This window comes from Marmota monax, unplaced genomic scaffold, assembly GCF_021218885.2.
Source record: "Marmota monax isolate L192 unplaced genomic scaffold, Marmota_monax_Labrador192_F-V1.1 WCK01_AAM20220418_F8-fsc00005, whole genome shotgun sequence".
NCBI lineage: Eukaryota > Metazoa > Chordata > Mammalia > Rodentia > Sciuridae > Marmota > Marmota monax.
Genome location: NW_026692254.1, coordinates 10,458,589 through 10,519,758, shown reverse-complemented (window position 1 = coordinate 10,519,758; position 61,170 = coordinate 10,458,589). Strand labels below are relative to the sequence as shown.

General features: G+C 42.8%; 2 protein-coding genes across 2 annotated transcripts; one reads left to right on the top strand and one right to left on the bottom strand.

Annotated features, from left to right (window-relative positions):
• Nucleotides 1-2,307: 2,307 nt before the first annotated feature.
• Apmap (adipocyte plasma membrane associated protein) lies at nt 2,308-35,905 on the top strand. Its single transcript, XM_046435330.1, has 9 exons — nt 2,308-2,474; nt 11,063-11,179; nt 16,414-16,529; nt 24,887-24,979; nt 26,413-26,529; nt 27,765-27,939; nt 28,540-28,674; nt 30,421-30,613; nt 34,779-35,905. Exons 1-9 carry the CDS (start codon nt 2,383-2,385, stop codon nt 34,986-34,988), a joined length of 1,248 nt encoding a protein of 415 aa, XP_046291286.1. The 5' UTR covers nt 2,308-2,382; the 3' UTR covers nt 34,989-35,905.
• A 4,297-nt stretch (nt 35,906-40,202) lies between these two features.
• On the bottom strand, nt 40,203-53,611 carry Cst7 (cystatin F). Its single transcript, XM_046435329.2, has 4 exons — nt 53,278-53,611; nt 43,912-44,084; nt 41,525-41,641; nt 40,203-40,812 (listed from the first exon to the last, which is right to left on the bottom strand). The coding sequence occupies exons 1-4, from the start codon at nt 53,345-53,347 to the stop codon at nt 40,735-40,737; spliced, it is 438 nt and encodes a 145-aa protein (XP_046291285.1). The 5' UTR covers nt 53,348-53,611; the 3' UTR covers nt 40,203-40,734.
• Nucleotides 53,612-61,170: the final 7,559 nt, after the last annotated feature.

Genomic DNA, 61,170 nt, shown 5'->3' with positions numbered 1-61,170 from the left:
TCCCCTTCAAGGACTTGCTCCCAGTGATCTAAAGGCCTCCCACCAGGAACCACCTTTTAAATGTTCCACTGCCTCCTAATATTGACACAAGCTGGGGACCAAGCCTTTAACCTATAGATCTATGGGGTTCTAGATCTAAACAATAGCACACAACAAGGTGAGATGCTAGTGGGTGGAGGCCAGGAATGCTGTTAACATCCCACAATAGACAGGACAGGTCTCCTTCCACCTCCCCAATAAAGGATTATCTAGTTCAAAATGCTAATAGTGCTTAAGTTGAGAAACCTGATGTGACCTTTCATCGTGGTCCCATCCCTCTGCCAATAACTGGCAAGATGAGAAAGCAAAGTAGATCTGGTTGGCTACTAGGTTGGAGGGTAGGGTAGGAGGTCTGAAAACTGAAACAAGATACAATAAGCAAAGTGGACTTTGGTATGACTTGAAAACAGAGAAACTACTAAGGTGTGCTGTTCAACATAAAAATGATCTCAGACTATTTTAAAACCAAGTCATTAAGAGCCATGTGCTCTGAGATAAGACCATGAGTTAATTTCCCAGTAACTCTACATGGACTCATGTGTTCCAGAGATAAGACCTTGGGCTCCTCCATTCACTCTCCTAGTTTATGAATGCTAACAAGACTATGCTAAGTCAAGCCCTGAAGCCCCATGAGTACCCCACTTTTGAGAATCCCCCCAGTCCTCTGATGCATTTCTTTGCCACTGCATGTTCAATAAACCCAACTTATTATTAATATTTTTTTGGTGGATGTGTTCCTGGTTGTTTATGGTCAGTGGACTTTAACACTGTGTGTGGAATACAAATAACTTCAATGCAGTAGGCTTATGGCTATAGTCAGGGCATGTTCAAAGTACTTTGAAAACAAAAAGGATGATGTTTACTTGGGAAATTGGGGTAAGGATCTTCAACAATGATATGTGAAGTGGGCTCTGAATGATAAGAATGGTAGCCTGGGGAGGTGAAAAAATATGTATGACAAGGAAGAATAAATAATAAGTGAAGAGTGGCAGGGAATTCTGAGTGTGTGCACCAGGGAATGCAGGGCAGGAAGGATAATCTAAACAGGAGGAAGGGATCAGATCATATAGCACTTTGTTAAAACACCATCCCTGACATATTAACTCTACTGGCTACTTTTGATGACATGGAATGAAGTAAAATGCTGCCAATGTCTGGGATCTCTACCAAATGGAATTTGTGTTAAGAACTCTTCACTTCCCACAAGCTTGCTCTAACTCTGAATGAATACTGAACATTCACATGGAATTCTAGTGTCACCCCTTGCTGAAAAGGAAAATGTCATGTTTGTTTCAGGAAAGGCTCCACGCCTAATTTTGAACATGTTTTCCCAGAGACGGGTTCCTAGTGCACTTGTTAACAAGACTTGGTTCCCACTGTTTGAAAATCCCTCACTCTGTTTTTCCCTCCAAATTCTATTCATTTTTTAATCTCTTCACCTGTCAAATACTTTCACAAGATCAAAGTCATCTCCTTTAAAGCAATTACTATGTTTAAAAATTTGCACTTATTTTAATAACCTGATTAAAGTCATCTGTCCCATTAGTTTAATTTCTATTAGGGAGGGACCTTATCTGTGGCTTGCTCAACATCATCTTTCAATACCTAGGAATGCACTGTGGATAAATTAAATGATGTTTCATGTTTTCTTTGTAATTAGCACTAATTTCTATTTGTACTCTGCCTCAAGGGTAACCCTTATAGAACCTTTATCAATTATCGGTTGTAACCTTCACAAGAATACCTAACAACCAATATCTGATATTAACCAAAGAAAAACATTTTCTAGTCTAGATTTTCCCATTAACCAGATCAGAAAAGATGAAATAATTTTCAGGGGTTATTGCTCTCCAAGCACATGAACACGTTGTCTTTTACGCTGCCTGTAAGAACCCAGTCTTTGTCGTTTAATAAACAGTGTCATCCTCCATTCGGACAAAACCCGCCAACACTTCAGTCCAGCACTTGCCCAAGTGCATAGAAATTATTAGTGTGGCCTCACGGTCAGAAACTAGTTGAAGGGAAGGCGGAAAGCGCTACGGCTGGTCCGGGCGGGACGATTTCGGCCCCCAGCGTCCAGGGTCGCAGAGACCAAGGCGGGTCAAAGTCTCCACAGGCCTTTGTAGTGCGCTGGGCCCCGTGCGCTGACAGCTCGAAAACACGCCAAGAGCCAAAGAGCTAAACCTCCTCTGGCGGCCGGATTGGTCGTCGGACTTACGTCATTTCCGTGAGCCACCGGGCGGGGACTACGGGGCGGAGGCCAAGGGGCGGAGCGAGCTGGCCTCTGAGCCGGAGCTGCCTTAGTGCGACGGGTAGCAGTGGACGAGGTGTTGCGGCCGTATCATGAGCGAGGCGGACGGGCTGCGGCAGCGCCGGCCTCTGCGGCCGCAGGTAGTCACGGATGATGGCCCGGCTCCGGAGGCTAAGGACGGCAGGTAGGCCGGACCTCTAGACCTGGAGCGAGAACCGGGGCAGAGAGGACCGGGGTGACCCTCCTGGGCAACAGCGACTGCTATAACCGCGACCGCGTAAATGCTATGCTAAGCACATTGCAGGAACTCTGATTTAATCCCCACGCAAAACTCGTTTTAGAGAGGAGGAAAGAGGCTCCGACAAAACGGATGCAGGTGCTAGTTCCTTCAGGCTTCAGGTGCAACGTGCGCCCAGTCGACTCTCCGGGTCCTCGCGCAGCACCTGTCCCTTTTTGCCCCGATCTCCAAAGAGGCTGCATCCTCTCTTTCCTTCATTTCATTCGCCCGTTCGTGCTGTCTTTCTTGCTAGCTCACCTGACAGCCATCCGGTCACGGCCCTGCGTCTTTCTGTTCCTTTGCACCCACTTTCCCCAAGGAAAATCTGAAAAGATGCTGGAGTTCCATTTCGTGATCCAGCGAAGAGTTGCCTTCTACACCTGCTCTTCTGCACCTGTCCCCCATCACGCGCTGCGTGAACTGCGGTTCTCCTATACAAGAAGTTATATTATAGGCTTTTTTTTTTTTTGGTGGGAATTCAGCCTTGCAAGTTTTCCTGATGGGGATGGAAAAGCAAAGGAAACTGTAGTTGCTGATCCCTAAAAAAATCTCAGGCTTCGTGTTTTTATTCCTTTTCTGATTTTCCAGAATTTGAGTATGTTGTGTTTTGTGAGCTGAAGCATGATCCTTAAACATAGCATTTGGTATGAATACTTAAAATTCACTTTTCAGTTTTATGTCCTGAGCTTCATGATTTTATAATTTTTAATTTCTAGGGAGAAACAAGAGACTCCATAGACCAAGTTGTTCAACCCATTCTGGGTTGCCTTTCCCTCGGGTTTCCAAGTACTTTCAATGCTATAACTAGGACAAGTTTGTTGCCCTGCTTGCTGGGGATATTATAAATTAATTGGCTGCTGATGACTGATGAGTTTTTTAGAATGGACATGCAAGCATTGGTCAAGCTTTACTACAAAAACTATGAAAATAAGGCACTTTTACACGAGAAATGAAAGAGCAGTTGGCTCTGATGAGGTGCAGTGTGTTGAAATGAAAAGTGGGCATACAGTACTCTAGGGCACTTTTTTAATGGGCCCAACCCTTAGGATGGCTGCTCTGACATTCCTGACCCCAGAGCAGAGGGGCAGACTTAATTAAATTGTTTGTTCAGATTCTCTGTGGGGGATTTCTTCCTTAATGACAAGGTGAATTATATGTTCTAAAGTCATCTTCTGCCACCTGATCTTTTCCAGTATGCCTTTTACATCTGTGTTTAAGATATTTTCTTGATGGCCATGAACAATTGTTCTTATTTTCCTATATTTTTATCTCTCTTTTATTTATTGATCCCTTGACTGTATATCTATAATGGTTTCTTTCAAAGTGAGTTTTTGTCACCATCCTTTCTTTCTACATTTATTATTATGACATTATAGCTAATTTTCATATTTTTTTATCTGCAGTTATATATTTTTCATTTCTTTTGGGGTCATTTCTAGTAGTTTGTCTAATTATCCTCTTGATAACCTGTTGAGGGTTTTAACATACGTCAGGAAAGTCTTGTGTATGGTGGGTGAAATAAAGAAATCTGAATAAAAGTAGGACATAAAACTTAGAATAAACGTTACAAAATAAAATCTTGGAAGACATTAATGATAGAAAAAGGGACAATATAGGTTTCTTAGATCTTGGCCTGAAAGGTAGCATTTGTTCTGTTTTGCTGATGAGGTCATTGAAGTTTGAGTGAGATGATTTATATAAAGTTACAGGAGAAATGAAAGTGAATGAAGAGGATGAAACTGGCTGTTGGACTGTGATTGAAAAGCACATTTTAAGAATATGCTTTGGAAATAAGATTTTTGTGTCAAAGCTCTTGAATTTCTGTTTGTGAGCTATAAGGAGAATTTGATTTTTAAATCCTTTTATTCAGTGTGGAACATAAATGAGCTAAGCACTTAACATACCAGTGCAAGCTTTTTTATAATTATTATTTGGCATCAGTTTCCCCACATGCTATAGAAACTTTATTGAAAGAATAATTGCACACTTTGAAAGTATTCCTTCTCTTTAGGAATACAGTTCTGCCTAGGAAGAGTACTGTTTAATATAAATGTTTAGGAGTGAAGAATGAGTACATTGAGAATTTAACATCTGTTTTTCAATAAACTCCTGTAGGCTTTTAGGCTAATTACAAGTGTCTGCTTTTTTAAAAAAATAATTATAAGTCTCTTCTTTCCATTTGAAGACTGAAGAGTAAGGAAGCAATGTAAAGGAACAGATGGGGCCGTCATAAATTTGTGAATTCAAGAATAGTCAGGAATCTGAAGTTTTCATTTAGTTCTGCCTGTGTGTGTATTTTCCAAATGATTCTTTTAACTTGTCTCTTAACTTCTTATTTTTTTTTCAAGGAAAAATGCTGATTCCAGAAGATCTAATTTAAAGGGATGTGAAAAATGAGCAAATTCAAGGTGCAGTCATTTAAAAAGATTGCACTTGTTACTCTTTGACTTTCTCAGGTTCCAGGGATTACCTTGACATTCAAAATTGCTGGGACCTTATGGATTGGGGATGAACAGGTTTTCCACAAAAATAAACAAACAAACAAACAACCACATGCTATTTTTTTTGGCCTCTCTACACATCAAGACTTCAGTTCACAATTAAAGGCACTGATGTCTGGGCTGCTGAGTTAGAGAACACCTTTCAGATTTGGCTGGTGAAATTTACAGAGGATTTTGTAAACTGTGGCTAGGCTAGCAGTCACTGTGAAAACATGTTGCATCATTGTGATTATGCTCTTGCCTTAGAGACTGTAGAAAATTCCAGGGTGCATGTGTCCTCAAGGAGGTGAGCATTGCTTCAGGCTCTTCTTGAGAGAATGGGATAAACAAATTGATTTCTCAGACTGCAGCTGGGAAGTAAGTTGCCAGCCTTCCTGGATGTGTCAGCACAAGCAGGGATGTATGATGCTTTGTCAGTGAAAATGGACAGTAGTAAGTTAGTGTCCGAATTACAATAATGTGGGCACAGAGTCAAAGGGAAACATGGAGAAAAACTGGGGAAATTGTGAACCTTGGACTACAATAAGTGCATTGCCCAGAGCAGGAATAGGACGGTTACAGGAGCCATGTTTGCCTCATTTTTTTTAACAAGCTAGCTCCATTTCAAATGCTCAGTAATATATATACATGGCTAATGGCTACTGTGTTCCATCAGCAATGGATAATGCTGCTCAAGTACTTTTATTTATTTTGAGGCTATTGTTTATAGAACTTGGCCATACACCTTTCTAGTAGAGGTTGGATGATGATTGAGTAGGGGTGAGGAGGTGTTGATGAACTTTCATTGGGAAAGGAGTTGGATAAGGTTAGTGGTGGCCAGCAACACGGCAAGAACAATTGATAGGAAAAAAGGGGCTCTCAACCTGTAGACCTCCCAACTAGAATGTTTAAGTCTTGCATAAGGCTGCCCAAATTATTTTGATGTAGGCCATCCAGGGGCTGCTGCCTTTGGGAGCACTAGACAGTGAACTCTAAATTCTTCTGCTTTTTATACTCTGTAAATGTAAGGGATGTCGCTGCTGGATACCTGATAAGGATAGGCAATATGGGACACATGTCATTGTCCCTGGAATTTTGACCATCTTTCTAGCTATAGGCACTGTCATTTTCAATCCTGGCTAGACTTTTTGTTTTGGACATAATTGAGCCTTTTATCATTATTTGAAGGGCCAACAAGATGCTTAAGCAGGTGTCATAATCAGATTATTACATTAAGATTTTTTTAAAATGCAAGGTTCAGGGGTTGGATACCCTGGGTTCAATCCCTGGCAAACTCCCACAACTCCTTTAAAAACATATAAAGTTCAGTGTAATAAAGGAGAAGTATTATGAATCTGAGACAAATGAGAAGAATCTCTTTTGTTAGGTGAGGGGGAAAAGTTGCACTTTGGTTGGATTGTCATTATTTGTTGTTATTTTAATGATAATGATAATGATTTTAATGTTAATGATAGCTATAAGATGAAAGATTACACATTGTGGTTTCCCTTGAAAGGCTAGGATGGGAGGAATACTTATATCAGTTTCCTTTAAAAGACAGGAATATCCTGTTAGATTCTGTATAGAATGTCTTTGAGGTCAATACTTACAGCCAACAGCCACACATTTTCCCTATGCACCTTTGAAAGTGTTTGTGTTAGTCAGTTTTCTTTTGCTGTGACATAATAACTGAGGTAATCAACTAAAAGGAGGAAAGGTTTATTTTGGCTTGTGGTTTCAATTCATGATTGTGTGGTTCATTTGCTTTGGGGCCTGTGACTGGGCAGAATATCATGGCAGAAGCATGTGGTGTAGGAAAGCTGACCATCTCATGGCTGGGAAGTAAAGAGAGAGAGCTCACTTTTATAACAAAGCTCCTTTCCTCAAATTCATTAAGCTTGAGTCCATAAGTAGATTCATCCATTCATGAACTCATGCTCCAATCACCTCCCAAAGGCCCCACCTCTGAACATTGGGGACCAAGCCTTCAACATATGAGCTTTGGGGGATATTTAAAATCCCCCAAACTACAACTGTGTTTGCCTCAAGTTTTGGACTCTGCTTTTAAAAGAACCACTCTATCAAAAGCTGTTTTGCCATTGTGTTCATAACCAGCCCCACTTTATTGTATGGATACTTTGTTATTTCCATTGTGTTAAAAAACTTTAGGCCACTTCAAGAAAATCACTGCAGTTATAATGTTCCAGCCTCTGGTGTGGCACTTTGCATAGAAACATCATTGACTTTTTAAAAAACATTTTTTAAAATTGAGAAGTAATTCATATATCACAAATTTCACACATTTAAAATATCCAATTTTGTGTTTTTATTTTTAGTATAATCACAGAATTTTCTAACAGTTATCACCATCTAAGTTTGGAATATTTTGATTACTCAACTATTTTTTTTTATCAATTAGGGTAAAATTGATATACAGTTAATCATTTTAAACTGTACAATTCAGTGATATTTAGTGTATTCACAACATTGGGAAACTACCAGCTCTATCTAGTTTCAAAACTTTCATCACCCAGTAAAACCTTTTGTACTTATTAAGTAATCACTAGGTTGCACTCAGGGGAAGAAGCCACTTCTCCTTTGTACTCAGATGACTTTCAGTGGATAACTGGATAAAGAAATTTTGGTATATCCATACAACAGAATATTCTTCCACTAGTAAAAGAAACAGTGTACTGATTATATTCTGCAACTTGGATGAACCTGGAAGATGTTACGCTGAGTGAAAGAAGTCAGGTTGCAAAAGGCCATGTATTGTGTGATTCCATTGATCTGAAGTATCTAGAATAGGCACATTGCAGTAAGCGTCCAAAGTTTTCAAATCCCCATTCAGTGGGCTGTAGGTCTACCTTCTCCTCTTGTCCTTGGCAGACAGTGTTGCCGATGATGACATAGACCTAGAGTTGGAGCTGGCTCTCACTGGTGCTCTTCCAGTTCTTGCAGTGGTCCACGGGTAAGCCCCTGGAGGCTTTCCCCATGTGTTCCCTCATTAGTAAAGCAGGGAGATACAAAGTTCTGCCTAGTTACCCACATAAAGCACATTGCATGGCATATTCTTATTTTTACTGTTTTTGTCTTTCCTCTTTTGATGGCTCTTACTCTTCTCCCTGTTGCAGACCTCTTAGGTTGTGTTAGCCTCCTGTCAGTCTGTCTGGGCTTAGTTGATCTGTGCTAATTGGGCATTTTCACATGTCCTTATTGGTATGACTCAGTTGCATTAGAAGAAGGTTGTATGACTCTGGGGTTTGGACACAGGATTGGCGGAGCGGGGGCAACCTGACTTTTCCCTTACTGACTGCCTGTATTTTCCAGCAATCTGAGTTCTCATGGCCTCTCCTTGATTAGGTTTGTGGCATTTTATTTGGGTTTGCAGTATCTGGGCCACCTATTTTTCCACCTAGTGAAAGGGGTAAGGACTGTTGACTGGACATTTTACCTGCCTAGGGATTCAGGGTGTGGATTCTGACTGAACCTTATGTGAGCAAAGAGAAGGAAGTTTGGGACAGAGTTTCATAGGTTTTCAGAAGGACAGATGAGAAATGTCAAAGGGGGAAAAAAGTCGTTAGTTCTGCCATTTATGCCTGACCTGCTCTGGAAGCAAAAGCAGTAAGGAGAAGCCAGGTTATACCTTCAATACTGCTCAGAAATGTCCTCAGCTCAGTGTCCAGTCACATCATTTACAAGTTCAGCTTTTGTGCAGGTCAACATTTGGCCTAGCTTTCTACCACTGTATTACAAGGTTCTACTTTCATACAAGTAATTTTGCTTTTCTCCCTTTCCTGCACATTCTCAACATCCTTCTCGGCCCTCATCAGCAGTGCCTTTATGTCTACATTTCTAACACTCTGTTTCCCACAAGTCAGGTCTTTAAGATTATATGTGTCTATTTTGTCATGTTCCTCACTTCTTTCTGAGATCTCACTAAAATTCTAATTAGTTATACATGACAGTAGAATGCATTTTGACACATCATTCTCATTCTTCTGGTTGTACATGATGTAGGAGTGCACTGGTTGTATAGTCGTATACGTACATAGGATATTAATGTCTGATTGATTCTACTATCCTTCTTACCCCCTCCCTTCACCCCTTCCTTCACTCCCCTCTGCCTAATCCAAAGTACCTCTATTCTTCCCTACCCCCCTATTGTGAATTAGCATCTGCATATCAGAAAAAACATTTGGCCTTTGATTTTTTGGGGCTTATTTTTCTTAATATGGTATTCTTTAGCTCCTTCCATTTATTGGGAGATGCCATAATTTTATGGTGACAGGAGGCCTGTGTTCCTTCTGGAGACTCTGGGGAAGATTCTGTTTCTTGCCCACTCATGTTGTTGGCAGAGTTCAAACACCCTTCAGTTGTGCTGTTTAAATATATGCAAGAGAATACTTTTATGAAAGCTGTTTTTTTTTTCTCCCCCATTATCTTTCTTTCCCTTGTCTTTTTCTTCACCTATCTTAATTGAAACTGGAGAATTTATTTATTTTTGGTTTTATTCATTTATTAGCTATAAGCATTCAAAACTGGGCAGGACATTGTTGTTTTCCTATTCAACATCACATTTCACAATAGGGAACTTTGGAGTAAAGAAATCAGCCTGAAGTTGCTTAGCTTGTAGTTAGGAAAGTAAAGATTGGCACCCAGGTTTCCACCTTTCTATACTATGCCTGAAACAGAGTTAAACGTATTCAAGTATCAGAAGATTGTCCTTCTGTCAAAAGTCAAAGCACTGCCCTTAAATAAAATCTTTTTTGTTAAGTATGAATCTTGATTTTTTTTTTCTTTGTCAACATTTTTTATTTCTTGATAGGAAAAAAATTTTCTACCTTAGGAGCTCATGATTTTATTTGGTGCAAGTTAATCTTAATAAGTGTTTAGTAAATTTGAATGCAGTTTGTGTAAGCAAATAATGATCCTGTGAGGTTTATTTTGTAGTAAGATGCCAAATGTTCTCACTTGTTTACCCAGTGAAAAATAATGTATGTGAGGACTGGTTCAGAAATATTTTAGTCACTACTGGTCATTTGTCCATAGCTTTTTTTTGAGATTTCCAAGGCAGCTTTAAGATCTTCCCAAGATTTTAGGGGTGATGATTTGGAGTTTTAATTTTTTTAGATTCTATGTGACTGCCTTTAATATCTGTCAGATCTCTTCTACCAAGTAGACGAGCTGGATTTCTCTTTCAATTACTGAAGGTGGAATTTGCAAAATAATTGGGGAATTGGAGGCTCAGGCAGTTGTCAGGATTCTATTTGCTTCTTGAATTTTCTTTCTGTGTATCTGTATCTACCACCGCCCCCCCCCCCCCCATCCAACCCAGAGGATCCAACCTAGGGGATCCAACCCAGGGCCTCCTGCATGCTAAGCAAGTGCTCTAGCATGCAGCCACATCTCCAGCCCTCTCTATCATTTATCCCTGAGAATCTTAGAGAATATAGTACTGAGTGTTGTTGCTTTGAATCCTTGTACCAGGAAATCTTTTTTTTAAAATATTTATTTATTTATTTTAGTTTTCGGCGGGCACAACATCTTTGTTTGTATGTGATGCTGAGGATCGAACCCGGGCCGCACGCATGCCAGACGAGCGTGCTACCGCTTGAGCCACATCCCCAGCCCCAGGAAATCTTGACTTTTGAGAGAGACACCTATCTTCTCTGTAGATGAGTGTGTATCCTGCACATCATTAGAACTCTTTTCTTCCATTACTTTTTGTGCTCATCAATTCTTTGAGTTTGCTCTCTTTAAAACTCTGCTAAGATCTGGAAAATAACTGACCAGAGTATCTCATACAATTCAAGATATTTTAAAAAAGGACAAAGTCATGTTTGTCAATCCTAGTAATCAGTGTTAACCTTTAATCACAAGCCATAGAAGTTGGTGACCTATCAGTGGGAAACTGGGTATGTGGTCCTATTTCTGCATAAAGGGCCTTCAGATCACCCAAGCTTGTCACTGTGTAGAGCACTGTTGATTGCCTTTGTGTGTTATTTTTGGCAGCTCCTTTAGTGGTAGAGTTTTCCGGGTGACCTTCTTGATGCTGGCTGTCTTCCTTACTGTTCCCCTGCTTGGAGCCATGATGTTGTTGGAGTCTCCCATAGATCCCCAGCCTCTCAGGTGAGCCGCTTGTCATCCTCAGGAGGAGTTACGTGAGGAAATGTATTAGGCTGATGTAACTTCTGGGAAAGAAGGATGAATAAATTAATTTGGCCAAAAGGTAAGTTTCAAGAAATAGAACTGTATGATTTCCTTAGTACCTGTGTTTTCATGTTGGGTTGGATGTTACTCAGTATATGTGTGGTATTATCTCTGTCATTGTTTCAAACCATGCACAAATTAAGGACAAAAATCAAAATAAGAGAAGCATAACAATTAGAGATATTGATGCTAACCCTGATTTATTTGAAGTGGCAAAACAATATACCAGTGAAGATTAATTAAGTTACCTTGTTTAAATTTTATAATCAACTGAACTTTTTTTGAAAACTTGTAATTAATGTTCTGTTTTTCCTAAATTGCCTTTTTTCCAGTAGAGCTGTATGAGTAATATAGTGAATTATAACTTGTAAAAAGGAACCCTTGAAATATATTCTTATTCTGTATTTTATTTAGAGACAGGGTCTCACTGAGTTGCTTAGTACCTAATTTTGCTCAGGCTAGCTTTGAACTTTCAATCCTCCTGCCTCAGCCTCCCCAACCGCTGGGATTACAGGTATATTCCATCATGCCTGGCTCCAGCCCTTTTTATTTTTTATTTTCAGATAGGTTGCTGAGTTGCTTAGGGCCTCACTAAGTTGCTGAGGCTAGCCTCAAACTTGTGCTTCTCTTGCCTCAGTCTCCTGAGTAGCTGGGATTATAGGCATGTGCCACTATACAGAGCCTGAAGTTTATTTTAAATGAGCAGACCATGTAAGGCTTCAAAAGCTTCAGTCAAGAATCATGCTTAATTATAGAGTGAATATAACATTTACAAATGAACAACATATTGTTATAAATAAAAATTAAGATTTTATATTGGATTCAATTCACTTAAAATGTATTCAGCACCTAGTATGCCTAAGTTCAGTGCCCATTTGGATACAGAGACATAAAGAGGGCACAGTTCTGAGCTTAGATTGACATGTGTGGCAAGAGTCAATTTTTGTTGTTGGATTTAGAATTAATAAAGGAGCTGGGGATGTAGTTTAGTGGTAGAGTGCTTGCCTGGCAAGTGCAGGATTCTTGGTTTGACCCCCTGCATATATATCTCTCTCTCTGTGTCTCTCTCACACACATACACACAAACACACATACACCCCCACAGAGAGAGAGAGAGAGAGAGAATATCACTGACTAGAATTAGCAAAGGTACAAAGTATTGTGAAAACACAATGAGATTGAGAATAGACTATGGCTTTGTCAGTTCTGAGGGCGTAGCCTCTAATTCCTGGTATGCCAGCAGGTTCTCCAGTGTGGCTTTCTGCCTGAGCTACACTTGAGGACATTCTGAAACTTCTCTCCAAAGGATCTCTCTTGCTAACCCTTTTCAACATAGAGAAGGACGGCTCAGCCTACCCCAGTAGAAACTTTCTGGACCTTCTTTGATAATCCAGATGGCAAAGGAGAGTGAACAGTGTCCAGAGCTTGGGATCAGAAGTGCATTTTCAAGGGTCTACCCTTGAAAAGGGGGGAACAGCAGAGAGCTGAGAGGGGGAGGATGGGGCTTTAGTGACTGAAGTCCTTTGATCTCAGGGAAAGCAAGTTTATATGTAGAAAGCATGATGATGAAATGCCGTGGGAAGAGGGCCATGCAACTCTGCCAGAAACTGGGAGGAAACTTGGCCCAATAAGGATGTGATGTTGGGCAAAGAAAGTACTCTCCATGGAGTAGATAAGCCTGTTGAGGAAGGAAGGGAGGAGAAGTGAAAAGAAACCATGTGACTGACAGGAATCTCTCCCATGGGCTCAGACAAGACTGACATGCTAAGAAATTGGGAGGATGGGCCCTAACTCATGGAGCAAAAGCCAAAGACCTGCTGAGAGTTCAGGAACAGCAGTGAACTGAGCTTTGGAGAAAATGCTAATCACAGCATTTTAAAAAGCCTCATTTAAAGCCTTGTTCAGGGCGAAACAAGCAAAAAAGAAGGAGACCCACTCAATGAGGCAAGTGGTGCTGTTACCACAATAGGTTTGGCAACTTTACCCTATCTCTCTGCAAGGCAGTTGGTGAGTGGCATGAAGGTAAACAGGACCTGGCCAGGAGGTGGCGCTGAGTGACTGATCAGCTACTGAAGTATATTTGTGAGGCTACCTCCAGAGCACTAGATGACCTCTCAAACATCAGAGACAACACAGAGAGCACATGGACCAGAAGCCTGGTGGGACAGAGAGGAGAGGAGTGGTAGCTCTTCCAGACTGGGTGATTATGCAGTTAATACTTATTGAGCAAAGTCATCAGGAAGGCTGCTAGGCTTTTCAAAAGATTGCCCCCAAAGTTACCTTCCTTTTCCACTGTGGGAGATCAGAGGAATGTCTATTCCAGACAGACCATATACAACATTTGATTTCTATAAGATGTTGATAAAGTCTTTGAAAGTCTGTTTGTCAATGTGGTGAGATGTGAGCAAGATGACAAAGCCATTATTAGTTGGTTTGTATAGATGTAAGAAAGCCAGCATCAGGGGCTGGGGATGTGGTTCAGTGGTAGAGTGCTTATCTAGCATGCACAAGGCCTTGGTTTTAATCCCCAACACTACACACACACACACAAAAAAAAAAAAAAAAAAAAAAGCATCAACTTAGTGATGCTCAGCCTCAGATAAATGAGCCACCACCATGGGACTAGAATCGGTTTTCCTGAGATAGCTCTGCGAGGTTCCAGGTTGCTCCCTACTGCAGGAGGTCAGAATGTGAGGGACTCTGCTTCTCTCCTTCTCTCCTTCCTCTACAAATCTCTCATGGGCACTATCTGTATTTAATTTATTATGCTCTTGATGTTCCTGATTACCCTTAAAGGTTTTTGCTACTTTTTAAGTTTATCATCTTTTCAGTTTTATAGTTTCACCCTAGAAATAAAATGTGTACTTCTGAAATATTGAAAAGGCTTTCATATGCTAATAGAATTGCTCTTTCTGTCATTTTTAAAAGTTACAGTAACAAAATCTGCTCTCCAAAGCACTGCTAAATATTTTTTGCCTTAAATTTTACTGTAACTGAAAAATTTATTTATTTTATTTAGTTTTTGGTACTGGGAATTGAACCCAGTGGTGTTTTACCACTGAATTACATCCCAGTCCTTTTTTTTTTTTTTTTTTGCGAGAATGTCTGAGTTGTTGAGGGTCTCACTAAATTTCTGAGGCTGGTCTTAAACTTGTGATCCTTCTGCCTCAGCCTCCCAAGTTACTGTGATTATATGCATATGCCACCATACCTGACTGATAAATATATTTTTAAAAAGACTAGAAAAATCCATATTCTTCAGTGAAAAATAATCCTTTTGTTCCTCTCTGGATAGAAACTAAGTCCTTTCTCAGAGTTCTGGAGTATATACCCAAGTAGCTGCTGCTGAGCCAGTGTCTGCTTGGAGGGTGTGCCACAAGATTGTGTCCTGGACACATGCATTTGTGTGGGACAGACTTACTACATTTATAGTTGACAGAGTTGGCAAAGATATTTAGGAAGTTTGATCTCAGGGGGAAGATTGAAGTGTGATCCTGGTCAGGCAGAACCATGGGGAGAAATAGGATAAAAATTAGAAAATGAATGTGACTGTCATAGCTATTGAGTTAGCAAGAGTTAGCAGAGGTTCACTTGGCTTTAATAAGAATCCATACTGCCCTGTTGGCTGGGTGATACCCTGAGTCCCTGCCTGATTTGGGTTTCCTTTTGACTCCCTTTTGTTGAGACTGCTGCTGTCTGGCTGTTGGTATGGGGACCCTTTCTTGCTTGTTCTTTGCATAAGTTCTTTTTTTTTTTTTTTTTTTGCATAAGTTCTTTTTCTCATAAGTTTTTTTTTTAATTTTTTTTCTCCCTACTGAGATTATATTCAGGCTCTTTGTGAGCAGGAACATGTCCTATATGCTGATTCCACAAATACTTCTTGAATACTTCCTGTGGAAGAACTCAGCCCAAGTCCAAGGGCATGGTGGTAGAGATGTTGAGTGTTTCTGTCCCTGGGCTTTATGTGCTCAATATGCAGTTTACTCTGTACACTCACCTCAGGAGATGGACTTTCCCGAGGTTAAAATTGAACTCAGATGTGCACAACTCCTTAGCCAAAGCAGGCAGGACACTTTCACAAGTGCATGTTTGCTCTTTTCCTTTAGAAATTAAGCCCCCTGTTAACCTAAAAGTGTATTTCCTTACTGCAGGAAAAAGCCATTATTGGGAATAAGGAAAGGAGAGGGAATTTGATTTGGGGGTGGTGATGTTATCTGTGTCCTATGCAAGTGCTGACTTAGAGGTGGTGTCAGGGAGTGAAATGCTTTGATTGGAAAGTAGGTAGGATAGGAAGCTTTCCTATCATTCTACATCCTCAGCTATCCCTGTCCACCCTTGGTTCTTCCACACTGATGGGCAGGCTAAGAAACTACCTTGCTGGAGGGCAAGGTGGGAAGAGGATTTGGAAATATTTCTCTTTCCTCCCCCCCAACAGTGTGCATTGGGAGCCTCCTGTGTGCCAGATTGGGTACTAGGTGCTTGGATGCAGCAGAATTAAACATGGAAAGGAATCCCTGATTTCATGAAATATCTGTTCTAGTGGACAATAAATATAGACAGACCATAAATATACCTGAAAAGTAAATTAAATAGTACATGAGAAGCTGACAAGTGCTATAAAAGAATAGAGCAGATAGGGGTCTGGACTCAGGGAACATGAAATTGGGTGTTCAGAGCAGGCCTTGCTAAGGAGGAACAAGGGGGGAAAGGAGCTTATAAGGGGTTTAATGTTCCAGGTAGAGGAAGAGCCAGGGAGAAACATCTAAAATGAGAAGTGCCTAGTGCAGACAAGACCCAGCATGGGGCCAGGGATGTAGCCTAGTGATAAGGGTTTCTGTCTAGCATGTGTACAAGTGCACATGTGCATGGCCCTGGGTTCCAACCCTAACACACACACACACACACACACACACACACACACACCCAACCAACCAACCAGCCAAAGACCCAGCATGGAAGGTCTATTGTGAGTGGCACAGAGGGGATGTGGGAGGTTAATGGGGCTAGCCTGGGCAGCTCTAAGAGGCCACTTCAAGTACTGTGGCTCTTGGTGAGATGGGGCCATTGTGAGAATGAGCTGACATGACCTTCAATAAGCATTTTCCTTCTCGTATATTTTTACAGACAAATTCTTACAATTAATTATTTTACAGCTTTAAAGAACCCCCTATCTTGCTTGGTGTCCTGCAACCAAATACGAAGTTGCGACAGGCAGAAAGGCTATTTGAAAACCAACTTATTGGGCCAGAGTCCATAGTAAATATTGGAGGTAAGTAAACCCTAGGAACTGGAGTGACTTGGTTGCCTTCCAAGCTGTTGTTGCTCATATGGTTGGATTCTGTGGGAACAGCTGCAGGGGTTGGGTGGGGGGACCCTAGATGTGTTTCTTAGCTATGGACATCCTATGGGATGACCCAATGGGAGTGTTCTTTTTGCTGGTGTCCTGTGACCAGGTTGCAAGCTTTTTTAGCAAGGGGATGATTCTAAGTTTTTGTAGAGCACTTAATGTGCTCAAAGTGTTGTGAAAAGGAAAAGACAAAATGCAGACATTATGTTTAATTCATTAGATAGGTCTTACTTGACAGCACATCATTTCTTAGCTCATTTTGAAATGAAGAAGAATGTTTCTTAATATTTCCACTCTACTTAAGTGGGTACTGTCACACCTCCCTATGCTTGAGAACACGAATTGGGTCTGGTTCAAATGCTTGCCTCTCTAGCAATATAGAACAAGGCATTTCTGTCTGTTAAATTGAGAATCAAGCTTGGGGTTAAAAAGGCACACTTTAACTGGTCAGGATTTCTGAGTAGTTTCTTTCAAAAATGCCTCTAGTCACCCTGAAGTCCAGTGTTTTCTGGGCAATGGCTGTGGGCATGTGCATCCAGTATACTTCTGTTTTATTCCTAATGCTAATCACCAACTGCTTCTCCAAAGATGTTTGAGCAACTTCTCTTGCCTAATCCCTGCTCTTTGACATGGGACCCCTAGGCTGGCCCTTTTGTGCAATCGTTGGGATAGATTTTGGCTGGCAAAAGTCAAAATTGTTTCAGGAAGAATAAGTACTTCATGATAGAACTTCATATTTATCTTAAAAAGAGAAATTGACATTTATTAGTAAATTTCACTATTTTTTTTTTTTATGGAAAGTAAAATACTATAGTTTAAAACTGGGATCTGCAGGAGTTGAAGTGCAAGCTGGTGGCCTTTTCTTACCTCTCAAAGAGAGTGCTTGTCCTCTTTTCTCCATGTTGAAGGCTGGGTGGCATTTCTGGTTAGGCCCAGTGGGGACCTCTGGTTACATCCTTGTGGGTGTAAACCACAGGGAGGTCACCAGGGACCTGTTCTGCTGCCACTTCATTTGGAGGTTGTTCTGGAGATGGCTAGCTGCTTGCTGTTAGCGTTAGCAAAATGCTGGAGAAAAGCATTTACCAGTTAACATACTTAATTTTAAAGTAGACTTTATTTTTAAGAGCAATTTTAGGCTGACAACAGAATTGAACAGAAAGTACAGAGTTTTCCAGAAAAGTTTTTATCATGAATGGGTGTTAGTGTTGGGTTTTACCATGTGCTTTTCTTGCACTCTGCCCATCAGAGTGGTACCCACTTAGTCATCATTATCTCCCAGCATCTAGAATTTATATAAGGATTCACTTTTGGTGGTATATATTCTATGGGTTGGACAAATGTATTAACTGTTATAGTATTATACAGAATATTTTCAATGCCCTAAAAATCTTTTGCACTCTCTGATTCATCTCTCTTTTTCTCTTAAACTCAGCATCCATTGATCTTTTTATTGTCTTCATAGTTTTGCCTTTTCCAGAATGCCATCTAGTTGGAATCATATAGTATATAGCCTTTTCAGATTGGCTTCTTTACTTAACAATATGCATTTGAGTTTCCTCCATTTCTTTTTTGGTTGCTAGCTCATTTCTTTTTAGCATTGAATCATATTCCATTGACTGGGTGTACCAGAGTTATTTATCCATTTGCTATGATGGACATGTGGTTGTTTCCAAGTTTTATCAATTATGAATAAGATTGATATAAATATCTGTGTGCTGATTTTTTTTTTTTTTTGTGTATGTGTGGATGTAAGTATTTCAGTTCATTTGGGTAAATACCAAGGAGCATAAAGGGTGGATCACAAGGTAAGAGTAAGTTTAGTTTTATAAAAACAAAAACAAAACAAAAAACCTTCAAACTATCTTACAAAGTGATTGTATCATTTGTCATTCCTGTTAGCAGTGAGTGAGCATTCCTGATGCTCTACATCCTTGTCAGTATTTTTCATTGTCAGTGTTTTGGATATTGGCCTTTTTGAACTTGTTTTTATTTGTATTTTTTCTCATGACATGGGATATTGAGCATCTTTTCATGTGCTTACTTGGCACATGTAGCTCTTCTTTGATAAGGTGTCTGTTCAGGTCCTTTGATCATTTTTTAAAAAAAATTTTTTTAAATTGTTGATAGATCTTTATTTTATTTATTTGTTTATATGTGGTGCTGAGGATTGAACCCAGTGCCTCACACATGCCAAAGCAAGTGCGCTACCGCTGAGCCACAGCCACAGCCCCTGATCATTTTTGTAATTGGATTGTTTATTTCCTCATTTTTGAATTTTAAGATTTCTTTGATAGCCTGTTTGGAAGTTCTAGCAGGGGAACAGCTACTCTTATACCCTGACCAAAGAACTATCCTCTTCTATCAGGGAAGGTTATCCTCTTTAATAGAGCAGCTGCTTTGGGAGGGATGCACATGGAGTGGTGAGGGAGGAAGAGGACACCTGCCTAGCCAGCCAGATTAGCCAGATCTAACCTGGTGATCAATGAAGATCATATCACCCTCACATCCTTTAGGAGTTTTTTTGTTTTGGATAACAGGTTTGTTGTTGTTGTTGTTGTTTGTTTGTTTATCAGATGTATTTACAAATATTTTCTCCCAGGCTGTGGCTTGTCTTGTCATTTTCTTGACAATGTCTTTCACAGAACAGATGTTTTTAATTTTAATGCAGTCTAGCTTGTCAATTATTTCTTCATGGATCATGCCTTAAAAGTTATCATCATACCCAAGGCCACCTAGATTTTACCCTATGTTGTCTTCTGGAATTTTTATCATTTTGCATTTCACATTTAGGTCTGTGGTCCATTTTGAGTTAATTTTGTAAAGTGTGTAAGATCTGTGTCTAGATTAACTTTTTAAAAAAAATTTATTTCTTACATACATGACAGTAGATTAACTTTTTTGCATGTCCAGTTTTAGCACTACTGTTTTCTCCAGTGTATTGGCTCTGCTCCTTTGTCAACTATCAGTTGATTATGTTTATATAGATCTATTCCTGGGCCCTTCGTTCTGTTTCATTGACCTATTTGTGTAGCCTTTTGCTAATAACAGATTGTCTTGATTGTGATGGCTTTATAGTGAATATTGTCAATCTTTGGAATTTATTCTTCTCCTTTAATATTATGTTGGCTCTTTTAGGTCTTTTGCCTTTCCATGTAAACTTTAGGATCAGTTTGTTGGTATTCACAAAATAACTTGCTGGGATTTTGATTGGGCTTGCATTGAATTTGTGCTCAATTTAGGAAGAACTGACATCTTAATAATGTTGAATCTTCCTATCCATGAGCATGGAGTATTGCCCCTTTTAGTTTCTTTTTTTAAAAATTATTTTAATCAGTCTCATGTTGAAAGGAGTTCTTTATCAATTTGAGGAAGTTTCCCACTATTCCTAGCTTGCTGAGAGCCTTTTTTTTTTTTAAATATCATAGATGGATACTAGATTTTGTTGGATTCTTTTTCTGAATCAATTATTATGATCATGTGATTTTTCTTTTTTAGCCTATTGATTTTTGAATGTTGAACCAGCCTTACATACCTGGGATAAATTCCACACGGTTGTGATGTATAGCCTTTTTTATACATTGTTGGATTTGATTTTGTTGAGGATCTTTGTGTATATGTTCATGTGAGAGAATGGTTTATAATTTTCTCATAATATTTTTTCTGGCTTTAGTATTTGGGTTCATGTTGGACTCATGGAATGAGTTAGGAAGTATTCTATCTGCTTTTATCTACTGAAAGAAATTTTAGAAAATTGGTTGTAATTTCTTAAACGTTTGGCAGAATTCACCAGTGAACTCCTCTAAGCCTGATGCTTTCTCTCTTGAAAGGTTGTTAATTATCAATTCAATTTCTTTGATAGATACAGGATTATTCATTTTCTATTTCTTCTTGTGTAGTGTTGGCAGATTGTGTCTTTCAAGGAATTGAATTGGTCCATTTCATCCAGGTTGTCAAATTTGTGAACATTATTGTTCGTAGTATTATCCTTTTGTGATGTTTCCTCTTTTGTTTCTGATGAATTTAGTTTACTTGTCTTTTTCTAGTTTCCTAAGTTGAAAACTTAAAGAGTATTAATTTTAAATATTTTTCTTTTCTAATATATTTGTTCAATGTGACATTTTCCTTTGAATACCATTTTCACTGTATCCCACAAATTTTGATAAGTTGTATTTTCATTTTTATTCAGTTCAAAATATTTTTAATTTCTCATGAGATTTCTTCATTGACCCATATTTTATTTCAAAATTTTATTTGTTGTGTATTTTGACATTATACATACATGGATTAGAAGTTCCCAATCTGTGATCATTCATGGTATGGAGTTACACTGGTCTTGTTCATCTTAATATCTGAATATAAGAAAGTTATGTCTGATTCATTCTACTGTCTTTTCTATTCCCATTCCCCCTCCCTGCCCTTCATTCCCTTTTGTCTAATCCAATGAACTTCTATTCCCCCTGCCCTTATTGTGTGTTAGCATTCACGTATCAGAGAGAATTTAGCCTTTGGTTTTTTGGGATTGGCTTATTCCAGTTATCATGATAGTCTCCAGTTCCATTTATTTACTGGCAAATGTCATAATTGCATTCTTCTTATGGCTGAGCAATATTCCACTCTGTGTGTGTGTGTGTGTGTGTGTGTGTGTATCACATTTTCTTTATTCATTCATCTGTTGAAAGGCACCTAGGTTGATTCCATAGATAGCTTACCTATTGTGAATTGAGCTGCTATAAACATTGATATGGCTGTGTCGCCATAGTATGCTGATTTTAAGTCCTTTGGATGTATACCAAGGAGTGGGATAACTGGGTCAAATGGTGGTTCAATTTCAAGTTTTCTGAGGAATCTTCATACTGCTTTCCAGAGTGGTTGCACCAATTTGCAGTCCCACCAACGATTTATAAGTGTACCTTTTTCCCCACATCCTCACCAACATTTATTGTTACTTGCGTTCTTGATAGTACCGTTCTGACTGGAGTAAGATGAAATATCACTGTAGTTTTAATTTGCATTTCTCTAATTGCTAGAGATGTTGAACTTTTTTTTCATATATTTGTTGACCAGTCATATTTCTTTTTCTGTGAAGTATCTATTCAGTTCCTTTGCCCATTTATTGATTGGGTTATTTGTTTTTTTGGTGTTAAGTGTTTTGAGTTCTATTTTGGTACCAGGGATTGAACCCAGGGCACTTAACCATTGAGCCACATCCCCAGCCCTTTTTTAATATTTTGTTTGGAGACAGGGTCTCACTGAATTGTTTAGGGCCTCACTAAGTTGCTGAGGCTGGCTTTGAACTCAAGATCTTCCTGCCTCAGCCTCCCGAGCTGCTGGTATTACAGGTGTGTACCACTGCACTCAGCTTGAATTCTTTATGTATCTTGGAGATTAGTGTTCTATGTGAGGTGCAGGTGGCAAAGACTTTCTCCCATTCCATAGGCTCTGTGTTCATGTTCTTGCTTGAAGAAGCTTTTTAGTTTGATACCATCCCATTTATTGGTTCTTGATTTTACTTCTTGTGCTTTAGGAGTCTCATTGAGGAATTTGGGTCCTAAGCCAACAATGATGGATGTTTGAGCCTGTTTTTTCTTCTAGTAGGTCCAGGGTCTCTGGTCTAATGCCTAGGTCCTTGATCTACTTTGAGTTGCGTTTTGTATAGGGTGAGAGATAGGGGTCTAATTTCATTTTGCTACATGTGAATTTCCAGTTTTTCTAGCACCATTTGTTGAAGAGGCTATCTTTTCTCCAATGTATGTTTATGGCACCTTTGTCAAGAGTGAGATACCTGTATTTATGTGGATTTGTCTCTGTGTTTCTATTTTGTACCATTGGTCTTCATGTCTGTTTTGGTGTCAATATCATGCTGTTTTTGTTACTATAGCTCTGTAGTATAATCTAAGATCTGGTATTGTGATGTATTCTTTTAAATTTGCTAAGGTATGTTTTATGATCCAGAATGTGGTCTATGTTGGTGAGTGTTCTATATGAGTTTGAGAAGAATGTATACATTTGGGCTTTGGTATGTTCCAGGAATTGGTTCTAGGACCTCCATAGATACCTAAATCTGCAGATGCTCAAGTCCCTTTTATGAAATGACATGGAATTTGCATATCACCTATGCATATTCTGCCATATATTTTAAGTTGTCTCTAGATTACCTATCATACCTAAAACAATGTAAATATCACATAAGTAGTTGTTGCATTGTATAGGAAATAATGACAAGAAAAAGTATGTTCATGTTCATCATAGACACTTTTTTTCCCCAAATATATTTTTTTAATATTTATTTTTTAGTTTTAGGTGGACACAGTATCTTTATTTTACATTTATTGTGCTGAGGTTCAAACCCAGGGCCTCATGCATGCTAAGCGAGCACTCCACCACTGAGCCACAATCCCAGCCCTCCCCAAATATTTTTGATCCATGGTTGGTTGAATTCACACATAGTAAACTCATGAATAGGAATATCTGAGTGTATTCTACCATTGTTGGATGAAATAATTAATTAGATGTCAATTAAATCTAGTATATTGGTGGGGCTGTTGAGTTTAACCTTGTTCTTAGCAATTTTCTGCTTACTGGGTAGAAGAAGGGGGTTGAAGTGTCATGATAGATCTTTTTTTTTAAATTTTTTATTGTTGGTTGTTCAAAACATTACAAATTTCTTGATATATCATATTTCACACTTTGATTCAAGTGGGTTATGAACTCCCATTTTTACCCCATATACAAATTGCAGAATTACATCAGTTACACATCCATTGATTTACATATTGCCATACTAGTGTCTGTTGTGTTCTGCTGCCTTTCCTATCCTCTACTATCCCCCCTCCCATCCCTTCCCCTCCCCTCCCCTCTTCTCTCTCTACCCCCTCTACTGTCATTCATTTCTCCCCTTGTATTATTTTTCCCTTTCCCCTCACTTCCTCTTGTATGTACTTTTGTATAACCCTGAGGGTCTCCTTCCATTTCCATGCAATTTCCCCTTCTCTCTCCCTTTCCCTCCCACCTCTCATCCCTGTTTAATGTTAATCTTCTTCTCCTGCTCTTCTTCCCTACTCTGTTCTTAGTTACTCTCCTTATATCAAAGAAGACATTTGGCATTTGTTTTTTAGGGATTGGCTAGCTTCACTTAGCATAATCTGCTCTAATGCCATCCATTTCCCTGCAAATTCTAATGATAGATCTTATTTCATCTTGCAGTTCTGACAGTTTTTGCCTTATATCTTTTGATGCTCTGTTGTGAGGCATATCCATATTAAAGATTGTTATGTCTTACATTATCATTATGTAATGCCCCTCTTTATCCCTGATAATTTTCCTTGCTCTGAAATCTGCTTTGTGTGAAATTAATATCGCTACTTCTATTTTCTTTTGATTTGTTGGTAGTATGTCATGCTTTCTCCATCCCTGTACTTTTAATCTGTATGTGTCTTTTGTTAAAGTGGATGTGGTGGTACTCACCTGTAACCCCAGCAACTTGGTCGATTGAGGCAGGAGGATCACAAGTTCAGGACCAGCCTCAGCAACTCAGCAAGACCCTGTCTCAAAATTCAAAAATAAAAAGGACTGGAGATGTGGCTCAGTGGTAGAGCACCCTGGGTTCAATCCCCAGTACTGGGAAAAAAACAAAAAACCCAAAAACATTTTTTATGATTCAGTTTTCTCCCTAAGAGTATCAGTTAAAAAAATACACGCACACACACACACACACACACACAAATACACGTATATATATTAAAAACTTTTTATAGTGGTTGCCCTAGAGTTTACATGTTTAAATATATATCATTTAAAAACTGAAATGTTTAATGAATTTCGTATCATCCTTGCTTTAAGATATGCTAATCTTCTCTTTCTAATTTTAGTACCTATGTTGCCCAAATGAGCAGTTCTTCTTCTTTAGTAGGAAGTCATTGGCATCAGCAGCAGATATTGCCTTGAGGTGAACATGCATCTGTGCCTCTGGGTCCTGAGTATCAGTCTAGACTTTCAGGACTAAGCAATAGCAGCCTCTCAGTTTTTATCATTGATTTTTGTGTGTTTTACCCTACCTGCATGGTCAGTATCAGACCCACATGCTAGTTCCCTAGGCCCCTGCAGTTTTGTCAGTGTAAGTTTAATTCTCAGACATCACCTCTTGTTCATCCTCAGAACTGCAATTTCATTTCATGAGATGAAAAACAACCAAGTCACCTCCGTTTTGGAAGAAGGTGGTATGGCCACAATTCTTGGGCCAACTCTTAATAATCTTTTTCCTTCTTTGTTTTTTTAAACAGATGTGATGTTTACTGGCACAGCAGATGGCCGGGTTGTAAAACTTGAAAGTGGTGAAATAGAGACCATTGCCCGGTTTGGTTCGGGCCCATGCAGTAAGTGGGCGACAAATCATTCAAAAAGGTGCCACCTGTAGAACTGCTTTTCTCTAGAAGCCAGCTTCACCCTTGGAGAAGAAGAAGCCATGACCATTTGGCAGAGAGAACATGATGTGGAATTTGCATTTGCCAGGTGGTTGGTTGCTGGACCTCACAGGGCTTGGTGGTTACCCAACTGGACGGTAGCCATGGAACCTGTTGGATACTTTGTGGGGCTATACTTCTTCACTATTCCTCAAGTTGTGGTCACTTTTGTGGTGGTTTTAGAGGTTAATTGATGATGTTGAAGTGCTGTTACAGAAAAGTAGGTGGCTTTATCATGACTGGAATGCTCATGTGTAATGGCTGTATTAGCTTTTGGAGAATTGTAACAGTGTCATTCAAAGTGAAATGCTCTTAAATCATTGCAGGTTTTGGAAACCTAAACTAGAAGACTTCCACTGTTTAAAAATTGATAATCCAAGGCTTCTTTAAATTTTTATTTTGTTATTTTATGTTATTTATGCTATTTTATTTTACTTTATTTTTATTGTCATTTTATATTACTGGAGATTGATACCAGGGCTGCTTTACCACTGAGCTACATCCCAACTCCTATTTAAAATGTTTTATTTTGAGGCAGAGTCTCACTAAGTTGCTGAAAGTTTTGCTACATTGCTGAGGCTGGCTTCAAAATTGGGTTCTTCCTGCCTCAGCCTACCAAGTTGTTGGGATTATTGCTATGCACCACCATGCCTGGATTTTTATTTTTAATTTTTTGTGATGCTGGGGATTGAACTCAGGGCTTTGTGTGTGCTGAACAAGCTCTTTACCTTTGAGCTATACCCCTAGTTACCATTTTTAATAGCTAGAATATTTTCGTAAAATGATGCATTTTCATTATGAAATGGAAAGAATACAAACATAATAAAAACAAAATAAAAATCACCTTAGCTTCTCAGATGTAATTGTTATGGATATTTTAGTGAGTAACTTTTCAGGTATCTTTCTATTCATGGGTACTCATGCCCACTCAGTTTTTTATATGATGGCTCATACTCTAAGCTTGATTATTTAACCTCCTTTTTCTGTTCCGTTTTGGCAGTAAGCAACCCACAATGAGCACCTCACAGTAAGCACCAGCACCAAGCACCTACACTAAACACCTTGCAATGAGTACCCACAAGCACCACCGCCCATAGTGAGCACTCTTTGTGGACATCTAAATAGTAGCACTTGTAGTGAGTACCCTGGAGTGAGTACCTTCAGTGAGTATTCTGCAGTAGTACCTACGTTGAACATCATGAAGTGAGCATTGTAGGGACTGGTCTAGTTCTAATGCTATGACTCTTTTTGCTCTGTACATCATGATGTCTGTTTAGGTAGAAATGGATGAGATACTTGGACACTGAGGAGGGCAGCCACCAATTCCTGTCTGTTTGTCTTCCTAGAAACCCGGGATGATGAGCCTGCTTGTGGGAGACCTCTGGGCATCCGGGCAGGGCCCAATGGAACTCTTTTTGTGGCTGATGCATACAAGGGACTGTTTGAAGTAAATCCTCAGAAACGTATGTGACAATAATGTGTTTCCTTCTGTGGTGTTTTCAGCTCTTTTATATGATGTGTGTATAAGTAGATTTAATAGGATTTGTTAAGAATGGTCTGCTAGAGACTCTAATATTTTCTTACTCACTGAATGGTACCGAAAGCATTGCCTACATATGTCAACTAGTTTTAGCCATCAGATCTCTCTGTGTGATGGCATTTGATCTGTGTTGATTTCTTCTGTTATTAGTATTTTAGCCACAGGGTCTCAAGGAGGTGCATTTGGGGATTTTAGACCTTTTCTTCCTATCTTTATTTTTCTTTGTATTTCTGTATCTTGTCTTCCTGTTTATTTTTTCTCATCTCTTTGTTACCACCCCCTTTGTCTTTTCTCTTTCTCCAGCTCTTCATCTTTTTTCTCCCTTATCCCCTGACTGGTCATGATGTCACTTTGACTGTGTTACAATATTTGCTCTGTGTACTTTCTTGGTTGGCAATTTATGCCATGGAGGAGACTGTCTGTAGGGGCCAGATCATGGACCCTGTAGACTGGCCACCTGGGTAGCCCCTGCTCTGCCATTTGATGACTGTGCAACTATATGCATTACCTGGCTTCTGTATGCCCAGTTTCTTCGTGCACAAGATAGGGATAGTAGTTGGGCCTGTCTTGTGGTATTGCTGCCAAGATCTAAATTAGATTATACATGAAAAGAGCTTAATACTCAATAAATGTTCTATTATTTTTATTTCGTTATTTTATATTTTACTTTTTAATTTTATTTTGTAATGTTATTTTATGTTGTTATTTTATTTTATTTCAGTCTAAGTCTAGCTTAGTCTAGACAGATTTTTACAGTGTTGCCCAGACTGGCTTCAAATGTGGCTCAAGTGATTCTCCTGCTTCAGCCTCTGTAATAACTGCAACTGTGGTGCATGTCACTGAGTCTTACTATTTTTAAGAACATATTCCTGCTACTTCTTTACTTAAAAGCCAATGAATGTAACATTCATATTTTTCTCAAGCAAAATAGTACTTTAAAGCCTTTAACATAACACTCTTGATACGTTTTTTTTCTTCTTCCTTATTATGTTAGCATTAATATGCTGTTTTTACATAAGAAAGAACAGATCTTCTGACCTATGACAATGGAGAAGCTCATTTTGTTTTTTCCTTTCACACCATTTAGGCTGATTAATGTTTTGAAATTATTGAGAAGAAAGTTCTTAGAGTAAAAGCAAATGTTTTTCCTAACTTCAGGTGAAGTGAAACTTCTTTTGTCCTCTGAGACACCCATTGAGGGAAAGAAAATGTCCTTTGTGAATGATTTGACCATCACTCGGGATGGGAGGAAGATTTATTTTACAGATTCCAGCAGTAAATGGCAAAGACGGGATTATCTGCTTCTGGTCATGGAGGGTACTGATGATGGGCGGTGAGTGTTCACTTCAGTCTTCCCCTAAGTTAGCTAATCAGCCAGGCGTGGTAGCTTCATCAGAACTCATTACTTCTAGGAGCCATATGAGTGTTTCTGAGCAAAATATTTCTGCTTGTAGGAATGGCTTTTAGAATCGAGTGATGGAGCTATCATTTCCTCTTTGAGGAACTAAAATGAAATTTTTTGACCAGTCCATCCAAGGGGGTGGGTCTAGACAGACTGCTAAAGTACCAGAGCAGGCCTGCATTTCCGGCTACTCCTCAGAAGGGAGACTCCTATGACTGGGAGTCTCCAGTCTCCAGTCTCCAGAAAGTTGGTGTTTCTAGTGCTGACCCAGCTCTTAGGTCAGTGAATTAATCGATTGTGGGGTTCTCTGGAAGAGGCTGCTGTGGATCTGCTGTGGATGGGGAAAGGCCCCCACTGGCTAGCCTTAGACAAGGTTTAAGCAGAGGACCCCAAGGCCTGGTCACTCCAGTGGGAGGCTGAGTCACCTTCTAGAGCTCATGCTCCAGAGGCCCAGAATAGGAAGGAAAGCTCTAAGCCCACTGAAGGCCATGGACTCTTATCTGTGTGACCCTTCATTTTTGATCTCCACAGCCTGCTAGAGTATGATACTGTGACCAAGGAAGTGAAAGTTCTTTTGGACCAGTTACGATTCCCTAATGGAGTCCAGCTTTCTCCTGAGGAAGATTTTGTCCTGGTAGCAGAAACAACCATGGCAAGGATACGAAGGTGTGTATGTGTTAACTGAACTATCAGTTGTTGAGCAGAGCTCACCATAGCCTGGGATAGGGTGGAAATGTGGTTGACATAACTCTGAGACGCAGCAGAGCACCTCTCCCTTTTGTAATAATGGTAAAAGTATATGATAAAATATTGAACATTGTTAGCAGTTAGGGAAATGCACATTAAAACTGTACTGAGATTTCATCTTATACTAGTCAAAATGGCAGTCATCAAGAATACAAATAATAATAAATGCTGGAGAGAAAGTGGAGAAAAAGGAAAACTTTTATACTGTTGGTGGTTTTGTAAATTAGTATAACCACCATGGAAATCGGTATGGAAGTTCCTTGAAAGACTAGGAATGGAACCACCATATGGCCTGGCTATACCACTTCTCAATATTTATCCTAAAGAATTAAAGTCAGCGTGCTATAGTGATACATGCATACCCATGTTTATAGCAGCACAGTTCACAGTAGCCAAATTATGGAACCAGTGTAAGTGTCTGTCAATGGATGAATGACAGACATGGTAGATATACACAATAGAGTTTTATTCTGCCATAAAGAAAAATGAAATTATATCATTTGCAGGAAAATGGATGAACATGAGAATATTATGTTAAGCAAAACAAGCCAAACTCATAAAGTTAGGGGTCATGTTTTTTTTTGCTATGTGTATGCTAGGGAGGAAAAAGGAAAAGAAAAGTGTGTGTAGGAGAAAAGCAAGGGGAGATTAGTAGAGGAAAGGGACCAGGGAGTAAGCAGTAGGGGAGTGGGGAAAATATTTGGGAATATTGGCTAAAGTATATTGTTATATTGTGTTCATATACTAATGTGTGACAACAGAATCCACCATTATGTATAATGTGCCAATAAAAAATAAGGAGAAAAACAAAGAATTAAAGTCAGCATACTATGGTGATGTATAAATTCCTACATTTATAGGAGCACAGTTCACATTAGCTAGACTATGGAACCAGCCTAGGTGTCCATCAATGAATGAATGGATAAAGAAAATGTGGTATATATACACAATAGAGTTTTATTCACCTGTAAAGAGTGAAACTATGTCATTTGCAGGAAAATGGATGGAACTTGAGAACATTATGTTAATCAAAGTAAGCCAAACTCACAAAGTCAGGAGTTGTATGTTTTATCTCAAACATGGAAGCTATAGAAGAAAAAGGAAAAGAAAGTTTGGCAGGAGTGGAGGGAATCTAATGAAAATTGTAGGGAGATCAGTAGAGAAAAGGGGCTGGGGTAGGGAGGAGGGTAGAGAAAAGGGAAGTACTAGGGAATGATATTGGCCGAATTATATTATTTATTTTGTGTATATGTATGAATGTATAACAGTGGATTCCACTATTATATTCAACTCTAATGAACAACAGCAACAACAAGAAAATAATATGGACATAAATGGTAAAAGCAAAGTTCAAGGATAGGTTTCCTTCCTTCCCTTTCTCATTCTTTTGGGGAGTTGCAAGTCTGAAAAAGTATCTTGATTTAATGCTACTGCACAGCTTGTTTTCCATTTCTCTGCCAGGTGGGCCTTAGTCCCCTCAACACCACCTATTCATGCTGCTCTGGGGCCCTTGACGATGTCCTCATGGCAGCTGTGCTTGTGTGCATGTTGTATACATTTATAGTAGTTTCCATAATTGTTTTTGGACCAAGACCAGTTTGGTAAAAATTTTTTTTCTCAGATTGGAGGGCTACTACTCACTGCCTGCTTGGGTAAATTTTTCAGGGTCTATGTATCTGGCTTGATGAAAGGAGGGGCTGATATGTTTGTGGAGAACATGCCTGGATTTCCTGACAACATCCGACCCAGCAGTTCCGGGGGGTACTGGGTCGCCATGTCAACCATTCGCCCTAATCCTGGGTTTTCCATGTTGGATTTCTTATCTGAGAGACCCTATATTAAAAGAATCATTTTTAAGGTAACTATCAAAACTATAATTCTTTAAAAAAAGTAAATTAATCTAATTATGATCTCTTCTAGTTCTGCTTATAATATTTGGTACCCTTTAATGATGACTTACAAGCCCACTTTATTCTTCATCCTGACATATAAATTTAAACATTTGAACCTTTTTTGATTCTCTGCCCTCTTCTGGTTTCTCTGTTTTTTTTTTTTTTTTGTCACCCATCATTATGATTTCTGGGGCCTCCACCTTGCCTGTCAGTTTCATTCTCTTCTCTTTGCTATGGCTGTTTCCAACTGTCTCCACTCTTCTCCAGACCCTGTGACTTTGCCCTACACCCACCCCCCTTGTCTTTTCCTCCACAGAGTTATCAGGTACCTTCCTCTTCTTCCTGTGGCCACACATATAAACTCACCTCCATACTACCCACTCTGTCCTGTTATCTCCATAGGTTTCTGCCCTATGACCTCTTAACATACCAAACTCTTTCCCATTAAAACAAAATCATCCATCCCCACTAATGGCTAGCCACAACCCATTCAACATGGCCATATCAGTGGTTATAATGTTATTATCATTTATCTCTATGTTCTTGTATCATCCTAGAGTTTTCCTAGTGCCTATTTTTTATGTTCTTGCATCATCCTACAGTTTTCCTAGTGCCTTTTATGAAATACCCTGAATCATAGCTCAGCACATTTGCACAGTGGGGGAGTAACTTGCTGACAGGTGCTTCTTTAATGCAAGTTGAATAGGTATTTGAAATTGATATCAAATATTTGTAACTTAGAGTCCTGGAGGTGGCAGGCAGCAGTTATTGAGCCCACTGTATTGGGTTGTGTATGTGGGCTCACATTCTTGGTCAGGTTGGCCCCTGGCCTTCAGTGGTCTTCATTTGAGCCATAATTCCCCTTACCCATGATGTCTCCTCTTACTCATCTTTCACCCACTGGAGCTGAGTATGGTTTATGCTCAATTTCTGTCTGTGTTCCTATAGCCAGAATGAGATAGTCATATGTTCTTTCTTGGGGATGAAGGTTGTGTCTCTTTTCCTCAACTAGAACATTCTATTTTTTTAGTTTTGAGAAAATATTAAAGTTATAACAAATGAGTATATAGGGGACAAAGAATTTTTTTTCCATGAACCATTTGCAAATAAGTTGCTGACCTGGTGCTCCTGGTGCTCTCAGATACTAGGAAGTTTTCTTCCTGTAAGGACTTTGTCTTTTATTACCAACAACCAAACCTAGGAAACTCACATGGATACCTTACTAACCCACAGGCTTCACTCAGGTTTTGCCAGTTGTCCTAATGTCCTTAATTACAAAAGGATTCAACCCAGAATCAAGCATGGCCTTTATTTGCCATGTGTCTTTATTCTCCTTCAGTCTGGAATAATTCCTGTCTTGTTTTGACTTTTTGACCTTGACCTTTTAGAAGCGTAGAGGTCAGTTATGTTGCAGAATGTCCCTCCATGTGGATTAGTGTAGTGTTTTCTCATGATTCAATTCAGGTTCTGTGTCACTGGCAGGTGTAGCATGGAAGTGCAACAGTCAAAGGGTATGTGATATTTTTTGTCTCATTAGCAGTGGTGGCAGTTTTGATCACCTGATTCTGGTGATCAAATGCCAGGTCTCTCAGTTGTAAAGTCATTCTTTGTCCATTTATAATTAATAATCAGTGCTATCCCATGGCTTCCCATTTTATCAGTGGTTATAATGTTTTTATCATTATTTATCTTGATGTTCATATTGTCCATCTGTGGCCAGTGGAAGTCCCTTCAGTGTGGCTCCTGTACCTCTGGACACATTCCTTTCATTCTTGGACCATTTTGTCACTGTCACACAGGTTGTTTCAGGAACATGTATTTTCCCTGCCCTGCATCTAGAATTGGCCATTTCTCTAATGAACCATGGTTCCTTCTGGAGGTCTGGATGGTTCACTTGTTGCTTTTGGATGTCCCTGTTTTCTGGCCTCCTCAAAGGACAAAGCTCAGGAATATGTACTTACATCTATGTTAATTTGTCATCTGTTTAAACCGAACACAGCTGTTCATGCAGGTATATCCAATTTCAGTCCAACACCACAGGATTAATTCTAGTTTTCTCCCATTATTTCTTTCATTATTTATACCTCTCTAACAATGAAATATCTAGATACCATTATCCTTCATATATTTACCAGTTTAATCAGTTCCCCCAAATATAGCCATAATCCATCTCTCATATGGCCTTTGTTGGGGCTCTCGATTGCCACACTGGGCCAGCTCTTCTTTCTGACTGCCTGCAGGAGCTTGTGTTTTTATTCAAGGGCTCTGATACCCTGTACCAATCTGTCCCTGGTGAACACTCTTCTTACTCTCTTTTGCCAGGCCACTTGGTTGCAGGGACATCCCCTTACTCTGTTTGTGCTCTGACAACCTGTGCTAGGCCACTATAATCTCCTTGTCCTCTGTATGCACCTACCTGCTCAGCCACACTAGGGGCTTCTTGACTGAATTGTTCAGGTAGAGAAATGACATAGGACAGAGAATGTCTTAGGAAGGTAACTACAGCTATGACTTGAGTGGCCATGGGGGACCTGAGGTGAGGGCTGGTGGTCAGGGAGAGGTGGTGGCAGGGCCCAGGGTTGGGGTGGCATAAACATAGGTTGTATTGCAAGACTCTGAGGTGGTCAGGTGTTATAGTTTAGATGTGGGACAGCCGCCAAAAGCTCTTGTTAACGCAGTGATATTGAGAGGTGAAATGATTAAATTGTGAGAGTTATAACAATTAGTCCATCCTAGTTTGAATGGACTGACTGGGTTTTAACTGTAGGAAGGTGGGGGCATTGACTGGATGAGTTAGATGCCCTGAAAGGGTGCATCTTCCCTGTGGCCTCTTCCCCTGCCCCTTTCTTGCTCCCTGCTTCCTGGCTACCATCAGGGAAGCAATGGTGTTGTCTGTCTGTAAACTGAGGCCTTTGAAACTGTGAACCCCAAATAAACTTTTACTCTTCTGAGTTGTTCTTGGGTATTTTGGTCACAGCCATGAAAAAGCTTACTAAAATACAAGACTTGTAGAGCATGGAAGGACAGGGATCAAGGGTAAGGGTTAGGTTTTTGGCTTTAACAATGGGTGTGAGGGCCTGTCTCCAGAGCCAGGGACTCTGTCAAAGTTGAAGTACTGTTGTGAGGTCCAGGTAGAGTTGAATATAGGCAGCCAGGGAATTAACACTGGTTTGGACATAGAGGTGGAGATTTGAGAGGTTTCTGGGAGAATAACTAGTTGAAACGAGAGAGGGTGAGATCTTTTGGAATAAGATGGAAAGAGAGGGAAAGATACATGACTAGACAGTGGGAGGGCTGTTCCATGGTGGAAAGCCCCTATGGAGGAAAGCAACTTTGATCCATTGCTGTTGAACCTTCTAGAGCTAAGTTGACTTGAATGTCTTCTTAAACATTTTCAGTGACTGGGAGACATTATCCCCAGGACAGTTGCAATTGTTTAGGTATTTTCACCTGAATTAATCTTCCTATTAACTTCTAGACACTGCTCTTATGCAGCTAAGTACTTTGTTGTAATTACCTACCTGAGGTCCTTCTGCTCAGTCAGAAATTCTCTCTCCCTAGTGATTTCCCTGCTTAAAACTCTTCGTCAGCCCCATGTTGCTCACAGAATCCAAGTCTAATAAGCCCCTTGGCTAGGCATGCCCAGGAGATGTCAGAAGTGCCCTTCTCAGTATCATGTGCCAGGTGGTACCCTCAGGCTCTGTGTGCTAGCTTCAAGAAAAGTTGAAGAATTGGCTTTAGAGGTGTGTGGTGTGTGGACTTGCTTACTTAACTTACTTAACTCCCAGGCTCTTTTTGAATGTGAATTGCTCTTCAATCTCCATTATGTATACATTGTATGTCTGAAATACTTTAATCAGGATTTGTGTATTCTGGTTAACTTGTTCTGGGTTTGACCCAGTGTTCTGGTGGGTGAGGTCATTCTCAGCTTTGGCTATAGTGTGTTTCTCCATGATCATCTGCACTGTCCTCATGCTGGCTTGTCCTCCTTTGCCTGATCTGCAAGGGGCATGGGGCCACTCTTAGCTCTATGCTATGGGGCTTCCCTGAGGAACCTGATCATTCTTAGTTGGCAAGGGGCAATCTTGTAGTCAGAATGTAAGCTCTCCTTGCACTGTGCTTCCCTTCCAGCTGTTTAGTCAGGAGACGGTGATGAAGTTTGTGCCACGGTACAGCCTCGTGTTAGAACTCAGTGACAGTGGTGCCTTCCGGAGAACCCTGCATGATCCTGATGGGCTGGTGGCCACCTACATCAGTGAGGTACATGAACATGATGGGCACCTGTACCTGGGCTCCTTCAGGTCCCCCTTCATCTGCAGACTCAGCCTTCAATCTGTTTAGTCAGCCCAGCAGCTCACCATGCGCACTAAGAGTCATTATACTCGGCCATCATACCTGATCCAGGAGGAGCTATGGACACAGTTCTGACCCCATGTACCTATCGGTCCTCGGAGGTGTGATCGGAATGGCTACTGTAACCTTGAGAATGTGTAGGCCCCCAAGGGGCACCCATCACCTGGGCCTGACTTCATCTTTAGAGGAAAGCATAAAATATCTGCTATGGAGAAGATAAATTCATGTGAAGCCATTTCCCTTAAAAGAAAGAAAGAAAAAAAAAAAGCTTTCTGAGTACAGTAATTCTCCAGAACTTGGGGAAACTTCATGCATTTTTAACAGGGCTCAGGGTTTGTTCTGCTGGCCTCAGTATCTTTATACTCTTATGTTTTTTTTTTTGTTTTGTTTTGTTTTTGGTGGGGGATGTTGGTACAGGAGAACAGGGGTACACAGTAGAAATATACTGAGGCTAGCCAGCAAGAGCTGTGTGAACTGTGACTTTAGACTGTTTCTCAGGAGCTATGTGGGACAAGGGCCCTTGGTCCCTGAGCATTCCCTCCATAGTGGAGGGGTATCTTCCTACCTTCCACCTGCTGTGGCCTGGCCTTCCTTCATGCTGGAAGTTTTCAAGACCTTGAGTAAGCATGTAGGAAAAGTAGGCTGATTCCAGTGGCAAGAAGACTTCCTGGGGTTTCTTTCTGTGAATACTTATGCTGCTGGAATTGGACAATCCAGTAGCTTAGTACTTACTGCAGGGGTGTGTTTAGGAACATCCTTTTTTTTCACCTCTAGACTCACAGATATAAATAGTGCATATGTTGACATCATATTTGTGCTAGTGTTATAAGCCCCAAGTTGCTGTGTATCTTGAGAAGTCTATACACTGGTCTTAATTTTGATAATAATAAATAATATAAAATCCATTTTTCTGTTGATTAACTTTTTGAAGATGTGGACCGGGAGTTTCTTATGTACTTATTTTAAATGACTGAAATTTAATTCCATCAAGTGTTGATGTGAGGATCATCTCGGTAAGAGTTGTTTTAGGGCCAAACATCCTATCTAGTTGGCTCTGAAGGGAAGTCATGGAGCCTCTGATGACACCAACCTTCTTCAGCCATCTGCCTCCTTGATTCTTTTTTTTTTTTTTTTTTCAGTGCTGGGGAGGGAACCCAGGACCTTTCACATGTTAGGCAGGTACTCAACCACTTAGCTACATTCCAGCCTTGTTGATTAATTTTTTGATAGATTGATATTATACTTCTTTACTGTTTTCTAGCCTACAGCTGTTCCTTTCTTTCCTGGTGTTTGTGAGAATGCACAAGAGATTGTATCTCTAGAAGCATCTGAAAAACTTGACAGATAATATTTTAAACAGGCTATGATATAAAAATATAAAGAATATAAAGAGCCCTCATGTTAGTGGAGGTACCAAGGGTTTGATAAGGAGTTAATCTTGATTAATCTGTTGTGTCACCTCCGCTGGACTGACTTTATGTGGAATAAAGTGACAGTAGACTAGATGCAAAGATTGGCTCCAGTCCAACTGATACAATCTGTATTTAATCAAATGAACAACAATTAATATTGTTTATTTGCTTTTATAGGAAAGAAAATTGAGTAGTCATTATTAATTACTTTTTTGAGGATACTGGGGACTGAACCTAGGCATGCTGTACCACCAAGATATACTCCCAGCCCTTTTTATTTTTTGAGATAAGGTCTTGCTAAGTTGCTTAGGCTGGCCTTGAACTTGTGATCCTCTTGTCTCAGCCTCCTGAGTACCTGGGATTACAGATGTGTGCCACTATACCTGGCTATTAAATACTTTTAAACAGCTAATGATGGGACATATCATGTACAAAAGAATAATAAGGTAATGCCTAATCACTGTGTCATAAAAACAATTTAAATGTGCTGGGCCTGTATGCTGACTTCTCAGTTGTTTGAGAATAGAGAACTTTGTGCTTAATGCTTAGTTCTCAAAGGTGCAAAGAAGCTGGTAAATTGTTTTTCACAGTTTTCAGCAAAGGAGTCTTGATTTTGACTCAGGTGTTGATTTTCTGTCTCCAGGTGTCATTTCCTGTGTTTTATGTGGTAATTTGGCATGAGAAGGTGAAAAAGATAGTCTTCTTGTTAGGTTTAAATATGTGACATGCTTCTGCTGGTAAACATAAAAGGGATTTACTCTAGTGTGAATTATTAACATGTTTTAAAAATCAACCCGGTGATTCATTGGGTGCCTCTATTATCTATCACAAAAACTCTGTCAGGATTCAGTTATTAACTTTCATAGGAATGAAATTCCTTTTGAGTTTTTTTTTCTTTTTTTTCACATGTGGTGCTTGGGACCTTACACATGCCTATGCTAGGCAAGCACTCTACCATTATAGTTGGGTTGCATCCCCAAACCCCTTTCTTTTACTATCAGCATATACTTGCAGAGTGGTGTACAGTCTTGGAAGTTTTTCATATACACTGACTTTTTGTTATTTGATTTTCTTTTGAGACAGAGTTCAACTATGTCACTTAGACTGGCCTGGAACTCCTGTGCTCAAGCCATCCTCCTGCCTCAGCCTCCCAGGTAGCTGGGATGACAGGTGTGCATGTCACATCTGGCTGCCGTACACTAACTTTTAATGAGGCAAGGATATGTGGTCTCATTGTACAGATGGGAACTGATTCTCCAAGAGTCAGTGACTGCCCAGAGTCACAGCCAGAAGGCAACTGAGCTGGAGACTCCTGTGCCATGATTGAGGCACTTTGAGGCTGGACTGGAGACAGGTGACCTTCCCAGTGTCTGATTGTGCAGTGGCCACTGCTGTAGCCTATGGGTTGTGGTGGGGCTCGGGCTCTAACTTTGGTGGCACATCAGAATTCTCTGGGATGCCAGGTCTTGGGGTAGACTGGGTACCCTTGTGGTTTGAAGCTTCACAGGTAGTTCCCATGAGCAGTGGTGGGGCGTTAATCACAGCCTAGAATCATCTGCTACCTGCAGGGGAAGCTAAACTAAGCAGGAGTCTGAAGGTGAGAATAGAGAACTTTGATCCATGTGGCTGTGGATCTGGCTCCTTAGGAGTGTGCACAGCTGGCAAGGAGTGTGCAGCAGTTTGGGGAAAACTATGGAACACTCAGGGCTGTCAGGATTTTGACTGGTTTTGGGCAGTTTGAGACCTTGAACAAAAGTTCTTTTCTTTTTTTTTGGTCATAATCCTGATCGATCTTAGAAGCCTGGGTACTTAACCTTACCTTTTCTCAGTGATAGTAACATTAGATGATGGAACCACTTGCTTTTAGTGTCAGAATAAATCCCTTTGTGTAAGGGTCAAGCTGAAAAATTTTAAAAGTGGGCAAAACTAGATTGGTAGCCTGGGATTTCAGGTCATCCAGGTTGACATTCACTCCCATCTCCATGTGGATGTTTTATTTCACGCTTTGTTCAGATCTACCACAGCTGTCTTTGGCAGCAGGAACAATGTGTCTTCAGGGACATAGTTGGTATGTGTGTCTCTGATAATGCTAAGGCATGTTGGCAGTTGGCTTCCAGAAGTCAAGGTTGCATGGGCCTGCTAAGTGTCTTTCCTTATGGCATTAGCACGGCTGGTCTAAGGGGGAACATATTATTCAGTAACATATGAAATGAAACAAATTGTAAATAACTGAAATGGTGGTATATTATAGATAAAGCCTTCCCTTGGAGTACAGGCCCACAGAGAGACTTTCCAGAAGACTGAAATGTGGTGTGGGCGGCACAGGCCTCATAGACCTGTGACGGGGCTGGTTTGCCTTAGTTATAAGAGATGGGAATAGACTCGCTATTCAAATGGTGTACTGAAAGTCTCTGGTATAGGTTAGTGTTCAAACCTGGGAATGTGAGGTCAGGATCTGAGGCTTCCTTCTTCCAGGGGTGAAGCTGCTGCAGGGGTTGGTAGGGACTCTTGCCTGAGGGAGCCCTGGCTAGGACAGAAGAGCTCAGCTACAGCTCATGAACATGGCCCCCCCCCCCCTTCCTCACACCTGAACATACCCATGCTCACTCTGACACCTGGGAGGCAGGAGAGGCAAGGAGCCTGACCTTGATGCACCCTGGGTCTGTACTTGTGTAAATGAGATGGACTGAGAAGTAAGAGTATAGGGCACCTTCATCTATTGCTTCAACTTGCAAAAGTCACCCAGGGTCTGGCTCAGCTGTGTCCTGATGTCCCTCTGGCTCCTCCAATCTGTGACTCCCTGCCTGGTTGTGTGCAGGGTCAACAGGGCCTTTTATGAAAGGATTGCTTTCAAGGGCCTTAGGAATCACCAAATAAAGTAAATGTCTTATGTCATTGCTGCCACCACTATCCCTGAATTAAATGGCCAGAAGATGAGTCAAGGCAGTAAAAACAAAGGAACATTTGGAATTTTGTTTACTTATATATCACTGAAAAAAACCAAAGGGTAATTTATTTTTGTGTTACATTGATTGCATTTATGGTGGAGAGCCATAATTGCCTATTGGATGCTTGTTTTCTTTCCTAGAGATTATCAAGTCCATGTTTCTTCAAGGTGCCAGCATGCCTTCTGCTAACAGTGTACACCCTACTTTACATGTAGTCACTTTAAAGAGAGTTTGGAGAGGAAAAAGCCCACAGTGAATGGGCCTTGCTGGTGCAGGGACCTATGGTCACCTTCCTTTGAATGAAGGCTCAGAGAACCAGGCTACCAGCCAGCTCCTAGGCTTCCCACTATGATCCAGCTCCATAATTCTAGATCAAGCTGAAGATCTGTCTTTCCCTAGGATCTGGTGGTCTGCAGCCTGTAATTTCCTCTTTCTTTTTCTTATGCCCCTGTACAACCTGTCCCTGGATGGCTTTGTTCCACCATTGCCCCACCCTACATGCCCAAGCACTTCTGTGCTCCTGCTAAGCTGTTTCAAATCCTCAGGCCTCAAAGGCAGCAGAGAACTCAGGTGAAGGCCTGATCCTGAAGAAACCTGGCTGGAGGGCAGGCTCTCGCAAACTCTATAGGGTCACCTTGCCCTGTCTGTTCACCATGTTGACAGGCTTCCCTGTTTCTAGTTGCTCCGACTTTACATTTTAATTAGCAGCTAATTGCTGGACAAGCCTCTGAGAAACTTTATGGAAGCAACCTAAACTTGCCAGACCACACAATGAAAAGGACTCCTGGCACTGCTCTCCTCATCTTCCTGACTTTGCTACTAAAAGGTGACACACAGAGCCATTGCACTGGAATGATCAGTCTTTTATTAATAACTTTAATCATCCTCAGAGATCAAGTGATCAGTAGCACACTTGTGCCAGATCTAGTGCTATAATGCTAATAACTGAAACCAAGAGATGGATGCCTTGACTCTCCATCGGGTGAGGGATGGGAGAGAGTACCCTGTCCTCCCCTTCAGGTCAGCCTACATCTGTCTGTCCCCAACCCCAATGAGGCCCATCAAAAGACTCAGACCCATACAGGTTCAGACCCTCTATCTGAGAGTACAGCATCAATAAAGTTACAGAAGGAAATGTGATATATTTAATCTGGCCATGTTGAACTGTCATTTTCCCACTCCAGCTACTCTGTAATGACCCATTAGCACTTCCATCTGCCTACACATGAGAAGGTCCTTAAAGGTTTGTATCAGCTGGGCACAGTGCTGGGGCTGAAGGAAACGAAGAGCACAAGTATGGTGGGTGTCCTTACAGCCAAAGTTTTGCTGAAGAGGCAGGCGAAAGTCAGGCAGAACTCAGGCGAAAGTCAGAACTCACTGGCAACGAATAATAGGCACCTCGAACCTTCGGAGCCAGGGGATGACCCAAACTTCAGTATAGCAACTCAGAATCTGAAAAAAGAAAGGCTCACCTAAGGACCCCCGAATGCCTCAGAGGACCCTCCCCACCAAAGGACTCTCCTGGCACACTTTGATACCACACCTGGGCCACTAAGGTGTTGTGTATGTGTGTGCATGGGTGTGTTCCTCACTGAAGAGGTATCCCTCGCTCCCATTTTTATTTGGAAAATTTTCAAAGAAAATTGAAAGAATGATTTAAGAATATGTGCTTTTCACCTATATTTATGAATTATTGAGTTTTGCCACATTTGCTTTCTCTTTGCAAAGGGAGATATTATATATCATTATATCATATATCATGCTATATATCTGTCATAACATGATATATATCATACCATATATAATATATAGATCATATGACATGTCATACCATGTATAATACACACACACATATGTAATTTCTGAATTATATGGAAGTTTTTCCTGCTCTAATCTCCCTACCCTGATTCCAGGCATTTCTCTCCTGAGATGTGTCTTTCATGGAGGGAAGAACAGGTCATGTAGGGGGGTGTTGGAGAGGATGTTGTTACAACAGCCTCGCACTCTCCATGTGTGTCTGTGCGTTGTGCTTGACCTCTTCTGGACTGAGGTTTGGAAGTGTGTGGTCAGGGAACTGATCAGGTCAGAGAAGCAGCCCCAGCCCTGAAGGATGAGTGGAGCAGTTAAGGAGGGCTAGGCTGAGAGGGCAGCCCCTCTTCCTTACGCGCTTCAAGTCAGGGTTGGTTTGGAAGTCACAATTGTCCAGGGGATGGTGTGTGGTTTTTCTGCATGTAGTTCTGCCGATTTCCACCTCCAGCATGTATTTCAGGCCTTTCACTACCTGGAAAGAATAAAGGGATAGGGTCCTGGGTTACTGGGCACAGGCTGGCTAGGATGGCAGCCCCTCTGCTAGCAAGAGGTGCATTAAGATAGGTGAAGAAGGCTCTGGGCAGTGAGCTGGCTTCCCAGAGCCACCTCTGGATGAAGGAAAGCCCAGGACTTTGCAGAAGAACTAATGGGGAGGAAGCCGGTGCCTAGATTCCCCTGACTCCCTTTCCCATGCTTACTCACAAGGCTGACTGACAAGGACTTGAGGACTTTGTGTCCCATTTTAAGATGGCTCCTTTCTGCTCAGAATTCTGTATTCAAGAGGGATTCCAGGCTGGGATTGCCCCATCCCACAGCCCCTATGCACCCAAGGTGGTGTTTGAATAAAGGACACACCTGCTGAGTTTTAGACATCTGCTAGCATCCTTCCCTGTTTCTGGGAATGGTGTGTTTTGTTTTATTTTAGATTTCAAAATAGCCCGTCTCCATTTAGACATAGTCATGATCTATTTCATTTTATTCTTTTTTGTTCTAAGAAAATTTGAATAAAATTTCCTCAAGTTTTAATCTCTGGCCCACCAAATACCAAATGAAATAAAATCTCCAGCATCACCAAGGTACAGAAGGACCGTGTCCTTACCCTGTCATGGAGGACTTTGGGGACTCAAGTCCAAACCATTGCACTGACCTTCCTGGGGAAGGCAAGACCCAAGGCTCCTGAGACTGGGCCTTGGAGTGATGACATTGGCACAAACCAAACTGTCTTCTATAGAATGTTTCCTACTATCAGAACACAACTGCTCTTACAAAATTTGCAGTTTGGGTCTGGGGTTGTGGCCCAGTGGTAGAGCATTTGCCTATATGTGTGAGGCACTGGGTTTGATTCTCAGCACCGTATATAAATAAATAAAAAATAAAGGCCCTTAAACTGCTAAAAATACATTTTAAAAATGTTGCAGTTGCCCAAAAGCATAAGATTATAAAAGTCACCACTAACCCTGTGGTTACTGAGTCAGTAACCAAAAGTGAAGTGAAGACCTTTAGGATAGGGCCGAAGTGAAGACCTTTAGGATAGGGCCACTCCCATGTCACTTCTGTCCCTCCAGGCACCAGGGCAAGCTGGGTGTGTGGACGTCATCTGAAACCAACTTCCTACATCAGCAGATGTGTCCTTAGAGACCACCAGGTAATCCACCTCCTGAAGGTGTCTCCTTGTAGTGGCACTCCGTCCTCCACAGAAAATCTTAATTAAGCTTCTCCAGAGACCCTCACCATAACTATTCTTAGACCATCAGCAAGAATTTCTGCAACAGATTTTTCAGGCAGGAGGTGTGTTGCAGAAGGAGGATGTGATAAGAAAGACTAATAACCCAAGGCCTCCATAGAGGCGCTTGCATTTTTGTATTCAGGCCTGGGTTCAATGCCTAGAACAGTGAAAAAAGCTGCTTTTGTGTGGACTTCTACATATTGTGAACCTCTGAGCCCCTCCCCCTACACACTGGGTATAAAGTTCTGAAAATCTCTGAACTCGGGGTTCAGAGGGATTGATGGACTGTGGTGAAAGCCCCCATTCTGAACCTGGCTGCAGCCAACGAACCTGCTTCCTTTCTCTGCCTCAGTGTCTAGCCTCATCTGTCCCACAACATCCTCACTATTCTACTTCCCATCATCCATGCTGGTCATGTATTCTTAGGACACAGATGAACAAGGCTGACAGTGCCCCTTGGGCTCCTGAGGAAGGAGGAACAGCACTGAGCAGGCACAGCAGGTTACTAAGAAGAGTGATGGCCTTACAGGATGTGACATTGAGCAGGCTGATTGGCATACAAGTTTTGTGAGTCAGAGAGGGAGTGACTTGGGCATAGCTTTGGGATCTGAATGTATATTCCATGTGAATGGTGAGAAGGTCTTTGGGGCTGCAGGAGGGGCTAAAGCTAGGACAGGGGTCCTGGGACTCTGGTGGGGGTAGCTCCAACAGGTAAAGCAGTGACCTGCTCTGCAGGAGTGTCAGGCCTAGCATGCTACTCTAGGAGTGGGGTTATTGCCTCTGCACCCCTTAGTCCCATTAATGGGCTTTAGGCCAGCGGCCTGGTGACCACTCAAGGGAAGTGTGGTTTGAGCAAGCAAAGGACCTTGGGTTTTTGTGTTTGGCTGTGAGTCACACTGGTTTTGATTGCCGCCATCAGCTTCCTGTCCTTGTATATGTTCTAGGTGGTGGGTTGCTGTCTCTCGGCTTCCCAGGGGTGTATCTGATAATGGGGCCACCAGAACCTAGACCTTCACCTGTACCAGCGCTCGGCTAATGTAGGACTCCTTGAACAAGAAGATGTCATTTGTGCAGTTGTTAAACTTTTCCACACTGTGTCTGGCAGCTTTGAGGACTCCTGGGTCATCAGTCTTTATTGTTTTGGGAAATCCTGGCTTCACACCTGAGTTAAAGTCCTGTGAACAGAAATCTGAAAGAGAGAAACACAGTACCAGAAGGGAACATTGATGGTAGCAGGGTACATGATCCAAGGGGTGATGCCTCATGCCTTGGGTCGCTTAGTTATTCTCTCTGCCTCATGGCCCTCAGCCCTGATTATCCCCTGATCCATCTACCCATGCTCATCCCACCATGCACTTGTGTATCCATATGTCTGCTGAACATCCAAAGCTCCTCAGCTAGATAGTGCTGAAGGTATGATGTAATCCCTATTTGTTATGGTTTTGACCTGAGGTGTTCCCCAAAAGCTTCTATATTAATATAAAAATGTTCAGATGTGAAATGATCGGATTGTGAGAGCTGTAACCTCATCAGTCCATCCTAGTTCGAATGGACTAGATGGTAACTGTAGGCAGGTAGGGCATGGCTAGAGGAGGTGGGTCACTGGGGGCATACCCTGGGAGGGTTCATCATCCCTGCTGCCCCTTCTCTTTGCTCTCTCTGCTTCCTGACCCCACCATGAGCTGAGAAGTTCTCCTCCACTGTTCCATTCCGCCATGATGTACTGCCTCACCTAGGTCCCAGAGCAATGGAATCAGCCGTCTATGGACTGAAACTTCTAAAATTGTGAGTCCCAAATAAACTTCTCCTCTTAAGTTGTTCTTGTTGGGTGTTTTAGTCACAGCAACATAAAAGCGCACTAAAACACTGTCCAGTCCCCCACCATATAGAACATTTTTAGGACCCAGGGGAATTTCCAACATGTATATTAAAGAAATACTGAACATGCCCCCCCAGTGGTGAGACATCTGGACAGGATGTGGTCTTAGGGTGTTAGAAGAAGCTGGCCCTGCCTGCCCCTCACCCTACCACTTCCAGCTTGTCTCAGCCAAGTGGATCACATGGACTGTTCAACCCAATCCTGCCTCTCCACTGGTAAGGAGGCTGGTTGCCCTGGCTTCAACCACCCTCCTCTTGCATTCTTGGCAGAACATCTGATCTCAGACTCTGGTTGGAGCCCACCCTAGCTCTCCAATTCCTACAGCTCCAGCACTGATGTCTCTCCTAGACTGTCCCCTGAGGTTCTCTGGGTACAAGTCTGGGTATAAGTCTTTACTTTCCTAGGAATGAATGCCATTCTTCAGGGATCCACTCAAGCCTGGCATGTAGTCAGTGAAGGATGGTAGGTGGGCTGGATTGATTCTACTTTCTCTTGCTCTTCCTGTATCAGGAAGCCCATATTTGGCCGGAATATGAGGAAAGTAACATGAAGGGCTTCTGTCACCAGCATCTGTGCCAAAGCCAGGCAGAACAGAGGACCCCAACATCCCTCCTTGGCTCCCCAAACTCTTATGCTTCTAGTTCCTAGAGAAGTGGAGCTCGCAGACTGGAAGGATCCCTGACGACCCTGCTCAAGTCCAGCTTGCCATTCATTCCTTTGTTCAACTTGTTCATAGGCACTTGTAGCACCTGCTTTCTGAGCCTTCCTCTTCCTGCCAGCTCTGGGAACTGGAGATGCAGAAGTTTAATGCTCTACAAGTAAATGAGATCAACAACAGAGGGACAAGACATTTATGGCTGGGGATGTAGCTCAGGGGTGAAGTGACCCTGGGTTCAGTCCCCAGTACCCCTCCCTGCTCACACACATACAAAAGAAAGAAAGATAAAAAAGAATTCCCTGAAATATTAACACACCAAGAGGTTGGCACCAACCTACTGTATTAAATTAACTACATTAAATGAAATAGGAACTTTAGCTCTGTGGTGGCAGGAACCACATTTCAAGTGCACAGAGGCTGCAGGCAGCTATGGTCTCATTTCCTGGTGCAGGTGACAGTGTCCCTCCAGGCAGAGGGCACTTTTAGGGGATTGGGTGCCTCTTCCTTTGGTTTGCGCTTTCAGGAGGAGCCCCTCAGGTGAAAGCCCTGGGTGTCTGTGTTTCTTTAGGGGAGACCTGGCTGTCAGAGGGTGGCAGTAGTGCTCACCATAGGTAAGCTTTGGGGCTTTGGTTTCTAGTACAGGAAGTGAAGAGGTGGGTGGTAGCCCATGGTCAACCTTCTCCCTTCCTTCCAAGCCTGCAGAGCTCCCTATGTGTCTGGGTTTTAGATATGCTGTTGTTTGAGGAGGTAATGGTGACAGGATACCGGCATTCTGGGGAGTTAAGGCACCATTGGGTTCCCTGGGTTATGAAGAAATTGAAACATTTGGGAGGAAAACACCAAGGTAAATTCAATGGAGCATTAGTTTCATTGTGGGAAGCAGATCTGGGTGTTCCTCTGGAGGACAAATTGCCCTTCTCTTTGGGACCAAGTAGATGATCATAAGGCCCAATGGAAGCAAACAGGAGAAATGGCTTTTACATTGAATTGGGTATTATGGTTTGGATAGGAGATGTCCCCTCATAGTTCCTGTGTTAATGCAGAAATGTTTGAGGGTGAGATGATTAATTGCGAGAGCTGTAACCTAATTGGTCCATCCAAGTTTGAATGGACTAATTGGGTGGTAACTTGTAAGCAGGTGGCTGGAGGGAAAGGCCATTGGGGGCATGTCCTGGAAGTGTTTGTCTTCCCTGTGGCCCTTTCCCTTCTCTCTCTCTGCTTTCTGGGTACCATGAATGGAGCAGTTTGAATCCACCACATCCTTCTGCCATGATACTTTGCCTCACCCTCAGGCCCAGAATAATGAAATTGGCTCACCAGGGATTGAACCTCATAAATCATGAGCCCCAAATAAACTTTTCCTACTCTAAATTGCTCATCGGGTATTTTGATGATAGCAATTAAAAGCTGACTAATGCACTAGGAGTTGGGAATTAGACAGGCCAGGGTATGGGTAAGGCCCAGAACAGGAAAGAAGATCTCACAAGCTAGGAGCCCTGCAAGATGGATCTCCCAGAGGCCAGGGGGAAGGGAAGGGTGCCTGGGAACAAGGAAGGAACAGGCTTTATAGCAGGTACCTGATCTCTGAAACAGACTGCTCATGTAGGAGGGTGGGGTCAGTCAGGTGTGTTGTAACAATTACTTGGTGATGTTCCAACCAGGTGACATGCATCACACCAGAAGTGAGGAATGGTGACTAGAGCTCAGGTCAGTGAGCTTATCAATAAATTCCTACTAAGAGACACAGAGGTGGTCATTCACCATTGTCCTCCCTGGAACCCAGATGCTTGACCCCACTAAGTGTGCCAGAAGGGTAAGGCTGCTGGCCACCTGCAGCTCACCTGTGGAGTCTTCTCTCCTTGTAGTAGCCCAAGGGGTGGGTGATGTAGTAGAGAAGAGATGAGTCTAGGAGAATTCTGTAACTTTGAGGGTATCCCAGTGGCTCTGGGGCTTAGCCTCCTTTGTGAAGAGAGACCATCACTGTGTGACCAAGAGGGGCTCTACCTGGCTCCTAGGCTGGTTCCTAGGCCAGAGGTCCACGGTAAAACTAAGCTGCAATTACTTTGCAAGCCTCTCTAGAATTTGGTACCCAAAGAACTTGACCTTTTATCGTCAAGAAAGTTGTACATTTCTAGTGTCTCCTCCTCATAGAACTTTGTGGCCATGTGGTCTGTGGAGAACTGTCCTTCATAGCATGCCCTCTGTGAAGTCTCTGGGGCTGTCCTTCACAGCATGCCCTCCAGTATGACATTCCCCAGTAGCCTTGAAAGCCTTTGCAAAAGGTCTCTCAGGATCAAAACAACAAAATTTGCTTCCATTCCTTGAGCACCAGAGCTGGGTCTTGGTGGGTCTTGGTGTGACCCTGGAACCTGCCTTCCCTGGGTGCTTCTGGCCCAGGTGGGGCACAGATGGTGGCAGTGGGAGTCTCCTGCACCCTGCAGAAGTCAATTCAATAGGGGAAGGAGCCCAGTGCCTCAGGCTGCTCCCTGGGTACCAAATACATACTGACCATGGAAGTGGAGTGTGGTTTTAGTCTAGACAGTAGAGAAAGACATTTTTGTGAAAGGGACAGTGGTTTCAGTGTATCTGTGCCATTAGAGAACAGGTCCCCCCCCCCCCTTCAAGGTAATTGCTCATATTTTCTTTGTAAAGAAACATGTATGATTTTTTTAATATAAACTTTTCTATTTTGAGTGGGAAGTTTGAGAAGAGTATAACAAACAAACAAACCAAAACAACCATTCTTAGTATTTCAAAGGTAACCGCTATGAACTCTTTTTTCGAGTAAAATGTATGAGGTGGGAAGTATGGGCTGTGTCCCCAGAAAGTGGAGCAGACCGAAAATGGGGGCTCCTCAAAAAGTGAAAGCAACTTCCTTAGTTAAGATGGAGGGACTGCCTGCCCTGACCTGGGAGGCGCCAAGGAAACAGAGCTGAGATCACCCCCTGCTCAGCCTGTCCAGCATAGACTAACTAAATCAGCATGCTTATTTCCTATCTTTTGTCCCATTTTGCCACGTCTTCTCTTTTAAAAGCGTTCCCCAGAGCCTCTAAAGAAGAAAATTTTGAAATAAAAGTTTCTCCTATCTTCCTTCAAAGCTGGCTTTGAATAAAATCCATTTTTCCACCACTTTGACTCTGAATATTTGGTGACCAGTGGGCAGTGTAGCCTAGCCTCTTCCCTAGGTGGCAATAGTGTCCTGTAACAAAAGGTAGGAAGCTTCCAGAACAGACTGAGATGCATGTGGGGCAAGGGGATCCAGGGGAGGTGAGGGAGGAACCCTGCAGAGACAGCAACTCCGTGACTCTTTGAGAGGCAGGGGAAGGAAGGAAGATTGGGGCTGGGTGATGCACAGCATTGTGCAGGATACTGATTCAGGCACGCTGTCCCACTCAGGAGGCACTGCCCCAGTGTCACAGCACTGAGGGGACAAGGGACACCCAGTGTGCAGATGCAAAATGCTGAAGAGGCTTGGAGAGAGGAAAGCTGAGCTTCTGCCCTTCTAGCTTTAGGATGCACTTAGTGTCCTCAGAGGTTGTCCTTTCTGGGAAGAGAGGAGATGTAATAGGACACACCCCAGGAGTGCCTAGGTGGGCAGAAACTTCCCCTTTCTGCCCTACAGCAGCTCTGAACCCTCTAGAGAACTAGGATAGACTGGTGATTCCTGCAAGGCTCCTCAGCTGTTCTAGACCCTGGGCTACTGGGTACATGCTCCTGTAAGTCACCTGTTAGCCCTTATCAGCACTAACAGTCCATGACTCACAGAAGTCTGGAGGTCCCGCCTCTCCCAGATGGTGAAGATAAGAATGGAAGGGAAAGCTAGGAGGAAATGTTCTGATGTACTCTGCTTAAAAATACATTTTTTTCCCATATAAATCACAAATGACTTCTATTCCAACATTCCTGTTCCTATTTCTATTCCTGATCTACCTCTGTACTCCTTTCTTTAGAATCCTAACATTGACATTTGGATCCCTGGACATACTTCATGTAAAGGACACACTTGCTATGTAATGACTCTTTCAAGGATATATCTAAAAGTTTAAATGAGATTGAAAGTGAAACAGATAACCTCAAAGCTTGGGAGACACTGTCAGGATCCAGAGTGTTCTTAGTTGCAGCAACTGCTCACTATTTCCAAGCAGATTAAAGAGGTTAGAATGTGTCCTGGAACTACCACTAATATACATGCCAATGTACCCTAAGGGACTCCACAAATAGCTTCTGGGATGTTCTACCATGGGCGCCATCCTCAGCCTGCTAAAGTGTCCTGCTAAGTTGCTGAGGCTGGCCTGAACTTGCAGTCCTCTTGCCTTGCCTCCCAATTATAAGCTGTACCACCATCTACTCTCTTAATTTGCACTTCTGAAAAAGTAAGACACACTGGTCACATGTCGCCATAAGAAGACAACAGAATTTTGGACACTGGCCACATTTCAAAGTACTGAAGCTGAGTAGAAGATGTTGGCTTTTGGCTAGTGCCCCTCCTCCCTGTCTGGCCCCACCCCAAAGTCTGGGAGGGGAGTTTTTTGGAAGAGTTCCTGCCTTGAGTAGGAAAGAGGAAGTGTTCAGGTGTTTAGGGAAGCTGGCCTTGTCCACCATCATCCTTTGTTAGGAATGGTTATGCATGGCTTGGGGAATCTCCAGTGGGTGAAATCTATCCCAGGTTTCCAGGAGGAAACCCAAGTATTTGAAAGTCAGACACTCCTGGGTGGTGGGTGGGGTAGAGGTGTTGTCCTTGTCATGGGCTGGTGCCAGCTTGGGTGCTGGGACCCTTCAGAAGTCTGAAGTTTGTGCCAAGGACTGCAGTGGTGGGAGGTAAGTGTCCTGCTCAGGGGTGCTTGTTCCATCCTCTTGGAGACAGTCATCTGAACCCTGCATCCCTGTGCTGCTCTCACCTGATGCTACCAAAATTCCTTGAGTCTGGGTCCCTACCATGTGCTCTGGGATACCTGAGTGATGAGAAATGAGTGAACCCATCCTTTTGAGGGCACACATGTCCCCTTGGCATACCCAGGATGCAGGTTTCTCCCAGGATTAGTCCAGATATCTTATCCCCACTCCCAGTGTTGGAATCCCAGCTTTGAAATTTCACTGGTTATGAAACTTTGGGCAAGTTGCTTAATCTCTCTGAACCTCTGTGTTCCCATCTGTAAAATGGAGATAATGATGGCAGGAACCTTCTAGAGTAGTGCTGAGAATATATGAGGTAACACACATGAAGCAACAGTGTAATTATCATCCAATATATCAACGTGCAATAAGGCCACAGTGAAGGTGGGAGGTCTCTGGGGGCAAACCTATGTCCAGCACATAGAAATCTCAACATAGAAGGTGGTGAGTGATCACCTCCAGGTACAGATCCAACCTGCAGTAGTTCCCAGGGGTTCCTGCAGGAAGCCAGGGTGTAGGTGCCACCCTCCCGACCCCCTGCTTCAGGGGTCCTCTCTGGGTATAATGCAGTGCTCCTGGAAGCAGGTAGCTACTTGACCACAGATCCCTGCCCCAGGGCAGATGGGCTACTGCAATCTTAACTGGTGAGGGGGTGGGAAGGGGACAGAGTGTGACATAGCAAGCAGTGGAGCTTCCTGGAATTGATGAGAGGTTGAGAAAGAAGGGCTTTTCATCTTCAACCAACGGTGAAAGGGCAGAGGCAATGTGGCAATTTCCTATGTTGTGAAGGGCTCAGGGAGGAGACCTGGGCCTCAGCATGGAGGTCTCTGCAGTTTAGTTAGTGGGCATGGAGAGAAGCCAAATGTCCATAGGGTGCTACTTGGAGTCCCTTTTGCCAACTCTCAAAAGTCTCTGAGATCTGTTTTCAGAAGAAGTAACAGAGAAGCTATAGGGGTCATGGATAGGAGGTGAGAGTAGATTCCAGTCTGGGGCTCTTGGCTCAGTTCAAACACCAGATAGGGGCTTCCAGGCACCCTCACTGTACAGATGAGGACCTTGAAGGAAGGACCAGGAAAAATTGCTGTCGCTAGCACAGCAGAGGAAAGGGCTGCACTAGACTCATGAGCAAGGGGCAACGTGGCTACAGAGACTCCACGTCCACCATGTACCTCTGGAGTGCCTTCCCTGATCCAACTCAACTAAGGCTCCCCAGGGTTGAGTGAGTATGTAGTTATTTCTTATTTCATGGATGCTGGGACTCAGGCTTAGGGAAGTCCCAGGATCCATGGCTAGTAGGTAGTGGGTCTGTGGTGCCCTGAGGGCCCCATGAGTGAGGGTGGACTCTGGGCACCCATCTGGGTTCAGTGGCAGAAAACAGGTCTTGGGAAGGAGGCCCAGGCTGGCCTGGAGGGGATGCTGAAGGGAGAGTCCCACTTCTTCTAGCCCTGATGCAGCTCTGTATGGCTCAAATATGGAGTGGATAGGGGAGGACTTTTTCCAGCATCCCTTCACCAGCAAAGTGGATGGTAATATGGCCAGAAAGATGCCACTAACAGTCATCCAGTATGTCAGGCCTCAAGGATCCCCTAGTACTACTCTGTCCCTGCTGTGTCAGATGAGAACACTGAGGCAAACCAGAACTTATGCAAATCATGAACAGTAAGTATGGATAATTCCAGGACATGGTAACACCACAGACTCCATATCCCATCCAGGACACCTTTCACTAAGGCTTTGAAAAGGGGCTTGCTTCTTTGGTGTCAATGTGCATCTTTTGCTCCTGACTTCCATCCTTGACAGCAGGGGGAAGGGAGCAGGAGGGCAATGTGGATCGGGACAGGGACAGGAGGACAGGCTGAGAAGCTGGGATTCAGGGTCTCATGGTGTGAATTAAGAAGGCAGGGAGCAGGCAGCTCATTGTTAGTTTAGCAATGTGTTAACCACCCCATTGCTGAGCACCCACCCTGAGGCTGCTGTGGCTTGTCTCCTTCTCTGACAGCGGAAGATTGCCCACTCTCCCACTCCTGCCCTGAACCTGTGGCCCCCAAGTTATAACATTGACCTGTAGGTTTAGGAGCCTGAAGCTGTGTCCCCTAGTGTCCCTGATTCCTTGGTATCTTGATTCACCATGAAGGGGTGTGCACCTTCTATGGACCTTGGACTCTGGGTACCATCCCCTTGTCATTGGTCCTCCCTGAACACCCTCTATCTGGTTACCTTTGGCCAAACCCGAGCTCCCTCCAAAGAGGGAGAAGGGCAGAAACCAGATGCAGTTTGAGTGCTGTCCCTGCCAGCAGAGAGGGGGGCTTAGTGACAGGGTTCCTTGGTTAAACAAGGAAGGGGCCCTCTCACTCTTCCTCTGGGGTTTGATTCTGCATGCTGGGAGAGCATCGCTCAGCTCACTCCTGGGGAGCAGGCGCTCAAGCCTGTGTGACTTGGGCAAGTTACCTAACCTGGCTCTGCCTCAGTTTCCCAGCGCACAGGGAGTGTCCTTCTCTTCCTCCTCCCCGGCCTCCCCCTGCGTGGACAATAAGGGAGCAGACTGCAGGAAGGACAAGTGTCTGATCCTTAGGGTCCCTGAGGCCAAGTCACAGGAAAGTAGTCCGCAGGCAGGCAGGAAGGACGAACAGCCAGATAAAAGTCGCCTAACCACCACTCAACCTTCCTCTGGGTCCCGGTACTCTACATGACCGGACTCAGGATCGGTTAGCATCAAGGACCCGAAGACGTTTCCACTGTTCCCAGCAGAGACAGTCCCCATATCCTCCATCCCTGAAGCCTGGCTCCCCGCGAGGCAGCTGCTGCCAGGACCCAGAGCCCTGCGCCCCTCGCTGCTGTGCGGTTCTCTGTTGGCTCCAAACCAAGACCCGAGGCGGGAGAAAACGCAGGGACGCCTGGAGCAATCTCAGGGCGGGCCCACCGTGGGGAGCGACCAGGAGACCCTCCTCTTACCTGGGGAAGGGCCGCTGCTAGTGCTGGAGACCAGGCAGCAGAAGGCGAGCAGCGCCCCGGCCGCCCGCATGACTGTCGGGCTGTGAGCAGTGCGGAGCAGTGGGCTGAGCTCCCGGGTCGGTGGTGGGTTGCCCGCCTAGGGTGGAGCCGGTCCTGCACACCGCCCCCTGGGCTGGGGAGGGGTGTGGGCTGCCAGTTTGGGGGCTGGGTAGGGGGTGGTTTCTTGCTGAATCATTTTTACCAGAAGCTCATCTCCAAATCTATCCGCCACAAAGGCAACCGCTTCCTTTATAAGTTTCCAAGCTGCGATCATTTACTGGGGGAGGAGGAAGAGAAATGAGACCTGCGAACAAAGCGTGTGCATTTTTCTACCCCAGAAATGCTTATGGGCGGGAGGCAGCGCTTAAAAAAAAAGAGGGGATTTTCAGAAGCAGAATCACTTGACTTTCTTCTCTCGAAGGAACCACGTTCTGAGCGGCCCTTGGTGTGAGTGACATCTACCCCTAGGAACTTGAGTAGGAAAACAGGGTCAGACTACATACAGCTTTAGCGGATGAACATCCTCAAACAAGTGCCCTCTGAAAGATTTCTGCATCAGGAAACCAGGAGCTGAGCAGGGTTTGGTGTCTAACTGTTTAATCACTTAACCTCTTGGGCTCAAAGCCAGCAAAGGGGAAAAGAACAGTATGTGTCCCAGTGGTTCTGGCCTCTCATTTACCTGCCAGCCCAGAGATTATAAACTCTGATTATGAGTTTGAATTGGTTCTGCTTCTTAGTAGCCTTAGACCTTAGAGGCTGTCTGCCTCAGTGTCCCTCCTCCCCCAGGTTATGGTGAGGATTTAGGACTTTTCACCACGTAAATGGACTTTCTCCATTAGATGGAGATTAAATGGGTACATTACATTCTGTATGTAAATGGTGCTTGTACTGTAGTACAGACTCTTATGGCCTTAGGTTCAGGGAGATCCCTGTGCCCTCAGAAATAGGATGTGCAGGTAGGGATGAAATGTCTGGATCTTGAACTTACTGTGAGAGGTGTTCCGGCATTGTCACCTAGGCTGGTGGGACATGCAGACTCTGAATCAGAGCCTTCACTTTACATGATCCCATGGGAAATTCTGTCCCAGGGGGGCCTTGCCGAGTTACACTGGATTTCAGGCAGGGAGATCTGGTTCTGTGGGACCTGGACAAAACATGTAATCTCTCATGGCCTCTCAGGTTCCTGGTTGCTCTGATATTTGTTGTGAGGACTATTACTCGAAAAATGCATTTAGCACCATGCCTGGAGTGCGAATGGAGGAACTGTCACATCCTGTGGCCTCACCATTCTCAGGCCTGCTGGATGAGCAAAGGCACAGGGAGACTCACATTAAGTCACAAAGTGCCATAGCAGGAAGGTACTGTTGCTACAGTGCTGTTACAGGGTTGTGGCAGAGTCTAGGGAGCAGTATGTGTATAAGCTGTTATGTGTGTAAATGTAAATGTATCTGTCTCTCTTTGTATATGCATGTATGTATGTCCAAGAGTTTGTCTTTGAGGGTGAATGTGTATGTTTTCTGAATGGATATGAATTTATATGTGTATGTGTCTAAATCTGTGTGTGTATGTTGTGATGGTTAATTTTATGTGTCAACTTGACTCGGCCACAGTGTGCCCACTTATTTGGTTAAACATTATTTTTGGGTGTGTCTGTGAGGGTGTTTCTGGATGAAATCTCATACTGTCCCTGCCTGGGACATATATTAATATGTTATGCCTTGGTCTATTGTATCCAGGCTATATATGCTATTCACCTGTTTGTTACTTAGTAGCTATCTCAGTCATCAGATTGATTGTCACAATAGCACAGTGCTTGTTTTCAAGTAACAATTATTTTACTCAGGTGCTAATTTGAATATTCCAAAGAGAAGCCATAAAGTGCTTCCTTTGAGTTAAAAAGTGAGAGTTCTTGACTTAGTAAGGAAAGAAAAAAAATTGTATGTTGAGGTTGCTAAGATCTATGGGATGAATGAATCTTCTGTTAAACTGTGAAGATGGAAAAAGAAATTTGTGCTAGTTTTGATGTTGCACCTCAAACTGCAAAAATTATGGTCACAAGTGTGATAAGTGCCTAGTCATCCACCTTACTTCATCTCATCAGGTAGGCTTTGTAACAGCTCAGATCATCAAACAGAGGGATGGGGGAGTATGACTCAATAAAATTTGGGGGGAAGTGGGGAAAGAATTAGGACACATTCATATAACTTTTATTATAGTATATTGTTATAATTGTTATTTTATTATTAGTCATTGCTGTTAATCTCTTATTATTCCTGAATTATAAATTAAATTTCATCAGAATTATGAATGCATAGGAAAAACAGTATATATTGGGTTCAGAACTATCCTCTGTCAGGCATCCACTGGGTGTGGAGGGCGAGTTTTAGAACTCTCTCTCATATATTAGGAGAGGGCTGTAAAGAAATTTCAATGAAGTGTGCCCAGTTATTATATTGTTATCTGTGGCTGTGTAACAAAGAACCACATATGAAGTTAGGCAATGCACATCTTCATTTCCTAGTTTATGGGCCAGATGTCTGGGCCTGACTCAGCTGAGTTCTCTGCTCAGGGGTCACCAGGTTGCAATGGTGGTCCTAGACCAGACTGCAGGCCCAGAGGATAATAGGAGGAAGGACTTATTTCCAAGCTTATGTGCCAATTGGCTGTCAGTTCCTTGAAGTTAAGGAACTGGGAGGGGTTGTAGCTCAGCAGTAGAGCGCTGGCCTAACACATGCGAGGCCCTGGGTTCAATCCTCAGCACCACGTAAAAATAAATAAATAAATAAAATAAAGGTATTGTGTCCAACTACAACTAAAAAATAAATATTAAAAAAAAAAGATAAAGGAACTGAGGGTCTCAGTTCCTTTCTGGCTGCTGGATGTAGGCCACTTCATATCCTAGCCTTGTGGGACTTTCCAATGTGCACACTTGCTTCCTTAAACCCAGCATGAGAGAGTTCTAGAGAACTGGGCTACATCTTTTGGATTATTATTGCAGAATTGACCTCCCATTGTCTGCATTATATTCTGTTGTTTAGAGGCAAACCACAGGTCCTGACCCTGCTCTAGGGAAGGGAGTGGCTTGGGGCAGGGTAGTAGAAGCCTGGGAGAACCTGTTGTCAACCTTCCTAAAGTTCAGTACAAACACTGATTAACCCTACTGAAGAGGCCATACAAAATGGCCAATTGGGTGGCAACAAGCACCCCTAAATGCAATTTCTCATTAAGAAGATGAGGCTACTCAAGAGACGTGGCTGATTCCAGACCAGGACAGGAGATGTACAAGATCAGCTAGGGATCTCTCCTATTCCCTGAGAGCAGGGCAAAAACATCAGGCCACTGGGTTCTGGTAGACAAGTTTGAGGGCCAAGCAGAAGAAGCTCCCACTGCTTGAGAGGATAATTTAGCATCGGTGAAAATAAAAACATCACTGAGTTTATAAATACTAGTAATAATGATTGTAATGATAATCATTATGAATTCTTGCATCTTTTGGGGGCTATGGCTGAAACCAGAATTAGACAGGAAGTCAGTATAGATAGGTAAACGGAGTCAGATTCCATCAAGGAGGCCAATTTTGAGTGAGTCTGCCAAGTTGGAGACTTTCCCCTGAGGGATTGAAATGTTAATTCCTTCTGAGCCCTTCCTCCACCCTTATCAAGAACCTCTCCCTGCTCCAACCTGTGGCTAAGGTAACCTGTCCCAGGAGTTGCCCCTCCCTACAGGAAGTTATAAAGTTGTTAATTAATGTGTCCTGGGCTATACTATCCTGCCCTTCCCTCTTCAGCCCACCTGTTTTTCACACCTTTTGGCCATCCCACCCAGCATTCTTGCCTCTAGTCAGGAGGGAGAAAGATAAGGGGAAGAGGGCAGGAGAACAAAGGAAGCCTAGGACACATAAAAAGGGCAGAACACCCTGCTTCTTGGGATACCAGGATACCAGCTATGGCCCCCTTCTCCCTCCTGGGAGAAGTCTATGTTACCTCTTTTTAAAAATTATTTATTTATTTATTTATTTCATACATGACAATAGGGGAATGCATTACATTCATAATTATCCATTCACAGCACAATTTTATCCCTTTTAAAAATAAACCCTGCTTGGGCTGGGGTTGTGGCTCAGCAGTAGAGTTCTTGCCTAGCACATGCAAGACCCTGAGTTCAATCCTCAGCACCACATAAAAATAAATAAAGGTATTGTGTCCGACTACAACTAAAAAATAAATATTTTTTAAAAATAAGTAAACCCTGCTTTATACACTTGCCCCTGTATGCTTCTCTAATGTTCAAACTTCAACTTGTGAGGAAGCAGAACTCCTCACCAATAACCGATGGTATCATGGCCAGGGACCCTTCCTCCCAGACGCTGGTCCCTCTCCAAAAGGCCACCTGCAGCCAGAGTCCTTCTTACCTGCAGAAAACACCAGAAAGGAGGAGTCAGTTCAGATCCTTCCCCACAGCACCTACTCACCCTTATCATCCTGTAAAGAATGGGATTTCCTGGTGTTAGTTGTGGAGTGCAAGTGGGTCCTTTGAATTCTCCAAACTCCAGTTTCCTTGTCTTTTACAAAAGAAAGAAAAAGAATGAAAGAGTGAAGGAAGAAAAGGAGCCATGAATGACTGTTCGCTTCTTAGGCTTCTGTTAGGCTTGGACAAGGTGACGGGGGATGGCTCATAGGGTGTTGAATGATGGTGAGTGGTTTTGTTGTCATCCTTATAAATTTGAGTCATGTTTCCCAAACTGTTGGATATCAGGTGTGTGCAACTAAATGCTACTACAAGGAGAACCGAGCAGTTTTTTTTTTTTTTTTTTGGTGAGGGACTTCTCAGAGCCCTTAGAAGGCAGGTATAGTGTGCAGATGTCCATGTTTATTTACAATGGCAAAATTCACTCACCTCTGTTGAGAGCATCTCTGACTATAGTTGGCAGTTCAGGTCTGAGGTCAGCTTTTTGGTTGTTGTGACCAAAAGACATGGCAAGAAAAACATAAAGGAGAAAAACGTTATTTTGGCTCAAAGTTTCAGAGGTTCAGTCCTTGGCCAGCTGACTCCATAGCTCTGGGCCTGAGGTGAGGCTTCATGGTGGAAGAGCATGGCAAAGGAAAGCTGCTTAGGACATCACAAGCCAGGAAGTAGAGGCATCTCTGCTCTCCAGGGACAAAATAGGAGTACCAAAGACACACCCTCAGTGACCCGCCTTCTCCAGCCACAGCCCACTTGCCTACACTACCACCTAGTTAATCCACATCAGTGCATTAACCAACTGATTAGGTTAAAGTCCTCACCACCAAATCATTTCACCTCTGAACTTTGCATCGTCTCACACATGAACTTTTGAGAGACACCTCATATCTAAACCATAATAGGGGCTTTGTGTGGGACAGGTGGGGAGCCACAGAGACAAGGGACAGGGCAAGGCTAAGAGGCTGAGAGACCTGTGGGAGGCTATAGATATTCCCTGAAGCTTCTGCCCTGCTTTTTTTAAAACTGGGAATTGAACCCAGGGGTGTTTTACTACTGAACTACATCCCCAGCCCCTTTTATTTTGAGGCAGTGTTTTGTTAAGTTGTTGAGGCTGAACTTGAATTTATGTTCATCCTGTTTTGGGGTTTTGAGGAGTAGTGGGGAGACAGCCTGATCAGGTGAGGTGCTCTTGGATTGGGGTGCTAGAGGACTCCTGCTATGTTGGGCCCCATGTTGGACCCTGATTGGTGGTGGGAGGCTGAGGAGGCTGAGGAAGCCTGGTCTGGTGGGATGAGCAAGGGCTTGGTTCTCAGCAGCCTCAGTTTGAGCCCTGGTTCAGCTGCTTCATGACTTCTGATGAGTGAGCAGCTCTTTGTGGTTTGTGGGGCCCAATGATAGCATGTGTAGGCCCTGGGCCTGTTTTCCCATCTGAGGATAAATGAGGATGAAACACCATGTCATGGAGTCCTTGTGAAGGTCTGCGGGGAGAGCTTAGAGTTATCCCTCAGAGATTAAGTTTAAAAAATGGTAGTTATTATTAATTTTGGTTCTTATTTTTTGGTGAAAAGCCACAGTTCCTGAAAGACATGCAAAGGTTTGCCTGCAGCAGTGAGGCCAACAGTGAGGTGGGGGTGGGGGTGGGTCTATGCTCTGGGACATCAACAGCCCCCCAGTGCTGCCAGTGGAGGCTGAAAAGGTCAGGGTGGCCTGGGGTTGGTGAGGCTGGGCAGGTGGAGATCATTAAAAGGGTTGACTGCTTCCTACTGGCACCTTAGCAAATTGATTCAATCAATTGTCAAGGTAAACCTTTAAGGTGAGTGTAAGCATCCCTGTTTTAATGATAAGAAAGCTTGGGTTCAGGAGGCTATTCTCATTTACTCCCACAGGAGGACTGGGCCATCCATCCTGCTGTCCCCAGCAGAGGGCGCTGCTTGCTAATACATCTGCCCAGCAACATGGGAAGCATCCTGGACCCCCTGCATCTGAGTGGACACAATGTCCTGAGGGAAGGCCTGGTGGATCCCTCCTAGGATTTGGAGTCTGACATGTGACTTCTCTCTAAGCCTCTGTTATTACCACACAGGCAGGGATGGGTGCAGGCTCGGAAAACCAGGATGGGCAGGTTTTGAGCTTGGATCTTTGCCAGAGCCAACCTTCTTACACCCCGTGAGTCAGTTAGCACATGGCTCTCACCATGCCTGGCAGAGGACTGTGGTGGGGACAGTGAAGCTCAGGAAGTCTGGATGAAGCTGCTGGGGATCCTACTGGGAGAGAGAGTGAAGTCCACTGAAGGGTGATGTTTGCTCTCCCCCAGGTTATGGGTCCTACTCAGGGAAGAGAGAGGCCAGGTCCCATTGAAACTGCTCTGTGGTCCCATTGAAACTCTCCTGTGAGGGGGCACAGGACACTTCTGGAGACCCCTGACACCAGGGACAATTAAGAGGACATTCCTGTCCTGGTACCCAGCCTGCATTTGTACCACTCGGGGCTTGGGTTGACTGGGATCATCTAGTGCTCATGATGGCTCTCTGGCTTCTGTCCCCAGTGGCCCAGATACACAGGGAGAAGTATACAGGATCCTTGAGCAGACCTATCTCTTCCATAACTGAGCTTCCACTGCCCTAGCTGCCACCTAGTGCCCAGGTCATGGCAAGTGAATGTGGTCTCATTAAATATAAATAGCGGGGGAGAGGTGGCACATGACTATAATCCCAGTGACTTGGGAGGCTGAGATAGGAAGATTGCACATTTGTGGCAAGTCTGGGCATCCTAGTGAGACCCTGTCTCCAAAAAGAAAAATAAAAAAGGCTTGGGGATGTAGCTCAGTGGTAGAGTCTCCCTGGGTTCAACCTTCAGTATCACAAAACAAATCTGCTGTCAACAAATTAAAAGTTTTTTTTCTGGTGCATTATAATTATATACAACATTAGAACTTGTTGTTACATATTTGTTCATACATACAATATTCCAACATAAATTGGTCAGTTTAATTCCCCTGTACCTCCCCTTTTTCACTCCTTCTGCCTTTCTCCCACGTCCCCTTCCTCTACTCTACTGGTCTTCTTTCTATTTTCACATACTCACAGCAAATCCCAGGTATGCAATACATCGTTATTAGCCTACTATATGTTATCCTAGACTCTGAACTGGCTATTTCTTCATTTAATTTCCAAAACATCATCTTATAGATAGGCACACAGAGGTAAGAAGTGGCCTGAAGCTATTCAGAGCAGGTTCAGGTCTGGCAGTGTGGCCTCCCTTCACTTCCAGGATCTGGCTCTGACCACTTGGGCTCTCTGATGGGCTCTGGACCCTGGGGAAAGTGTGATAGTGACCCATGAGTGCTCATGGTCAGGGCTGTTTCTCTTGGTATTTCTGTGATAATACAAT

What these genes read in the sequence shown, in the direction of transcription:
- Apmap (XM_046435330.1), top strand. Translation starts at nt 2,383, where the DNA reads ATGAGCGAGGCGGACGGGCTGCGGCAGCGCCGGCCTCTGCGGCCGCAG. An exon ending in CCGGAGGCTAAGGACGGCAG is followed by an intron (nt 2,475 to 11,062) that starts GTAGGCCGGACC and finishes TATTTTTGGCAG; the next exon opens with CTCCTTTAGTGGTAGAGTTT. An exon ending in TTAAAAGAATCATTTTTAAG is followed by an intron (nt 30,614 to 34,778) that starts GTAACTATCAAA and finishes CTTCCCTTCCAG; the next exon opens with CTGTTTAGTCAGGAGACGGT.
- Cst7 (XM_046435329.2), bottom strand. Translation starts at nt 53,347, where the DNA reads ATGCGGGCGGCCGGGGCGCTGCTCGCCTTCTGCTGCCTGGTCTCCAGC. An exon ending in TAGCAGCGGCCCTTCCCCAG is followed by an intron (nt 44,085 to 53,277) that starts GTAAGAGGAGGG and finishes TCTCTCTTTCAG; the next exon opens with ATTTCTGTTCACAGGACTTT. An exon ending in CCAACCCTGACTTGAAGCGC is followed by an intron (nt 40,813 to 41,524) that starts GTAAGGAAGAGG and finishes TTCTTTTTTCAG; the next exon opens with ATTCTGAGTTGCTATACTGA.